General features: G+C 35.0%; 7 protein-coding genes across 7 annotated transcripts in view; 5 read left to right on the top strand and 2 right to left on the bottom strand.

The window, feature by feature from the left end:
- Positions 1 to 5,437, top strand: part of Smp_043390 (hypothetical protein) — a gene marked incomplete at its 5' end in the record, with an annotated part of 17,944 nt that extends 12,507 nt beyond the window's left edge. Inside the window, 4 exons of the mRNA XM_018788829.1 lie at positions 1 to 50; positions 902 to 1,233; positions 2,456 to 2,947; positions 4,912 to 5,437. The exon at positions 1 to 50 is cut by the window's left edge and continues 179 nt beyond it. Coding sequence (XP_018654333.1) covers positions 1 to 50; positions 902 to 1,233; positions 2,456 to 2,947; positions 4,912 to 5,244 — 1,207 coding nt within the window. The 3' untranslated portion in view covers positions 5,245 to 5,437. The remainder of the gene's footprint in view (positions 51 to 901; positions 1,234 to 2,455; positions 2,948 to 4,911) is intronic.
- An 11,506-nt stretch (positions 5,438 to 16,943) lies between these two features.
- Smp_145560 (putative oxalate:formate antiporter) lies at positions 16,944 to 46,856 on the top strand (the record flags this gene model as incomplete). Its single annotated transcript, XM_018788827.1, has 10 exons — positions 16,944 to 17,059; positions 20,628 to 20,754; positions 22,886 to 23,016; positions 24,028 to 24,142; positions 24,538 to 24,573; positions 25,517 to 25,539; positions 28,476 to 28,587; positions 30,136 to 30,258; positions 35,535 to 35,756; positions 46,779 to 46,856. 10 exons carry the CDS (start codon positions 16,944 to 16,946, stop codon positions 46,854 to 46,856), a joined length of 1,083 nt encoding a protein of 360 aa, XP_018654331.1.
- Smp_100350 (hypothetical protein) lies at positions 43,773 to 44,400 on the bottom strand. Its single transcript, XM_018788828.1, has one exon. It carries the CDS (start codon positions 44,370 to 44,372, stop codon positions 43,926 to 43,928), a length of 447 nt encoding a protein of 148 aa, XP_018654332.1. The 5' UTR covers positions 44,373 to 44,400; the 3' UTR covers positions 43,773 to 43,925.
- Positions 46,857 to 54,345: 7,489 nt separating the features above from the next.
- Smp_145570 (hypothetical protein) lies at positions 54,346 to 55,029 on the top strand (the record flags this gene model as incomplete). The annotated part of the gene is made up of 1 exon (XM_018788826.1): positions 54,346 to 55,029. The coding sequence occupies one exon, from the start codon at positions 54,346 to 54,348 to the stop codon at positions 55,027 to 55,029; it is 684 nt and encodes a 227-aa protein (XP_018654330.1).
- Positions 55,030 to 55,644: 615 nt separating this feature from the next.
- Positions 55,645 to 59,345, top strand: Smp_145580 (putative progesterone-induced-blocking factor; the record flags this gene model as incomplete). The annotated part of the gene is made up of 7 exons (XM_018788825.1): positions 55,645 to 55,659; positions 56,013 to 56,345; positions 56,543 to 56,659; positions 56,696 to 56,800; positions 56,837 to 56,919; positions 56,956 to 57,073; positions 58,956 to 59,345. The coding sequence occupies 7 exons, from the start codon at positions 55,645 to 55,647 to the stop codon at positions 59,343 to 59,345; spliced, it is 1,161 nt and encodes a 386-aa protein (XP_018654329.1).
- Positions 59,346 to 59,602: 257 nt separating this feature from the next.
- Positions 59,603 to 60,610, bottom strand: Smp_043420 (putative zinc finger protein; the record flags this gene model as incomplete). The annotated part of the gene is made up of 1 exon (XM_018788824.1): positions 59,603 to 60,610. One exon carries the CDS (start codon positions 60,608 to 60,610, stop codon positions 59,603 to 59,605), a length of 1,008 nt encoding a protein of 335 aa, XP_018654328.1.
- A 289-nt stretch (positions 60,611 to 60,899) lies between these two features.
- Smp_043430 (hypothetical protein) lies at positions 60,900 to 63,473 on the top strand (the record flags this gene model as incomplete). The annotated part of the gene is made up of 5 exons (XM_018788823.1): positions 60,900 to 60,980; positions 62,298 to 62,369; positions 62,408 to 62,680; positions 62,720 to 62,947; positions 63,348 to 63,473. 5 exons carry the CDS (start codon positions 60,900 to 60,902, stop codon positions 63,471 to 63,473), a joined length of 780 nt encoding a protein of 259 aa, XP_018654327.1.
- Positions 63,474 to 72,089: the final 8,616 nt, after the last annotated feature.

Genomic DNA, 72,089 nt, shown 5'->3' with positions numbered 1-72,089 from the left:
GAGTTATACTAAACACATTGATCCGAATGATACAGTTCCCTTGGATAAAGGTAAGCTAACAGATACCTACATGACAATCGCGTCTTATATATTACGCCGCAGAATACTTCATAAAGTGGAAACTGTCAAGCGAGTAGTATGAGTTTTACCATCAGTTTACTTGCAAAAAAGTCTATTAGGGTCACTTTGGCGGAGGAACGGTACAGTATCTGACAGAAGTGACAAAAACATAAAGTTAGGAAGAGTTCTCTACGTCGCAGATGGCCTCGGATTAAATTGACAGATTACTTATATATTTTTTATTCAAAAGGATACCTTACGAGACTGTAGAGCACAATGCTTAATTTCCATAGATTATTTATGAGGTTCTAAGACTCACTTTCAACTAGATGAAGCACTATTTAGGTTACTGTCAAAATTATGTTCAAGCCCATCAAACACCAGTCTTTATAGTATTTCAATGCGACTAAGTTATAAGCAATTGCTTTCTCTTCACTTGATTACAAGTATTTGGTATTGAAACGAAAATTTAAATCATTGAACTGTATATATTGTCACGAAGTACATCAAAGTTGTATCTCATCTGGTCTGATGATGCCTGTAAACTAGAATAAAGTATTTCACATATATACTTATACTGGCACATGTTGAATATTACTAGAAATAATCATTTTTATAATATTTGATTGCTGTTATGAAAACTTTGATGATAAAAGCCGAGATTGTAGTAAATTATTTATAAACGACCTGTTTATTCTGGCATTCCTATATTTACAAAGTAATTGTTGATTACTGTATTAGCATTCAAATTATTTTTGCTGTTGTTTTGTTTCACATATTCGGTTTGTGATAAATATGTATGCTACGATAAAACTGACTTTTTCCACTTTACATTTTGTAGCTCTTGAAAAAATAAGTGGAAATGTTACTGCCTCAGATATTTGCATTGATGGTGGGAAGTGTACAATGTTTGACGATTTAGCTATTCAAGAAATACTTTCCCAACCAGATATTGACCTTGTTATCATAACCATTGGTACGGGACGAAATGTTGAAGATGAATCACATGATAGGCATAATCTGAGTCTGCCTGGACATCAGAATGAATTTTTATTAAGTACATTAGATATGGCAGCCGGTCGTGGGATAATTAGGCGCAAGCCTGTTCCAGTAGTTTTATTAGTCTTTTCTTCTGGACCAATTGATATTGAACCAGCAGTGAAAGATGAAAATGTATGTTACTTTGCACCTATCAACCAATCAGTATTTTTGAAGATTTAATATTTGAAATGGAGTAATAATCATGACACATTAAAAAAAGAGATTGGGTTGACCATTTCGTCATATGAATGTTACTGAATACTTTCGAATCAAACAATTAAACTTAGTATACTAAATAGAGGTTATTTTCAACAAACAATTGGCTTGATGTTATTTCAGTAATAATAATGTGGTATTGTAAACTTTGAAGTTCACCAGTTGTTAACTGCTTACATTTATATGGTGGTAGCTTAACATTTGATACTGACTCAATTTAAAATCATTCTGGTCAACTTCCAACTTTATAAATAATTTGTTGTATTTACCGCAAGACATGATTATGTCTAATGGTGAACATTGCTAGAAAAAAGACAATAAAAAATAAGACACTTACTTTTTGCTTCACTGTTTTCAGTAGTTTTTCAGATGGTATCAATTTTTAACAAGAAATCGTTATTATGTAGATAACTTTTACACTCCTTTTTCAACTCCACTGAAGCCTAAATAGTTTCTGTATACACTGAATACTGATAAATTAAGTCTGATAGACTGAAACATCGTGAATCCAGTTATTAAGTGAAGTTAAATACTAATACATCGATATCATTACTTCTAACTTTGTATTAATATAACTCATTTATAAACTCTTCCTTTGACAAGAACAAATCACGATTGACAGAATCATACATTCGAATTGCACTGGAATATCTTTGATTTCAGTGTTTTCTTTTTTTGGGGGGAACTGATGCGTCAAGTTATCATGTACTGTTTGATGAGTAACGGAAAGATGTTTATTCTCAAATAGTTTTAACCAGAAGCCTATTATATCTATAGTTCGTTCTAGATTCATGAAGTAGTTGATAGAAAAATTATTTCAATCACTAAATGATATGACTACTAGATGTAAACAAGTAACCAATGTAATTACATTGTTTTTATCTTGATAATTTAAATGATCCTGAGTCTGATATTATTAAGTTTAAAATATAGATTCATCAGGCTGCTTCATATGCTATTAGATAGCCTTTATTATGCAATATTAGAATTTATTTTTGTGGTTATATCACAACATAGTAAATGTTGAACATAGAAACTTGATACATGTCAAGTTTTTACACAAATGGACGATGAAATTATTTCAACTTAAATTAGTTTTAATTTTACGACAAATTGAACATCTTTTCACTTTCTCAAGGTTAAATCCATATTTTGGTGTGGTTATATGAATGATATACTCGGTGAAGTAATAGTTCGTGTACTGATTGGAAATCCTGGTAAACAATTTGGACCGTACGCACCGTTACTACGATTAGATCCTGAATTATCCGAAATCGGTATGTGGGGTACGGATATAGATGAAGGTTACTGGTGGATACCAGCGGCTAGATTACCATTTACATGGTACTCATCAATTGACGAGTTAGCCCACATAACTGTATATAAAATGACAAATCAGACCTATCGTTACTTGCCAAAATCCTGTACCAAGCAACAAAAGGGGTGTAAAATACCAATTCTGTATCCATTTGGTTATGGATTATCATATAACATGCTATCTCCTTCACTTAGTGGTATTAAATATTTAAAACTGGAGTTACCACTGTCTCCAGTTAAACCAAACCAACCAATAACTGTTTATGCAACGGTAGCTAACGTAGGAGCTATTGCATGTGAGGAAGTAGTACAAGTAAGTCGCAACCTAACAGTTTGAAGTGGATTTGAATCAAAACATTAATCCAAGTTCATGTTTCTTAGTTTGAAAACGATTGTCTGGTTTCATAATTTTGTTTTGCTACTTCTTTTGTATAGAAGGTATGAAATACAGACTGCTGATGATCTACAGAAACGGAACAAAATGTACTTTTTGAAGTCTAGGGTTCCCACTGTTTTTCAACAGGCATTCAGTTCTGATAATCATATAGCTGAGACTCACAAATGTGTTCGTATTTAGTCAGATATTTTTCACAATGCTAAAACATTCCTCTCCAAAATAGGAGATATGTTAAATGGATTTTAGTGGTTCACGAAAATAAACTGAGATTTTGTCTTCATATCTTTAGTGCAAACACCATTACATAGCTGTTTTACTTAGCAGTTTCGCTAAATAAACCTAAATAATCTAAAAGCATAAGATTTTTTATTTAATTATCCCTATACTCCTCTGTTTGAAATCAGTATCTAACGTTCTACAGTGAATTGTGGAGATAACATGTTCAATTTTAACATTTATCGCTAAACGTAGTCTTGAATAACTAATTAACTGAAAAAAAACTAATTAAACACAGTATTAATTAATTAATTAACTACACCTGCTACCCTTCATAGTGTATAAGCCGCCTACCAGGATTCTCCAATCTAGTAGGACGATAAAATCTATCTGACTAAAACTTTCAATGCTTGAACAAGAATAAAAATCCGCGAGTTCAGTGGACGTCATCGGTTAACCGTTTATAGTTCTCACCATATATATTGATTCAATTTATTCTTGTTACCTGTTTGCTTCATTGCCTTTAAAACCAGTAAAAAGAATGCTATCAGTACAAATAATATTATCGTAATTAAAAGAAGTGGTTTATTTACTTGCAAGCAATATTGAATGGTTGGGTTAGTTACTACAAATACCATTGAAAAATTGAAATGAGATCAACGATGTTGGAAAGGGAACCATAGCTGTCCCGACAGTAGATATTTTCAAAATCAGTAAAGCTGCCATCCGAGCATTAAATTAAAATCACGTCTCACAATAATATCTTCCCAACAAACTCAGTTTAAGAGTTGTCAAAAATAGTTCGGAAAGTACATAATCATTTGAAAATCTGATATTCTTCTGGTAGATTTGTTCACTGAATAGTTAAAGGCCGCATTCAAATGAATACATCTCATATCTCGTTTCCTATGTTTACAAACTGATTTCTTTATTCACAATAATGTTGATCAGAATATTATAACAAGTCTTTTTTGTTCAGTTGAAAAGTAGTTTCGTTAGTAGTCAACAAGAACATTTTAATCAAAAAAGATCCAAAGAAAAAATATTCATGCAATTGATTAAATGTTTTAACTATGGACACAAAATGTTAAGTACCAACTTCATTCACATAATACTTAAAATGTTTCATTTATTAAAAAAAACTGTCTATTTTGACTACTCCAACTAATCTTCAACATTTGGATATTTTAATCATTTGTAAGATTCCCAAACCCGAACGGAAAGATTACTAACCGAAGTAATGAATTACATGTGGTTATGTTTTCTCAATTACAGTTACAAATTAGAGACAAATTGATAAGTGATGACAATATGGTTTATTAACCAACTATCCAGCATATCAGTCATCTTATGACAATTATTTTAATCAACATAAATTTGATTAACTTCACTCTATCATTACAACTTCCAAGTTTGTCAGACGGATTACTTGTTTTAAGTTGTTTGCCTTTCCACATCAATGAAATACTCATATGATTAAAGAGTGAAGATATGGCAATCTGTAAATCAACAATAGAATTTGTTTGAATTGTCGGTTTTGAAACCATGCTCATTATAAATCTAAACAGCTCTTTTTTCATATTCTTTATTTTTGGAGTAAGATTAAAGGTAAATTATTTCAAAATGTTATAAATTTATATGTTGTTCTTTGTGTGATCTTCCAGCTGTATATCCAATGGGTAAAATGTGGGCAAACTGATATTACTAATGAAGATCAGTGGGAATGCACTGTACCTAATATTCAGTTGGCTGGCTTTAAACGTATTAGACTAGATGTCGGCGAAAAAAAGGATCTTCATTTTCAAATATCTCCGGACCAGTTAAGTGTATGGTCTAATCAAAATAAATCCATGGTTCCTGGTCAAGGCACTCTCCGTATAACAGTCGGAGGACAACAACCTGATCAACCAGTAACAGTTGGATCAAACTATTTGATTGGTATAGTTAAAATAGATCATACAAAGCAGTCACATGGCTGGAAAATGCCTGGAACTTAAAACAAGGAATGAGTTTGTAATCAATTAATATTGTTCTATATTTGAAGTCAAACAATAATACTTGATATTAAAATATATAATTTGGTGTGTTTGATTTGAACGTAGCAAAGTGTTCTGCTCTTCAAGTAGACGACTGATTACAAGAATTCCTATTCTAACTCCCTATAAAAATAAAATTTTACGAAACATTTTTATTTAATATTTTTAAAAAAGCTGATAAAAGAAAGATGTAAGCTAACATAGTTGTGCTTGTCGATTAACTTATCATCACTATTGAACAAATAATGGGTGTTACTGCTTCAGTGTTTTGACTACATAGTTTGTTTGGTTGAAATGATGGGACTTGATTATATTCCAATTCATTTGGCATCTATCATTCAGAAAACCTAATTATTAGAGATACTATCACAAATAAAATACTTTTCTGCGGTAAACCAAATAAGGGATTTACGAGCTACCAAAAAACTAAGTAATTAATCATTGGAAATGTAAATCCTATTTACAAATCCCTCATTATATGATAAAATTGGGTTGTTTTTTTGGGGCTAACGTATATTTTTAGTGATCCTGAATTGAAACAAGTAATTTTAGTCGGAATTTTTCTCTTGAGCTCTGAAGTTATGTACTTTGATCGTTAGAGGCACATATACTTCATTAGTTTCCCCTTAAGTACCAATTATGCATTCCCTTTGTCGCTTTAGCAGCCTATAAATCTTGGTTCTTTACGAAGCAGTAGCATGTGCTATCGAGTTTCCAACTGCTAAACATGTTCCTCTCTTCTTTTCAAAAGTGATTTGCGTCGTCACAAATTTTAATTCCTCTCAATGAAATTCAGCAAATCTATCTCATAATTTTATTTGAATGCGAAAATGAATAAAATCATAGTTAGCAGTGAAAGCAGTAAACCAAGTTTAATTAGTACGACTCTAATACTCTCATTAAGAAATTTGTTGTAATACAAGAAAAAGTATCTTTAGATTTCTGACTACAGAATGTTCATTTGTTTATTAAATTCTGTTAACCGATAGAATTCAATCTCTATTTAAGTATCATTGTTAATATCCTTAAATATATTTAAAATCCTCAAAACCTAACACAAAATTGATTTTCTGGACTGATATTTTGGATTTTTAATGGTTTTTAAAACGAGCTTTTGTTCCCGTTGACAAAATCCTTTTTTTTAATGTGGTTAAGTAAAGTATGTATCAATAAAGAGTTTTAAACAATGACTTACCACTCGGAGTGAGTTAAAAAATAAGTGATTCTGACTGACTTGCATCCCTTAATATCAAATTGTAACAAGCCAATGCTTTTCTTTTATATCTCTCAGTGATTCCAAATCGGAAGTCTATGTAACAATGTAATCTATCAAGCATCTTTGATGTGTAAGTATGTTCATCGTATAAGTTGGAAATTGTAAGTCGCATTATCTTGCCGTGTTTCATGTATTACACCAGAAATTTTTATCCTTCTATTTATCACTAATTACTATTAGCGATACCACTAAATAATTGATATTGAGATTAGAGTAAACTTTTAGATTTTTCGGCAGTAAATTACTGGAAAATTCCTGGGAAACTATACCATGTATCTAGGTTGTCTACGTATTTAGTTCATTTGTAAGTTTAGATTTAATATGTAGTAATTTATCATTATTTAACTGTATGTATAAGGTCCGACCGTTGCTGCTACCTTGACGTGGTGGTCGGGCTTGCCTATCGTGATGATCCAATTGAGCTATACTGGCTGGGACAATCGTTCTTCAAGGTCCTACCATGCCAGGCAGGTCGTTTCAAGAGCGGTGAGACTAAAAGCAGCAAACCCAAGGTCCGAAGGCGAAGTCGTACTGCTGACTATACAGAGGTGTGACAGCAGTAAGGTGTTTCCTTCAGACAACCAGCATGACAGCGATGCTGCCTTCCCACAAGGAGGGGTGGAGGTTAGAAAAGGTCGACCCTAAAAATGCACACCTCTCATTATCCCACGGATATCCGTCTCCGGCGGTAAGGTCCTTTGAAGAACGGAGCTAACACAAAAACTACCCACAAAAAGGTCGTGTGTGGCCGGCTTCAAGCTGTTGTCCCTTGTACACTGCAGTCACTCTCTCAGGTCACTAAGACCAACTCTAACCCAATTTCCTTCACAGGTACCTCTAGAAGAACCTTTCCACGATGTGGGTAACCGGGAAGTTATAACTGCCGTCATACCTCTAACAGCTCTCAAGATCACTGTATTTATAATCAATTTCCCTCTTTAATTCCTATTATTCCTCCTACCTCGACTTTCGACACTAAACTTCCTCTTGAAGTGTCACCATGGCCAACGATTCTAGTGTGAGAAACATTGTCTCAGGTTCACTGAAACCTCGCTCCAAACTACATATTGGAGCCTTCAACGTACGTACCCTATGTCAAATCGGCCATCAGACCTCCTTGGCTAAAATCCTAGAATCTCGTACGATTGATGTATGCTGTGTCTCCGAAACACGCACATAGGATCCTAGTGTAGTCATTCACTTGACCTCACCTCGCCAAAATGGACAGCCAACGAAATACACTCTCCGTGTATCTAGCGACCCTATGACTAGTTCTCGTGAACTTGCAGGTGTATGCATAGCACTTAGTACAAGGGCAGAACAAGCACAACTAGAATGGATCCCCGTTAACAGTCGCCTGTGTGCTGTCCGGCTAAATGGCTCCGTAAGAACTCGGAAGGATAGAGACACACGTCGTTGCCTTTTCGTCGTTTCTGCCTACGCTCCCACTGACTGCAGCCATGATAAAGTGAAAGATGACTTTTACAGAAAACTCTCTGAGCTTCTTCAGAAAGCTAGGCGCTCAGACATAGTAGTCGTAGCGGGTGACTTTAATGCCCAGGTAGGCAGCTTAAATCAAACAGAAAGACATTTAGGTGGGTGTTTTAGTATTCCGGCCCAACGAACCGATAATGGTGATCGTCTGTTGCAACTATGCTCAGACAATCGTTTATTTTTAGCAAACACTAATTTTAAGCATAAGGAGAGACATCGTCTAACATGGCGACCACCTGCACCAAACCAACGATGGACTCAAATAGACCATATTGTCATCAGTCATCGTTGGAGAGGCTCAATAGAAGATTGTCGCTCGTATTGGAATACTTGTTTAGACTCTGATCACGCTTTAATACGAGCGCGCATTTGTCTGCACCTCAATGGACGCAGGAAAAGTACACTAAGAAACCCATTAGGATTGAACTGGAAAACGAGAAAGCCAAATGCGAATTCCAGAAACAACTGAGTTCACATCTAGGCAGTTCTGTAAACGAGACTGACCCAGATGTTGCTTGGAAAGACACACGAACAGCTGTGGAAACAGCAGTAACATCTATTAGTTATTTAAACCATAGGGCTCCAAAAAACCAGTGGATTTCTTCTACGTCTATTTCACTGATAGATTCGCGTAAACTCATCCCATCAGGCTCTGAACACGACGAAGAGCGAAAACAAATCACATCTAGGTTAACCAAAAGTCTAATGAACGATCGTGAGCAGTGGTGGGCAACGAAAGCAAAAGAGATGGAAAAGGCAGCGGCTGTAGGCAACACCAGGCAACTATTCAGACTAATAAAAGAAACCGGAATTAAGAAGTCAAGTGTAAGTGAGACAATCTCGGAAAAAGACGGAACCCTTATCTGCTCTCAACCCAAACGTTTAGAACGATGGGAGAAACACTTTAAGGAGCAGTTTAGCTGGCCTTCAGCTACTGCACAACTACCCACTATTCCCAGAAAATCTGAATGGAACATTGAAGTAGGCCCCCCGACCCTACTTGAAGTTCAAAAGGCTATAAGTAATCTGAAACGAGGAAGAGCAGCTGGTCCAGATGGATTGGCTCCAGAGGTCTTTAAATATGGTGGTCCAATTTTAGCGATTAGGTTGACTAATATTCTGGCTAAAATCTGGGAGACGGACGTAATCCCATCTGACTGGTCACAATCTCTGATTGTCCCAATATATAAGAAGGGGCCAAAATCATCCTGTGATAACCATAGAGGGATTAGTCTGACTAACATAGCATCTAAAATACTAGCCTCAATAATTATCGGGCGCCTAACTAAGACTCGTGAACTGCAAACACGAGAAAATCAGACTGGCTTCAGACCTGGTCGTGGCTGTATCGACCACATATTCACCATTCGTCAAGTTTTAGAGCACAGACATGCTTATCGGCGTCCGACAATGATAGTTTTTCTTGACTTAAAAGCAGCATTTGACTCTGTAGACCGAGAGGTTCTGTGGCAGTGTCTGTCATTGAAAGGTGTACCTGGGAAGTACATAAACCTTGTGAAGGCTCTTTACTCAAACACTACCAGTCGAGTGAGAGCTTATGGCGAACTGTCATATGATTTTACAACGTCAAGTGGTGTCCGTCAAGGCTGTCCACTATCCCCATTTTTGTTTAATTTCATTATGGACCTGTTGCTGGAAATAACACTCTCGTTGACTGAATTTTCAGGAATTGATCTTCTACCAGGAGATTCACGTATCGACTTAGAATACGCAGATGACATAGTCCTGTTTGGTGAAGACGCTGACAAAAGGCAGAGTCTTCTGTTGGAACTCAGTAATAATGCCAGGATGTTTGGGATGCGTTTCTCCCCATCCAAATGTAAATTGTTACTCCAGGACTGACCTACTTCAACACCTGAACTAAGAATAGGGAGTGAAGTAGTCGAACGCGTCTACAACTTCACTTATTTTGGAAGTTTGATCAGCCCTAATGGGTTGGTGTCTGACGAAATCTCAGCACGGATTCAAAAAGCTCGTTTGGCTTTTGCCAACTTACGTCACCTATGGCGAAGACGAGATATCCGTCTATCAATTAAGGGACGAGTATACTGCGCAGCAGTTTGCTCTGTTCTACTTTACGGCTGTGAAACATGGCCATTAAGAGTAGAAGATACTCGTAGGTTACTAGTATTTGACCACAGATGCCTTAGAAATATTGCTCGCATCTGCTGGGATAACCGGGTAAGTAATAGTGAGGTTAGACACAGGGTATTAGGGAATGATGGTAAATCAGTTGATGAGATCATGAATCTTCATCGACTGAGATGGTTGGGCCACTTGTTACGTATGCCTGAACACCGATTACCACGACGCGCAATGTTGACTAGTGTAGGGGATAGTTGGAAAAGAGTTAGGGGCGGCCAAACCAAAAGGTGAAATCAGTGCTTGAAGTCACTAACTTCTAGTCTGAGCCGTGTTGGTAAATGCAGACTACCTGGTTGGGGTCCGCGTGACTATCGTAATAAATGGTTGGAAACTCTGTGTGACATGGCTCAGAATCGATCACAATGGCGTAGGTGTATACACTCTTTATCTTCCCTTAAACCTTGAGATTAAAATTGTTTCATAAATTTTTTCCTTCTTATACTATATCCTTATATACAACCTTTCTTTATATACTACCACCACCAAATTAATTACTTCTATGAATCCGGTGTTCATCTTGTTGTGCTAACGAAGTATGGCAACTTGGACCGATGCGTATGGGTGCCTGGTCCTACGTTGTCGCTGACTGACTGACTGATGTATAAGGTCTAATCGATTATGGTAGACTATGGTGCACGTGTAACGAACAGATCGATAATAATTATAACGCATTTAAACAACTTGATAATTTTCTGTGCCATTTTTTTGTTTTAGGTTGTAATACATAGTTGGTCACAGGTAGCTATTAGCCAAAATAAATAATATTATCTAGTGTGTCTTTGCTTTCATTCATTCAAAGCTTCTAAAACCATTTAATAAATAGAAAACATCTGGAACGAATTTCTCTCGAAGGTTATATGTCCCGTGTCATAAAGTTATTTCCAGACATTTCATGTACGTACCACGTTATATAGTATTGGTATTAAATCTCAATAGTTGTTTAATTCAAATAATCGAAATGTTCATGATAAAAAGCTTTTTCTTGTACTCTTGGATATGTAGTCTGATTTTTAAAACCCAATTAAAATAGACGTAGATGGTATTCAACTTATTCAAAATAAACAACACTATTGATCTCATTGTGCGCACAAAATAATGTGTATCTAAGGTTTCTAAATATCTTTTTTTAAAATTCAGATGTGCGTATAATAATTTCTGTACTGCTATCACAAATAGAAAACAACGTGTTCGCACAAAATTGTTCATCTTAAATAGTTATAAAGTTAGAATTATGCCTTTTACTTCATACTTTTTCAGAGTAAAAATAATATTGAAGTAAGCTAGAAACAGTATGCTCAAATAAAGACAAAATATTAGGGTATTCATGATGTAAGGGAGTCATTTTCTTTCATCCACCATACACGTAATACTGCATTTAGACTAAAACTGAATGGTGACTGCATAAATTCAAGATGATTCATTATTTCCATATAGTTTTAAGAAAGTATGTGGATAAAATTATTAGAAAGAGAAAAAAAATTTAGATCGTAACTGGGGTTTAGAAATCTTGGATTGTTTACATTGATAGATAGCTAGAGATATATCAACCATGTTTATTTCAAACCTGTGAAGTAGATAAAACGTATTTCTTTGTTAAAAAATTAATTCTAAGAAAGCTTTAATTTTCAATATGAATTTTATATGGGGTTATTTGACATCATCTTCAAAACGGAAATCAACATACAGATTATCGATACAGTCATTCAACATTTCATCATTTTGACATTTATTCTTAACTCCGAAAGACCCCTTAGCCCATGTTTACTTTAAGCTGATTCTAAGTTTCAATTAATCATCTCTGTGATACGATAAGGAAACATAAACATTTGTTTTTCAATACACTGATTATCTAGCTAGATTTTCATATCATCATTCAATTTCACAAACTAGAAGGACGACTTATGAACTAGTTACTTTAATAAAGTAGCTGTGTGCTATAAAAGGTAAACATTGAGCTTAGCTGGACTTTTGGAACTGCACAAAAAGAAGCTATCTACTTGTTGCGTTGTTTTATTCTGGTTCTTGGAGTAGTGAATGTGAGAAAACCGCATTCTGGACCAATAATTGTCAAGTATTTATATCAGCTGTTACCTCATTATCACCCTTTCACTGGTTAACAGAAGGTAATTGAGCCTATATCGGTAATGCAAGCAAAATTATCGATAATCTGACTAAACCATTCAATTCCTGCTATAATTACGGCCTGATCAAACGGGCCCCGATACAACATAAGGAACCTGTTCTTTTGACGTCATACCTTTAAGAAGAGAATTTTAAATTATTCTTCCATTACTATTTAGATTTCGTAATCCAGTCAGCGTTGATCCAATTACTATTATTAGTTCGTTTTTATTTCACAAGATCTAGGACAACAACGTGGTAGATCTTGATACATCTTAATACTCATACATATGATTTATATTCGTTTTGTTATTCAGCCCGTGCCAAGCTACTTTTTAATTCACAATAAAACACAATGTATTAAAAAATGTTATTTTATGTTATTATCCCTAAAACAATAATATTTTTAAGCAGGTATTGGTAGCAGACAGAGGATTATTTCCTTCAATTGTTGCTCCTGTTTTACTTAGATTATTTATTAAATGAAAACTGAGATACAAGTACTTGTGTAACTTGCAAAAACAGTTTAGTTACGACTTTACTAGTTTAAGTTCACTTGACAGGTAATTATGGTTTATAATCTTCGTTTACTTAAAATTGGTTTTGTATCGTATTCCATGACTATTTCGTTAAGTGTAACTTCCAAGTCTTTTCTAAAATAGCCAGTATAACAGTTGCTTCACGAAAAACTCCACCATTGCCTAGTCCCAAGTCCAGGATGAGAAAGGAGGAGGGTAGCGTAGGGAGTCAACAGCCAAAAAACTAAAATATTTTGCTAGTAAATATTTAAAAAACTCTTACGCCTCGTTTGGAGTAACTCCATTTATTGCTAGTAATAAAGAAGTGTAATAAACCATTCTTCAAACTACTACAATATTTGATCCTTCTGTTATGTGACCTCTAAATAACTTACGATACATTATGTACAATGTTTAACAGCTCTTCTGTTACTAAGTAGTCACTGGATATTAGTCAGTATCATCTTGTCCAAAATTCAATACTAGTCGAACTCTTTTAACCACATTCGCGGTATGGGTTAAAATGTTGATGACAACATTGCAGCTGGCTGTACGTTGTTTTGAAACCTTGAATTTAGTAAACCATACGACTGAGGTCTACTCTTCCCAATCTGTCAATATCTGTACAATAATGTATCTGCTAACTTTAAGAAACAATTTCTTCACAAGACGTTTTTACTGATTGGTTCATAGTTAACGCTATATACATAACGATATAAAATGTGCACAAGTTGAAAGATATGAACATTATAATTAAAGCACAACTCAGATACATAGAAACTAATTATTACACCTAGAGTTAATGGATTTATCTACAGGAAAAATAACACTGTTAATGATGGGAGTATATTAGAAACACCTATTATTTAACGCTCGTGCCTCTACATTCGTAAAAATATCTAACTGGTCCAATTTTAAATAGTCACTGAAATATATATACATTCAAAAATAGTAGTATAGGGTACAATTACAGGATAAAAAATGTAATAATTTGACATTATTAACTTTCTAGCCTGAGTCTGATCATGATAAATATTAGGATAACAAGTATTCTCTCGATGATAACCAGATTCTACAATGAACAAAATCATGTAAGACTTCAAAAATATGAGAATAGTCAATAACGTAGATGGCAAGCCAATAAAATTATTGGGTATAATTCAAGTTGGTATCTAGTCAGTTCGGAATAAAATATGGTTTGTTTTGAGTACGAAACCAATATTTATAAATCCTTTGTTTATCATCTTAATACCAGACTATTGGTTAGATATTTATTATTAACACTATTTGATAAATTGAAGACTGTTTTCGCTCAAGAACTATCGAAAGTTGTCACCGAGTGTTTTTTTTTCTGATTTCGATTAAACATTAGTATACTGAGTCTAGACCATCATCCCAGATTGAGAGTCATTTGTTCGTTAACCGAAAAACTCAGGGCTATGAATTATTGGAGATCCCTATAAAATAATATAGTAGCTTCTTGATGAATCTTAGTCTATGATACTTTTCAGGCATTTCAGTTTGTGTCATACATTATCAGTTAGTTTATGGTGAACCACCTAATTATCAGTAAATGTTTCGAAATGATTTTCATAAAAACTGTTTATCACTGTGAATTAAAGATGGAACTGAGTTATTTCGTCAAAGAAGTAATTGAAAAGAATTACTGGCTATTTTGTATTAGTCCTAATTTTCATAAGTAGGTTTGATGAAATTTGACTCTGATTACTCGAGTTTTGTTGTTCAGTTAATAAATCCTCAAGAGAGTAATTTTAAACACCATTCATTCAGATCCATATGAACCTCAGACCTTTTTTTCACCTAATTCACAACAATTGTATTGATGATAAATATTATTAGAAATTCATTAAAATTTTAAAGGTTTCAACAATATGAACAAAAAATATTTAGCTTTTCGCTTAACAGTCTGATGTGAGATTCATATGGAAGTAATCAAAAAACAAAATAACCGAATGTAAATATACGGTTCATAAAATGACTGTATTTTAAACAGTTGCCTTATTATGTTGATATGCTGGATTTAGAATCTCTGTGAATACAAGTAATTTGGTGTGGAAATTATGATTAGAGAACAAATGTATCTATATGTAGATCTGATGTGGGAAAATCATTGACCATTTATAGCCGTAGGCTATGGTTGGTAATAAAGGTAGTCAGTCTGACAGATGTCATAAATCAGACTTTTCACAATATGTACAGAGAAGAAAAAAATATCTTTGTGTTGTTGTGTTAAACATACATAAACATGCATAATAACTGACTGGAAAGAATGAGTAGACGTCGTCTTTTACATAACATTAGGTGAAACAGAATTAGTAAGATAAATTCATATTTACTTTATTGAACATTAAATCCCAAGGTTCATCTAAATAGGCTCCATCTCATCTATTTGTATAGTTTGTGTTTAGTCATATAGGTATATGTATTTCATAAACTCGGCACCTAACCTCTGTGAAACTATTTTTTAAAATGTTAAAGTGAGGAAAGTTAGTATCAAATAAACTAAATTATTACATTTGTGAACACCAATTCGCTTCTCTTTACTCAGTTAAATATATATTGGGACTGAAATGAAGACAACAATATCTGGTGCAAATCGTGGTTACAGATTAATTCGTCGAACACCTTGGCATAACACTCGAAAAATTAGGTGAATTCGTGTCTTAGTACAACTGATAGTGTTTAAAGATATTTAATGCATCCTTTTTTATGAGAAAGGTTTATCAAATAACAGTTATTTTACAAGAAGATTATCTTTGTTAGCAAATAACATGATAACTTTGCAGTAGATCAATAGCCTTTTAAAAATAAATCACGATGTATTCAGTTGAAAATATTTTTGTGATCTGGGCTTCACCATAGAAATTAAAACCTAGAAGTTAAAATTATAATAACGTCATGTAATGAGTTACAAATCAGGCTACAAAAACCGTATCACATACATGTACACTTATGTGTTGCAAAATTACATTATATCATGAAAGTATTTAAAAAATATACTTTTCCTTACCAAAGTACTGGAGTTCATGATCTTACTGTAATGTGTTTCTATGATTTAGGGATAAAGTTATTGCGCTAAATACCTTTGAAAATTTAAATGTGTATCGGTGTTCATCCAGTTCAGAAGAAGCTGATAGAAATACTTAGAAATTCACTAGTTATCCAATGGATTGCTATTGTTCTATGCAAACATTTATTTCTCCGAAAAGCGAAAATCTATTTTTATTGTATATTAGTTTTCCACTATCTCTGGTATGATTAAGCATTTAAATATCGCTTCTATACACTATATTATGTAATACATGTTTGGTGTGAAGGTCAACTAAATGACTCTGCCGCGTGCTCTAAAATCAGCTGACTGATTTCAATTGACGAACAAATAGGTGAAATTCAAATGCCTAGATACATAATAAAGCTACAGATTTTTATTATCATGGATAACTCACTTCGAGCATCATTTGTCACAAAAAGTGATGAAAGAATATTTCGTCAGTATCTGAAAGAAATTAAATGTATTATGACGTATCACCTACACTGACAAAACTCTCAAAACACAGCATCACTTTCAAATAATTGAATTTCTAGTCGAATCACATCAAAAATGATTCAGGATTATGAATGACTGATAACAAAGCAGAGAACTAGTAGTACTTAAAATCTGAGAAAATTCACATTCTTTTACTTCCTGTTTGCTAACAAAGTATTTCATTGACTGTTAAACTAGAGATTTTTGAGACATAACCTTCATATAAAATGTTCTGACTGGTTGTTTGATTTCATTGATTTGTGTTTTTTTTTCAGTAGATAAAAGAAGTTTTCCATTCAAATTTGTATCAAGTAATTCTGCTAACAATGTGTTCGCTCATAAACCACTATCACTCTGTTCTTTGTGTAGTTGGTGGGATCATTATTCAATGTACTTACGGGTACTTTTATACAATCGGTACTGTCTATGTACACTAATGTGTTAATTAAACCAATGATTGCATTATATAGGTAATATGGCCCCATACATTTTGGACTATTTTCAATACCATAATAAGTCAATTTATGATAATTCCATCATGTGGTTGACATCGGTTGCTTTGGGAATGGAAGCATTAGCTATGCCGATTGGTGGAGCATTGTACCGTAAATTAGGAATCAGAGCAGTGGTAATAATTAGCAGTTTAATTCATAGGTTAGTGAAAATATTTTTCTGGATTTGTTTTTGTCGTTATCGGTTTTTATTAGTATGTTTATTATAAAAATCATTTACTTAAGGAGTATTATTTATTATTAGCTAAGTGAAATAAGAACTATTTCTAAAAATAATTTTGACAACAAACCTAAATGACCGATGTATATATTTATATACAGTTGGGAATCATCTTTGTCAAAGTGTGTTTACTTACTTGCTTACAACTACTACTCCCAATGGAGCATAGGCCGACCCGCTCTGTCCTGGGCCTTCCTTTCTAATTCCATCCAACTTTTGTTCATTCTTCTCATGTCTGTTTCCATTTCTCGAAGTAATGTGTTCTTCGGTCTTCCTCTTCTCCTTTGTCCTTGAAGATTCCATGTGAGGGCTTGCCTTGTAACGCAATCGGGTACTTTCCTCAATGTGTGTCCTATCCACTTCCAGCGCTGCTTCCTGACTTCTTCCTCCTCTGAAACCTGGTTTGTTTTCTCCCACAGTAGGTTGTTGCTGATAATGTCTGCCCAACGGAACCGAGGTATTTTGCGTAGACAATTGTTAATAAACACCTGTATCTTCTGGATGATGTATAGCAACTATCCTACAACCCATTTCGATTATGGTTAATTTTGGTTAACCCTTTTATTAACTTAACAGACATTGTCATTGGGATAGTAACAATTTGCATATTTCTTTGTACTGTTATGATCACTAGAGCACAAGACACTGTAGCCAAAATGTTGATTGCTTATGTATCATTCGATGACTCATCCTCCTCTCCATATATGTATGCACTTAAATCCCACTATTAACTTTCGTTTTGTTTTGCTGCGCCCTTATACAATTTGAATATAAATTTGCCTATGTAATCGCTTGCGCTTGCTCGCTGATATTCGCTCATGTGCTTGTGGCTTTTTGGCCTGCGTTATTTGGTAATAAACTGTAGTTGCTGCTTCCCTTTGCCTTCTGATTTCATGCACCGTTGAGATTTGTATAATAACGGTTATCGAGGTGAACGATTAGCGAAACACGGCACTACAGATGGCTTTCGTAGTTCTCCAGGTTCCCGCCCCATACAATAGAACTGTTTTGACATTTGTATTGAAAATTCTGACCTTGGTGTTGGTTGACAATTGTTTTGAGTTCCGGGAATTCTTCGGTTATAAATATGCTGCCCTTGCTTTGTCGATCCGCACCCTCACATCTGCATCACATCCACCGTGTTCATCGATGATGCTGCTCAGATATGTAAAGGTTTTCACATCCTCCAAAGCTTCTCCGTCAAGTTTAATTCGATTGGTGCATGCTGTATTGTATCTGAGAATCTTGCTTTTTTCTTTGTGTATATTGAGACCTACTGCTGCTGCTACACCGATCCTCTTCTCTTGTATTTGTTGTTGCGTGAGTGATAGAAGAGTCAGATCATCCACGAGGTCTAAATTGTGCAGCTGCATCTTAGCTGTCCATTGTATCCCATGCTTCCCTCCACATGTCGACGTCTTCATAATCCAGTGGATCACCAGGAGAAAGGGTGAGAGTAAGCAACCTTATCTGACATTGGTCTTTACTTTGAACGAGTCAGTGAGTTGTTCTCCATGCACGATTTTGTAGTTTAATCGATCATAGGAATTCCGTATGATATTGACTATCTCCTCAGGCACGACGCAGTGTTGTCCTGTCTACGCTATCAACAATGTGTTGTACCTTGAAAATTGATGGAGTAGCCATGGATAGCCCTTTTGGTCCAATTCTGACCGACATATTTATGGGAAACCTTGAACAGAAAAAGCTTAAGCACGCAATCAATGGTACCACACTTTACTGTAGATACATTGATGACACATTTCTTGTTTGCAACAATCATAAGCACTCCATGAACCTAGTCAGTTTGTTTAATAAAGCACACAAGGATATAGAATGCACTATGGAACATGAAGTTGAAGGTAAATTCCATTTCCTAGATACTGGAATCAGATGGACATCAGTTGGTACATTACAAAGACACATTCATCGCAAAAACACCTGGAGTGGATTATATCTCAAGTACTACAGTTTCTGTCCAATGAGTTACAAAAAGGGAATCGTACGAACCCTTTTTGACCGCGCACAAAAAATCTGCTCAAATGAATGTCTGGAAGAAGAAATTGCTCTAATCACTAAGTGCCTAAGTGAAAATGCATATCCGGCGAAATTCATTCATAAATATGCAAACGCCAATCCTCTGGTAAAGTATGATAGAGTGGAAAAGAAAACTTGCTTCTTATACTTACGCTTCAAAGGAGATGAAATTACTGGAATAATTAATCACAGAATTAATTCTGTGTTGAAAGTGACCTACCCAGCATCAAAACTGACAACGGTGTGGGAAATGAACTGCTCACTCAAGCAAACTAAAATCGACAAGTCCTCTTTTCTCAGTAGCTTCAACTGCATTTACCAATCTATATGTACGTGCCAAAGCACATACACTGAAAGAACTGAGAGAAGAGTACATGCTCGCATTTCTGAGCACGTTCCAAAGAAACTGAGGCTGCGAGGGACCAGGGCTCTCAACAGTGCAATAGCTCGGCATTTACTTGACATCGGGCATACCATTGAAATCTCTCATGCTTTCAAAATTATTAGCAAACAAAGAAGTACAACTGCTCTCCGGTTTGCTGAAGCGATCGCGATAAAAATACTTAAACCGGATCTATGTATTCAAAAAGACACATTAATAAACTTATTACTACCCTGGTAATCCAATTATTTTGTGTTTTTTTCCTCGGTCATTAGTTTTATTTTGGTTAATATTTAGTTTTGTATTATATTCCTCTTTCATTACCCGATTCTTAAACCACCCTTTCATTCACTTGTTTCTCTTAAATTATGTGAACTTTTCAAATTCTATTCAATTATTACGTAACCCATCCTATTTGTTTTTAATCATATGAATCCTTTATTACCTCTAAAATTATCTTATCTGTCTTTGAACTCCACTCAAATATTACGCCACCCACCCTTTATGCTTCCTTGATTCCAATACCTAATAACCTCTGACCTTTTCTTGCATATATATATATATATATATATATATATATATATAGTTATCATTGATAACCTTTTGTCATTTCAATCCTTTACATTCACTTATGTCACTCAATGCTAAAATTCTAATACATATTTGGCTCTAAGCAGCTGACGAGAAACCACGACATATAGTGAATTCATATTATTCTGCATCAATATTTGTTCCGGCCTTATTTAATTTCTCTATTTGATATATCACCATCACTCAGACTGTTAAGTGACATAAATATTGTACACCTTTTCGGACGATTCTGAAAACAATCCTAACCATTATTCAATTAAATAGAAATGAAGGAATATATTGTCTAGAAATTTGAATAATTTAAGTTTGTAGGTAGGACAAAACAATCATAATTCTATGAAGCACCTTACATTCAAGTAAGTATGTGACTCTATAATTTGTTATTATTCCAATATAAATGTGTATTATTTGGATAAATCTGAACAAATTATATCTTTTGATTAGTACATATAACCGAAAAAGATATTCTTTATATTTCAGTGGAGGAATCACCTTGAGTTATTACACACTGAGATTGGGATTTATCCCATTACTGATTACTTATGGTATAATACAAGGTTTCGGGTTTGGATTTGGTTATTCAGCTACTATAGCTGCATCAATTGCAGTAAGTTAGCGAATTGAAATTTTTACCATTATGTATAATAAGTAATGCTAGTTCTACGTCGTACAGTCTTTGATGGGGTTATTTAGAATGGTAATGAAAGATTTCAAAATAAATTGGCTATCTCACAAAACACAACACGCTTGCGAAAGTCAATCTATCCACAATTAGTCGACAAATCACGTTGCATTCAATCTGTCAGACCATTTGAAAAAGGTCAATCAACAACCTGATGAAAAGTCCATGGAACAAAATAGTGGACTAGAATAAGGTGGAAACTGAAGACACTGAAATATACGAGAAAAAGCACTTACAATCATGCACACCAGAACAAAATGATTTAAGACTGGTAGAACAACTAAGAAACTCACTTCGACATGAAGTAAGCACTGATGATGGTATACAGAGTGACAATGAAAGTTCCACAAATATTCCATCTAGTTCAGAGGACTCGACAACACTAAAGGAATCTATCCATGTCGCAAATCTTCTCTATTATCCTTAGTTATATTTGCGCTTGAGTGATTATCCTGTCAGGGTTTACGCCTCAGCTCAACAAGTGGGGAATTGAAGAAGTTCAGAGGAGGTTTTGTGGAGAATTTAGTATTTTCACAGTTGAAATCATGAGTCAATTGAAGCTAGACCACCATCGAAAACCTGGAAGCACTGGACGGCCGTTTCGTCCTATTATGGGACTCCTCAGCAGTGCGCATCCACGAATCCGCTCTCGCGAGCGAGATTCGAACCCAGGACCTACCAGTCTCGAGCCGAAGCCCTTAACCGATAGACCACTGAGCTGGCATCCAACGATGTTAATGTCCAACTTCAATTGAAGAAGTGTTAATTAACTTGTTTAACTGAATTAGTTAAACATCTAGATACATTAGCACTTATCAAAATTAGAGAATGCTTTCCTTGTATGAAAATAAGAAATTTCTTTAAAAATCACTTTAGATAGTTGATGTTAAATCACATTTCTGCTTGTTAACTTAAGCTTTCATTTTACCTATTGGCTACTGTTATACGACTTATTATCCTAACTTATTCCTAATTTATTATAGTCTCTTATACTAACAGGCATTTTTGGCTTGATCTTACATAATTATTATTTTTCATTACATGGCGTGATGCAGTCTGCTTTGCTTGTATAAACCACGTATGTCTGAAATATACGATTCATACAGTGGAGGCTGAGATTGTTTTCTGGACTTAATGGGCAAGGTTTGGAGAGAGGGACCAATAGGGATTCGGATTTGACACAAGGTTTTTCGTGCTGTTTCGACGTATCATTGGTTTAACACAAGAACAAGGCCATATAAATCGGTATTTGGATTAGCTATTTTGCCACGTGATAATTAACAGGGAAAAAGTCATAACAAACAGATAACTCTTCGAGTTAAAGTATAGTATGAAAAAATTAAATATTTATCATTGTATAAAGTTAATAGCCACTGTTGACGCTAACCGTAAACATTTTTTGTCCGTATTAACTTCTTTAGTTATCAAAAATTTATTGCTATTAATCTATTTTATACGGATGTATTATGTTGTTTGGATCTTCTTATTGATGTCCTGGACTGCAATTGATTAGTATCTTATTGGCATATATGCGTCCTGTCCGGATTGCCTCAATATTGCCATTGGGTCACAAGCATTATGAGCAGAGATGGACGGCTACTACCAGTGGAACCAAGGACCAGCGTTTCATCCTACTTGAGACACGTCAGTTGGATGTACCTAGATCTTAGAGTTGATGATAGCCACTATCTATCTCTGCTTATAAAAATATTACTGTTAAAATGAAATGTTATTCTGATTTGAGATAACAGTGGAAAATATTTCGAGTGATCTTCTTAAATAATATCTCAGTCACTATCACTTTTTATTAAGAACTGCGGAAACCACGAGATGAATATTTCATTTTATAACAAAAAATGCCTAAGTGCACAGACAGTCGATAAGTATTAATAAATTTTTGTATTTAGGTGCTCAAGTTTGATTGATTACAGTGACATCAGTTATCAAGTTTAAAAAAATATGTATATGTATTTCGTTCTCCTTTTCATCAGCTGTATTCCTTTTTTCTCATCAGTAAGAAATACTTCTGATACTTTATCTTTCTTCTATCCAATAGTGGTTTCAAAATCATCGAGGTTTAATTGTTGGCCTAATTGTTGGTGGCTTTGGGGCTGGTCCCATTATCTTTACACCGATTCAAACAATATACATTAATCCAAATAATATCAAAATAGATGACAAAACAAAGTCAGTGAATGTATTTAATAGGCTGACTATTTAATTGAAAAATAGTGAACATCCTCACTTCTGAAAAATAAATATTCATCTCAGCTGCTCAAGCATTCTAGAAGGACAATGTCACCATTTACCAAAGATAGGCTCAGATCACTTGAAATAGTTTAGCTTCTTTCGAGATCTCTCATAAATTTTTAAGTTACATCGATTCAAATAAGTAACAACGGACAGACCTAATTTCCATAAGGTACGATTCCAAAAACGCTATTACACTAAAATAACTTCCATAACATTGAATAACACTCATAAATTTATCACGTACCGTGACGATGTGTACGACGAAATACTAAGAATAAGACATCTACTGTCACCACCACTACTAATATTACTTCTACTACCGAACATACTATTGCACTTTCATGAATAAAAGTCATCTGACTAAGAAGCATCTTATCAAATCAATGCCGACTATTTATGCCAGAATTTGTGAAGTTATTAAAGATTAATTTTGTATGATCATTGTTTGAGCTCCAGTTGGTCATTGACAGTGTAATTCAAACGAATTCAGTTTTAGATAAATGAAAAAATGCTAATGTCTTTCCCTTTAAGTTCACGGTTCCGATTACTAAAGTTATGGAGACTGTACAAAAATACACTTCTTTAAATTGGTAATCTACATTTTTTCTAGTTTGATCTGACCAATCAGAAGTTTCTCCGAGTTCATATTAAAAGGATATCTTAATTTTTTAACTGTTTGTTGAAGTGGGACATAGAGTTATTTCACTATGTTATTATTAATTTACTGATTCATATCTGCTCACTAATCTAGTTAATTGTGAGATTTGATGTTCTATACAAGTAACTATCGCAAAAGGAGTTATGCACTATTTATAACTCACATTAATTATAACTTATTCTATGATATGGATATTCTTTCAATTATTTTAGACTGTGACATTCACTATAATTAGTTAAAGCATCACTTTGTAACAATCAATATGCTTTTTGGTCTTCATTCAACAGGCGATTTGAAGATGCTGATTTAATTAATCGTGTTCCTTCTGTGTTTCTACTTATTGGTGGTGTTTTGTTAGTTATCCAGTTAACTGGGTTATATCTGATGAGAGATAAACAAAAGGTAAGAAGACATTAATTAAAGGATGATGTAGAGATATTAAACAACCTTTTTACCTTGAACTGATATTAGCAGTACAGTAATTATAATATTATATTTTACATGCTGGACTATTATGATACTTGGCTGGTTATTTTGAACAGTTGGTTGGAAAAAACTTATCGTAATGCTATAAACATCTACAATGGTTTCTGTTATCCATTCAAAGGTTTATAAGAATAATCGTTTTTAATGTATCATACATGTCTGTGCTTAGTAGAAATCCTAAGACAAACAGGTATCCTAGTTTGTGAAAAATGATTTGCTGTTGTAACTGAGGTTATTCAGTTTTTGATTTATACTCTTAATGTCATTTTATTAGTTGAATTTGACATCAGTCTTTATTTTCTTCATTTAAGAAGGTGGATCACGACCTCAAGGGTTCGGATAAGTCAGTAAGTTAAAATAGCTAAATATAAATTTCTTATTTATATGCATCAAACAAACTTTGTCAGCTTTGGATATCTCAATTTATTTTTAAGAAATGTCAAGCAACAAAGATTTTGCACAAACAACAAATCACATGAGAATTAGTTGCATCTTGTAATTCAGTTGACAGAACAATAGGATTGTAGTCTACAGAGACTGTAAACCAAGCTATAAGCTATAATTGGTTGATGTTTTGACTACTCATTAAAACAGATCTCAGGTTATAGATGAATTTCAATTAAATTCCCATTGAATTCATTTTACAGAAATGTAGTAAGTAGTAAATTTTCAGTTATAACGAACTACGGTGAATAAAACTGTAACTTGCACCAGTCTGATTTAGCCAACAGTAAATACGGCTTTCGCGTCGAAAAAATCATAGTACCAGACTAAGCTTTAATAGATTTAGTGACAGTTTAATTATATACGGAATTAAGACTTACTACATTACTCATTAGATAAATGGGCTTAATTTCTAAGACGTTGTTTAGTCCTTTAATCACAAAAAAATGTGAAATTTCCACAGGATTAGAATGCAGGTTCAAAAATATCGTTAAACAAAAATGGTTATATTCTGTGAAAGAGGCAGTTTCTAAAATACCTTTAAGGCGTGAATTAACTTCGTCTCTTCCTTATTATAAACATGAACAATATCTTACGATAGTGACTTAAAGCGTAACAATGTGGACAGGATAATTATGAAACATAAAGTGCAATCAAACCAAGATTTCTCATTATTTGAGTTACCCTTTATTAAGTAAATAAAAGTATCATGTTAATCTCACAAGAGATATTAATGACATTTTCTGTTAATTATACATTCTCATTCCGTCATTTTGTAATATGTAACAATAAAAACAACCTCAATCAATGTAACTGACAATTTTATAAATTTTCTTTGTTGCTTAGCATGAATTTCCACCTGTTATAAAGTAAGTTAACGAATTTCATTGGTAGAGTTACTATTCTTCGTAAATTAATATCGCTGTAAATTTTGATGCATATGTAAAACATTTGAATTCCGAAACACGACAAGGAAATGTAGGGCAAATGCTAACAAATTTTTGTTTCACTTTCAAAAGCGAGTAAACCTGCTTACTCAGTAATCTGTGAATATATCATACTTCTAGGGTAGTTTCATTTACACTTCACAACCTTAATCATTGATGATACTGAATTAGTCGACTTTTGACCGCTTCATAAATTCAGCCCGTTATATGTGATGGAGACATTTTGCACTTATCAAGGATACTATTAAAGTGGGACCATTGCTGGCCATCAATCAGGCCTCATTTCGATTTATTAAATTTCGTGACACGACCTCAAATCAGATCTCTAACCTAAATGAATAATGTTAGATTACATTTTTTAGGCGAACATAATCAAGGAACAGTAGATCTTACCTGGAACAATAAATATTATCCTCAGTATCAGTTAACCTCGTATTTTTTTATTTTCTTAACCTATATTTTGTCATATAAAGTAAAGTCACAATCTCTCAATAGACCAGACAATATGAACAGATTAGCTAATAAGACATTGAGATCCTAGTAGAACAACGAACCACATAAATGTATGATGATTCATGCTTCAATCCTAGAGGATCTCACAGTGAATACGTCTACATCTTTTAAATGCAAAAATGAACTTTGACGAAATTACTTACCACTTGATTCTGGTTGTATGATCTTTAAAATCTCACTGTCACTAACCTACATAAAGAGTTATGTCACATAACTTTATATTAAAAATACCTCGTAATAAATAGTGGCTCTATATACATTTAAAGTCTACATATGAGATATAACAAACAAAAACTAATCAACATCGTCATTGTTTCAATAGCTTGAAAAAGTCTCAACTACATTCTACTCAGTTTTTCAAAAACACATTGTAAGCTGACGTCACCATATTCTGGTGTAAAAGGCAATAAATTTGAGTTCCATTGATTTGAAACGTCACCATTCGATGCGAATACGTCACATCAAAAACATTAATGAAGACATGGAAACACTATTAGACCATACCACAGACGAACTTGGTACGATCCAATACATAAAATCTGATTGACAGGAATTCAATACCTGAAGTGCTCAAATCAAGAATAAACGAACGTTCCGTTGGTTAAGCTGTCCACTAAGTAAAGTTATTTTATTAATAACGTTTCCTTTGGAATGTTACCCTATAATGTAGAGTTTTTTTTACAGATCTTTAGGTTGTGAAGCAAAGTGAGTAATGCTCAGTCTTTTAGTTGTTATTTATAACTTTCCAAGGTTAGATTTTCTTCCTCATTTGTCAATGTGTGATTGAAACTGGGACGTATTTTTGTTAGTAGACATATGCTGATAATTTTGGGACGTGGACAGTGTGTAATTAGGTAAAAATTAAAACCGAATGTACAAAACATGTATCAATATATATTATTTGACCAATGTGAATTAATAACAATTTAATCCTTGCTTTCATGACGCAAACTCTCACCGTCTACACAGGTATAAAATGATGATTGTGACTAAATTAAAAATTAGAACAAAAAATATGTGAATGCCAAACGTCGTAGTATTTTGATCTTGACACTGAAACAATATTTTACATTATTAATTCATCACAAAATAATCAGTGTCGTTAGCTAAACTTTAACTAGTTTGGCGGTTTGATGCCCATCAAACGATTTAAAACACCGTATTTCACAACAATTCAAATCCCTGGTTAAAAACAAGTTACATAGAATCTCTAAATATAGTTTATCTACCTGTTATTGAATTTCAAAACCTTAATCTTTACAGATCTTTTCTTTGCTTATTTTGTAATTATACAAAACTAAGTGTTACAACTTTAATACACTTAGATCACTACGAAATTACAATTCACTTGTTCAGCCTGATCTCAGTGTATTTATATACTATGTTTACATTTCAGAGTTATTAAAAGATCTATTTTTTTTATTTCAACAGTAGTACTTCAACAAGCTTATTTATTTGTAAAAGTAATATGATGCCCAACAATTAGGCCTAAAAATCATGTCTTAACTGATTAGAGAGTAAGTGACCTACAGATTAATTTCCTCCATTCATCTATGACATCTAATCATCTTTATTTTGCTTTGATAATCTGTACATAAGCACTCCATCTTACTAGACAAAAAACTACTGTTCTAGTTATTGGTTTAGCATTTGATTTCAATTAATTCTAGGGCTTACGTAAATAATTACGATTTCATGAACAGGCAGCGCCCGGCCACATAGTATCATTGCGTTCCTTTCATCTGAATCTTCAAATATTTATTCATCAAATCACTAACATCCTACTCCATAATAAGATTTAATTTATCTTTGGCTTTAATCGTTACATTAAATGAAATAAGAAATCCGATAGACAACTGACCACACACAGACACTTGATTAGCTATTCCGAAACAACTATTCTATGTTCATACCGAGAATTCTTAGTTCAACTTTTATAATTTGGTGGCCGATCACTTAATATCGGTACTCAGTAAGTACTTGTGTAATATAAAATGCACATGATCATATCTTGGAAATGTATATATTAGAAATCAGGTGTTGATCTTAATACATTCTCAACTTCTAAGCATCACTCTTCAAATATCAAAGTAACATTTCTCTAAAAGGCACTTTTAGTGCACTTTGTGCTAGAATTCCACTAATGCCTTTTGATACCAAAATAGAAGTAATTACTTCGAATGTAAAAAGGTGGATCATTTTACTGATCAATATCATGAAATGTCGTCATAGCTACGAAATATACCAAATAATAGAATACCGAACGATTTGTTTCATTGTAAATAACAATTTAATTAATTAGAATGGTTTGTAATTGTTAAGCGTGTTTATTTTTCTTGACAAAGTTCAGTAAATTTACGACCTTTGGAATTATTGAAACAAAAAGAATTTTATTTTTTATGGATCATTATATTTTGTGCTGGAATACCTTTGACATCGTTGGCGACACTTTTCAAGGTTAGACATATAATTTTACAATCTAGTAAAGTTTGTGTTTCTATTTGGTTGAAACCGATTTTGCACAGAGTTCTGATCAGCTACTCTGGTTAAAACATGCAATACTGTTTGATTAACATAATCAATAAAGTAGACGTTCGCGTTTAATTCTCTGGATTGTGGTTTTCATTAATTGAAAAAAAGAAGAAAGGATTAAAACCCTTAGGTTGCTTCTGTTACCAAGCTAATCGAAGGCTAACCACAAAGGTCAGGCTTTAGCCCTATAAATATTGTGGCCACTGCGAATTTTCGAAAGACAGTATCGGATTGTTTGTTGATTGATTTCAATACGTTCAATGAATTAGAACACAACTCTCAATATTTTCTTTGGATTCTGGTCAACAGATTCTTTGTTAATAATTGAATTTTCAACATTATGTTAATAACTGGAAACAATTAAACTCACTAGCGTTTATGTAGCTGAACAGAAGGCTACAAAATAAAATAAAGTCATCGTATTCTGCAAGTATTGCAGGTCTCCCTTGGCTTGAAGAGATTCAATTATAATAAAAATCGATGACCGTTTTGATTGCATTTACTTTTAACAATTGACTTTTTACTCTCCATGACACTAGTAAGATGATTTGTTAATGATAACTGTTAAGAGATTTTAGGTTATATGAAACTGATAAACTGATTTGAGTAAAGCTACTTTCTAACGACTGCCAAATAGATAGTTTATTCTGAATGAAGATGACGAACCACTGAATATCAGAAATCACTGGACACTTGTTTCTTCATAGGTGAAATATTCGGAAATCTTATATCTGTAAGCCTAAATTTACTAGTCACAAATTTGACTGTGCAATTTATGCTGCATTAATGTATGATTTTGAAATGCACTTTGATTTTTAAAGACTTCTAAATAATTTCTGGTTTAAACGAGTTTGCTAAGGTTTGAATAAAAACCTTCACATTACGCTGAGACATGTCGACAAACAATATTTCCCTGTACTCCAAGCATTTTAGATGAACTTCTCTATAAACGCTACATTTTCAATAGATTCTAATGGTACATCAGATGAAAGAACCTGTGGTACCAGAAAATTTCATTGAATATAAAGTTGTGAATCATAACTACTTGAAAATCAGAATGAGAGAGTTTTTCAACTTTAGTTATTTTTAATAAGCAAACGGCCCAAATATATTATGCTAATCTTTCATAATAGTAAATTTAACTTCGTAAATTTAATAATACGAAAAAAGCATTTAAAATAAAACAAACTGATCTATAAACTTCCTTGAAATCGTTTAATTATTTTTATGTTTACCAGTGATTCTGTAAACCTTAGATTCCTTTGAGACTATTGGAATAGTCAATTCTTAACGCCAGTGACAAGTTGTTTGCTATAATAAAAATGTTTGTATTTTATCTGATTACTTTTTCTGCTTGAATTTGTATGACCGTTTGAAGATTTAAGTCATGTCTTGTTAAGAAAAGCATCCTCAATATTTAAAAAATAATCGCAATAACAATCAAATCACGAAAATTAATTTACAATTTTTCAGCTCTTTGGTAAAACTCATATTAACGATGACAGATTTCTTGCTATTATGGGTGTCGTTGCGGCTGTATTCAATTCTGTTGGACGTGCTTTCTGGGGTGCTATCAGTGATCGTATTTCGTTCAAGGTAAATTTCTAAGGTTTTAAGTTCATTCTGCAACTTAAAATATTTTATTTATAGAAATCCTCACCTCAACATTTGTCATATATTTTACATAAAATCTAAACTTCACTATTTACAATAAAATTCCCTTATATTCAGAACTTTATGCTTCAAAAATTATTTTTGGCTGATTGGTTCTTATCGAATTTCCTGCTCTCTGAGGATAAAATTGTTCGTTGTTTCTCTAAATTAGCCAAACAAATCATTGTTTACTGAGTAAGCCGTCTATAGTTATTATTGATTGAGTCGAAACATTACTTACTTACGCCTGTTACCCCTCGTGGAAAAGCATAGGCCGCCCAACAGGTTTTTACATCAAACTCTTTTCCGAGCGATCCCTCCCAGTTCTTTAGTCACTATTCGTTCTTCTGGTGTCTGCTTCCAATTTCGACGCAATGTGTTCTCTGGTCTTCTTCTTTTCCGTTTTCCTTCAGGATACCAATTTATCGCTTGCTTCGTGATGCAGTTTAATGATTTCTGCAATGTATGTCCTATCCACTTCCAGAGTCTTTTCCTAATTCGCTCTTGAGCTCAAGACCGGTTTGTTCTCTCCCACAGTAAACTATTTCTGGTGATTTCCAGTCAACGGACATTGAGTATCTTGCGCAGATAAACGTTTAAAATTACCTACACGTTATTGATGATGGTTATGGTAGTTCTTCACGTTTCACCTCCGTACAGCAGGGCTGTCTTGACGTTCGTATTGAAGATTTTGAGTTCCATATGTTCTTCAATTGTAGAAATGTTGTTGCTGCTTCGCCAATGCGTACTTTTACATCTGCATCAGATCCTCTTTGTTTATCAATGATGCTGCCCAAGTACATAAAGGTTTCCACCTCATCCAGAGCTTCTTTATCAAGTGTGATTGAATTGGTGTTCTCCGTGTTGTATTTGGAAATCTTGGCTTCTCCCTTGTGTATGTTGAGGCCTACTGATGCATAGGCTGCTGCTACACTGTTTGTAATCACCTTCATTTGTTGGTGTGTATGGGATAGAAGGCTAGGTCATCTGCGAAATGTAAATCGCCAACTGCATCCAAGCCGTCCATAGTATTCCGTGCTTCCCTTGAGAAGTAGAGGTCTTTTATGCTCGTTGTCTTTACAATCGATGACCAAGGAAAAATGAATTCAGTAAGAAATGGTATACAAAAGTTCTTGAATATATATTTCATTAATTGAATTCACTAGCATGTGCAGTGGTAATAAACAATCAAAGTATAATAGCATTGAATGGACAAGTAAAGCAAAGTAATAATAGTGTTGGATTAACACCAGATTTAGGTCACTTTGTAATTGAACTGACTTTATCTTGAAGTTGTCATTTAAAGACATCAGTACTTGTATTGGAATGGAAATAGCACTATCAACAGAACATCCAGTAATTGTACTATAGTGAGATAAATCCAGGGCTAAGTCATAATGGTCTAATTTGCATTGTGTTGAAATAAATTCAAAATGTTCACAGTGTCAATCAGTCAGCTTGCGTCTGGTACTCATGGACCAATACAATGATGAAATATGGCTGACAGATAGATAAACAGAGAACGGAATAAAGGGATATTGGGAGGATTCACTTGTAAGGTACTCGAATTAATCACACAAGAGAGCACGAGTTAACCAATAAAGTTGAATTAATGTATCTGACAGTTGCGTGCTCAGCTATACATCTTATTTCAAAATGATTATACGATCGTTTAACTACATACAAGCCGTTCAGTACATTTCTTTCCTCCTTTTGATATGTGGAGGTCTTCATAATTCAGTCAACTACGAGAAGAAAGAGAAAAGGCAAGAGCAAGCAAGTAGCCTTGTTTGACACCAATCTTCATCTGTAATGAATCTGTGAGTTGTCCTTCATGCATAGCTTTGTAGTGTAGTCCGTCGTATGAATTCTTGATGATGTTGACGATCTTGTCAAGTATACCATTGTGTCGAACAAGGTATGTACAATATAACTCACTATCCTGACGTTCGTATTGAAGATTCTCACTTTGATATTGGTTGACAGTTGTTTTGAGTTCCATATGTTGTTCAACTGTAGAGATGCTGCCATTGCTTCGCCAATCCTTGAATTTAGGTCTGCATCAGATCCTCCTTGCTCATCGATGATATTGTCCAGTTACGTGAAAGGTTCGACCTCTTTCCGAGCTTCTCCATCAAGCGTGATTGCGTTGGTGTTCTTTGTGTTGTATTTCAGGATCTTACTTCTTCCTTTGTGAATGTTGAGGTCTATTACTGCATAGGCTGCTGCTATACTGTCTGTCTTCACCTGCATTTGTTGCTGTGCACTGGATAGAAGAGGCGAGTGTAAGCAGCATTGTCTGATACCGGTCTTCACTTGCAATGAATCTGGGAGTTATCTTTCATGCACCATATTTTAGTGTCGTCCATCGTAAGAATTCCGTATGGTGATGGCAATCTTGTAAAATACATCATAGTGCCGAAGAGGGTTGCATAACATTCTCCTATCGGGGCTGTCAAACGCTTTCTCATAGTCAAGGAAGTTGTATGGTGATAAGTTCAATTCAATTGATTGTCCAACTGTGGTCCTTAGTGTCGCGATTTGGACTCTGTAGGACCAATACTTACAGAATCCAGTCCGTTGATCACGAAGTTGGGTGTCTACTGAATCTTTCATCCGATTCAGAAATACTCTGTTAAAAACTATTCCTGGTACCGATAGGAATGTTTTGCATCTGTAGTTCTTACATTTGCTCAAATCTTCTTTCTTTCTTTCGTATCTTGATGAGATATCCTTCTTTCCAGTCTGTCGGCATTTGTGGCATCTGTAGAAATGGCCGTGTGTGCTGCTTCGATGTCCGGTGGATTCAATGGGACTGATCTATTCAATAGTTCTACCCACCTGTTCCTCTTTTCTTGAATCTCAGTGACTGGCTTGCCTTCTTTATCCATGACTAACCTCTCTGGTTTACTATATTTCTATGCTAGTTTCTTCATTGTGTCATATAGCTGTCTCATATTTTCTTATCTTGAAGCTTTTTCCACGTATTTCAGTTTGTCAGCTCCAATGCATTTCTTCACTTGTTTGCTTTTTTGTATTTGGCGTGTGCCTCGACCTTCTCTGTTCTTGTTCGGCTGTTGTTGATTGCTCTCTTCTTGTTCTTCGTTTTTTGAATCTTATCCAGGGTTTTGATAGAGATCCATTCCTTATGATGGTGCTTCTTGCGGCCTAGAAACTCCTGGCACGTTGACGTTAGTGCTTCTTTGATCTATTTTCAATTTTTCCCCATAGTAGTTTCTTCTTTGAGTAGATCTAGTAAGGCTTGGAACCTGTTGTTGAGAGCTATGTTGAATAGGTTGATTTTGTGAGTATATCGAAGAAAGGCTGTATAGAACCATTGTGTTGCTGTTTCTTCAGTTGTCCAGTGCTTCTTCAGCTTCAGTTTCATCTTGGCCACAACCAAATGGTAATCTGAAGCCATGCCAGTTACCCTCCTGGTTTTCACGTCTTTCATGGACCTTCTCAATTTGTTAGTGATGCAAATATGATCGATCTGGTTCTGTGTAGCGTGATTTGGTGAGACCCATCTAGCTTTGTCTATTAGTTTGTGAGAGAACTAGTGCCAATTATAACCGTTTTGTTGAATACACATTGATTTACGAATCTCTCGCCATTCTCGTGCCTTTCTCTCTTATCTCCACTTTCAGCTCTTCTAGGGTTACTGCCGGTCTCAAGTACGGTTAATGGAGGAGGTATGGACATAGAGTCAGCAATCCCATCCCCTAGAAAACAACTTTGCTAAAACAGATGAACCGAAACATAGGACAAATATATCAAACAGCGAATCAACTATTTCCTTTACGACTTGAAAAAATAGTTATATAATATTCTATACTTGCCACAGAAGTAAGGACAGTAAGACAAAGGGTAATAACGTGTCAAATTCATAAACAAAATTTGAGTATATGAATAAACATCATTTTCATTTCACAACTGCCATCGCTTACGTCAGACCATCAAGAAGAGTTTGAGATCTTGAACAAAAGTCGCTTCAAGTCTTGAAGCTTATCGTTTAGGTGGCTAACTACAAAACCTCTGATGACATTCAGATATATGTCATGTGTTCAGTAGACAACCCGTGAATTCACATGAATAATAGTTCAAATAGTTATATAATATACCCTTGTGAGCCAGGGAAATTTTCCATTGGTTTTCAGGAGAACCAGACACCATCCAGTCTTTCACGTGACAACCCAAACAGTACAGCTCAATGCCGTTTCGCAGGAGAGCCAGACACCGCCCACACTTAAACCGAGCAGTACGGCTCAATCCCGCTTCACAGGAAAACCAGACACCATATAGGCTTCAACGCTACAATATGAATAGTACAGCTCAATCCTGTGGCGCAACCACACAGGTACCAAGCACCCTGGTTGACCACTCGCACCATTCATTTACACATTCACATCCCATGTATAATTATTCCGATCAGTGATCGGAAGGTGATATTTATATATTGATTTACTGATAAAAACACAGATGTGTAAACAAATTCTAAATTTTAAGTAACAGCGGGACTTTTACTCATTGCCATTACTTATAAAACTGACATACATTGAGAGAAGTTCAAGTATAATTATTTGCTCACAATTTGACGGTTTTCTCAAACGATATTTCAGGCTAGGACATTACTTTTTAGTAAAAAATATAATTCCGGACATTTTACGTTTATGTTAGTTTACTACAAGCATTGAATAGATCTAATGACTAAATTTTCTAGAAAGATTAGTGCACCTGATGACAATGATTAATTTTAAGAAATATTCTAAGATCTTAACACATGTCTGCCTACACCAATGACTAATTTTAAATAATCATTTCAACTACTAAACAGTAGTATGGAGTTTATTTAAAACGAATTTAAGTAAGTGACTAAAATTTGGTGAGGTAGTATTATGATGTATGCTACTTATACAGACAGATATAAATGGTATGTTTCATGTATTGGAAGTAGAATTCTTACTGACAGAATGAGAAAATGAATAGAAGAGAAAGGAAAAGTGAATGCAAAATGATGTAGTCTGTAATAGATAATTTAAGAAAGGTGAGCGAACAGCGTATTTGTTTGATTGTTTTCATATTTCACAAAGACATTGTAATTTCATATAATATGATTAGTTTTTTCCTGCCTAAGCCTTCGTTAACTACAGTATTATCATTTCCAGTCAATGAATATTTGCTTAACCTTGATCTAATGTATTTCATTATTTGGATGTCAGGTTCCATTGTGCATCATACTTTTATGCTGGTCACTTTTACTAACTTCATTCCCACATTTACCGTTGATATTTGGGCCTCAAATCAAAGTTGGTTTTGGTATTTGGTTATGTGGTCTTTATTTATTAATTAGTGGTGTGCTTGTCTTTGCACCAACTGCTACAGAAACCTTATTTGGATCAATTAATATGGCTGTAAACTACGGATTAGTTTTCAATGCTTTTGTAAGTTGATTACTTTGTTGATATATATTCAACTTATAAAATTTTTATTTCCCACAAGATGGACGGGAAACAAGAGTTAACCCATGATTTGACTAGGAATTCTTTCTTATCACTTGACCTTTTTAAAGTAAAACTCGACTTAGTAGGCTTGGAGCAAATAAGATGTTTGAATTATTTTGCAAGTTTACCACCTTTGATAAAAGCGTGACAATGGGGGATATTGACCTTATATTTTTTTACATAACTTTAGACACCTTTTTCCCGATATCTCTTCTTCAATCAAAGTCAGGCAATGAATTAGCTAATGAAAATGAATTTATAAGCGCTATTTAAGACATAAATTGGCCTCATATTTATCTCAACTTTGATTTTTTTTAAAACCAAATTCTGCAACTGTATATCTTTTACATTACAATTCAAAGAATTCTTATGGTGTGAAATATGGATAGTTTGTATATAAACATAAAAAGCTGTGATACGTTTTGGACTTCATTCAACAATGAGATCACTGTGAAAAAAGTTCTCTAAAAGCTTGATGACAAGTGAGAGATCGTGTTTGTCTCCTTGTTGAAAAATAACATCAATACGAAAATACTAGGAAATGCCATTTTGTAAATATAATATGATAAAAAGGATCAAAAACTTCCGTGCACGATATTCAGATGTAAGGTGGACTCCTATGTTCAATAAATAGTATGTGTTTTTTCCAACAAACTGACTTGATGAAACAGAAGCCTGAGATAATTTAGATGGTCATAACATGAGAAAATAAGTTGGGTCAGCAGTTAAAATCAGTCAACTTTCAATCAAATAATTATCAGAGTAAAATCGGTATTTCATCTTGAATACCTGTTGAATAAAGTATGATATACAGCTACTGAGTTATATCACCCGAATTTGCAGGATATTATATTTATGATAGAAAGTTGCTAATTATTATCACTAAACCTTCCAATTTGTTGTTTTCATACACCCAGGAACTCTTTACAAGCTGCCTCTGGGTATCAATTTCTAAACGATAATAATTTAGTGTGTCAATGACTGTATTAGTTTAGCTTGACATCAGACAGCTTTGAAATGGTATTCTTACAAATACATATAACCAATTTACAGAAAGTTATTTAATTTTATTCATATATGAGCATATTTTTCACCTATTTAATTGAGTTTTCTAGTTAATCTTTTGATAATTCTGACCTATAAATAATCATATATCCCTGCAATAGCTAAGTACCTGTTATCAGGTTTTCAAATGAAGTATCATCACTAATTACAAAGTTCAACAAACAAATAGAGGCTTTTTCAAAAAAATCTAAGCAGCAATTACTACCACTTATTTATCTATTTTTACTTCGTGTTGCTTGTTGTTTTTTTTGTTAATAATAATGTAACTTTGTTAAACTATCTCTGGATAAATTCTTTAATATTTGTCAACAGATTTGCCATTTAAAAAAATACAGCCCTTATATGAGATTCTGTTTTGAAACTAATTTTGGCGACTAGCATCACAAACTTCATTTGAACTCTGTTTGGAATGATGTAGTTCAATTATATGTAAATAACAACGGAACCGCATTTGGATAAATGGAAATATACACAAATTTACTTAGTATTGTTTGTTTGGATCTTCCCATTGATGTTTTTAGGACTGCAACTGGTCAGTCTCTAATTGGCATATGTGCATACTGTGCGTATTGCCTCGATATAGCCTAAATTGACAAGCATGGTAAGCAAAGATGGATAGTGGCTAGCAGTGGAATCCAGGACTTCACCCCATTGCACAAGCAAGTGGCTATCAGGACTCAGTGGCCGAGTGGATAACGCGCGAGCGTTTGAAGCGAAAAGTACTGGGTTCGAGTCCCAGAGTGAACATCAACTCTGAGATGCAGGAAATATACACAGTTTTTAGTAATGACCATTAATTAATAACTAATATATACAAAACTATTTGAACTTTTATTAGTCTGTGTCATTTTCTGACATGATATCTAATTCATCTTTGTTTTCTAAATTGATTTACAAATAGGGATTTTATTTGTCACAATTTATTAATTTTATTACCACAATACCTACTGCTTGATGCTGTAACTCCTTAAAGAACTGAATTACGTACTAAATGAAACAGAAAATCTTCATACAAGTATTCATGAGACTATTTATAAGTATGCTCAATCAGCTATTAAGAAGAGGACTGATCTTTTAAGAAAATTCGTTTTATCAAAAGGTTACTATAAGATGGACCAGATTGTACATCGATTTTCACGTAATACGTATAGCTAAGTAAAGTTGTTATTTTGCGAACTAACAACATTTAGTTTTAGTACCTTTTTATTATTAATTATACTCATTATACCCTGGGTTATTATAGTATATATGAACACTTATATTTTATACGATGCTTCCTATACATACACAAATAGGTATTCGGTGGTCTGTTCGTCTCACTATTGTCCATCGTAACTCCACAGTTTCATGAATGGGATAATCTATTTTATCTATGTGCTGCAATGTGTATTTTAGGTACGTTATATCAAAAACCTTTAATTTTATCATGTATCATTATCCTGTATTAATTTCAAGAACAAAATCTCTAACTCGTTATAAATGATTAGAATCAATCTAAAGTCAGTCAGTCAGCTACAACGTAGGACCAAGCACACATATGCATCAGTCCAAGTTGCTATACCTCATTAGCACAAGAAAATGAACATCGAATTCGTAGAAGTAGTTAATTTAGTGGTGATAATATATAAAAGAAAGGTTTTATATGAGGATATAGTACAGGAAATCAATCTAAGACGAAAATTGTTTTCTATTAATTGATGGAAGTTTCAACGAACTTCAAAAAACATACATTCCTACTATGAACACGTATTCCGAAATAATTAACTTAGCACTTAGAAAAATACAAAGTGAAATCTAGTTACACTGACCACTATTTTATAGAAACTTACAATATCAGTGACAGGACAGTGTATAAAACGTGATGAAGGCTCAACTTACCATGACAAAAAAATTTTCAACCTTAGAAGTTTAAAGTAAACATTCAATTCTGACCTTCATTTTATTTCTTGGCTAAAACTGTCACTTGGGTGCTAACATTTCTTTTAAAAATATGTACGATTCACTGTACATTGATGATCTGCATAAAAAAGGATGTCCTGACGTTCTGATATGAATTCATAGTCTTAAAGGTTTGTCATGTCGAATGTGACAAGAGATTACAGTAGCCGATATCGGTTGTTGGTGAAGTTAGAACATAGATGTATTCAGACTACTCTGAGGCACGTTTTGTTCAGATTAGAAAATGATATATTTTTGGGATTAAATTAAAGCTTTGATCATTGTAATCAACTGTTTATTGCCCCTATATACGCAACATAAACTTTCTGCATAGCATTACTAAAAAGTGATTTCGAGATAATAAATCAAAACTCTACATTTTATTACTAACTTTACATACGGTGAGCTTAAAAAATTAACTTACCGGTTTCTGTAGAAAATCACGAAATATAGTGAGTGAAATCGGGACGTAAAACTTAAGTAATAAAATTTTATGTACATTAATCGACATGTTTTCGTAGATACAATTGTTAGCACTCCACTGCGTTACAAAAAGAAGTGTAGTAAACACAAAATGTGCATTACTTATCAAATACCTTTCACTTAAACAGCTATCAGGTCTAAAAATTTGGCTAGTGTGTAATGTATCGTGTTGGAAATTTAACCCTTCACTTTAGGAAGATATTTATTATTATCACTGAGAGTTCTTTGATATGAACCTATCAGAAGAAAACGAAAATCCAGTCTGCTATTGAACATCAACATAACATTTTACTTAACTTGTATTCTTTGTAATAAATTCCCAGTTGACATTTTCAAGCTGAACAAAATTGACGGTGCGCATAACTTATATAAAAATGGAGAGTGGCAATAATGAGAAATGAATAATTCACATAGCGGAAACTAGTAATTGCTCAGTACACTTGATCTAATCATTTGTTGACCTTAGATGACATCAGTGAGAACGATAGTGGTGTCAAATGAGTAGATTTACGTTAACGAGTTCAAACGAGAACACTTCTAAAGTAAGGGGTCCTTTACATAATGACGGATTGTTTCTAAAATAATGCTAAATTGCTTGGCTGAGTAGTCTTAGAAGTGATTTTGGTAAATAGATTTCTTGTTGAATAGTAATAATCATTTCATTAGCCATCAACTATAAGCTCGTTTCCCGTAAGTGTCTAATTTAGTGCCAAAAGTTATTCTAGATGTTTGGCCACTAATCAGATTCCTTGTAACAATTTTTACTTTGGAGGAGTGGGTCTCACTTAAGACTTTTACAGCTTCAATCTTCATTTGGTAAAACATTTCTTTAGCTTGGATCTATTCCCTTCTGTGCAAAGTTCAGTCATCAGGCAGTAAGTTTTGATCAACTGTATGTTATGCTTAGAATGCTTTCTAATCTCAGTTATAAATTTTGTCTGTTGCTTTTAATGATTATTACGCACAACATCATACTGCATTATACTCACTAAATGAAAACATTTCCTTTATCCTAGCTTTATTAATTGTACCATGGATACATGATAGGAAAATGCCCAAATATTTCAGCTTGTTTCGACTTTATCGGCAAAGCCACAGTTGAATTCTCCTAATAACTTGTTCAACAAGTGCTGTTATCCTGAAAAATTATCATAGTTTTTTAGCAGAGAAACACAAAACTTATCTTTCATTAGTGTCATTTCAAAAATATAATTTCACCTGAACAAATGCACAGAATTAATAACATCGTTTTATAAAATTAGCATGTCTGAGAAAATACATGATCTGTTTCATCAATTTACATTTGATTTGCAAAATTTATTAATTAGATTTACCAGATAATGATAACAATCAGTTAATACACTATAATCATAATGTCATGGAGATTCTTTGCCGTTTGAACTAACTTACGGAATTCAGTCAGATTTTTAGCCGAATTCATAGTTATTTTCTTGAACGATGAGTATTTTCCTACCAACAGGGTTTCTTTACTTAAAATAGTTTTCCATTTCATCCCATTATCCACAATTATTGTCGTAGGCAGATGCATACTCATTTACCAAAAGATTTAATGAAGTTTTAGGATTGCATATTGTCATTTATATCTACAGAATATACATATATAACTTTATGAGTGTATATGTTGAACTATATTGTTTATGCTCAAATCGCCGCCCCCATGTCATAATATCTCAAACTCTAGATTGTTAGTGTTCTAAGCCAAATCACTTGAACGCTTATGTTTAATCAACAGACTCAAGCATATTATTCATCACATCACTTCATTTTATTTTAATCTGAATAACCTTATTAACATTTATGTGATTCCTCAACGGTACGTATCCCGATTTCGTTCAGGATTAAACAGGATCCTTGACATCTAAACATGGCTAAGCGCCATGATAAACGCGTCAACTGTAAGAACCGTTAAAAAATCATAGGCTCAGTCATCTACGTCACAATTCCTATCAGACTCAATAAGTACAGTAAAAGCTAAACGATCCAAAAACAAAATACTGTAATTCCTGCTATTTACTATTTATTGACACAGAAAGTTACTAAATACTTAGCAAAGGATTAAAATCGATGACAACAGAAATGCAGAAAAGTGGATAAGGATAAGAATAGAGATCGGTTGTAACAAGTATGGCTAATATTTAAGAAAAAATAGAGAATAATAAGGTTTGCACCACTTTAAATACTCTTACATCTTGTCTTCTACAGCTACAAACCACTGATTTTTGAAAGCACAAGTTCCTTATTCATTGTCGGACACTAAACAAAATCAACTGGAATCTGAAAAGCCACTTTAAAAATAGTTACAAATGCTAGGTAATCACGCAATCTTATTTGAAAGTGTTTAATTATATAAAAAAAGTACACTAAAGTTATTCCAATTCGACAAAGCGATTGGCTTACTAATATAATAAGTGTTTTAAAACCAATCAAATGATCATCATGTCCATTTTGAATTAATTTCAATTACAAACCAAAAGGTTGATGACATAAGATAACTCACGACCCAAAAATATTGTCCAGTATAGATTGGGTGAGCAAAACTGATTAAATCATTTGAGACTTTTCATCTTCAGCACAATCTAATATTACTTACCGAAAAACATTGATGTTATTCTTTTTTATCTCACTACGTGGAAGAAACTATAATCAGGATATTGTCACTGAATAATTGTTACTATCAAAAACCTTAAGACATAGGTATGGTTTTGAAAAAGCTTAATATTCCTATGGACCAAGAAACAACAGTAATGAAAGCATAATAATTACCTAAAGATTACTAGAAAGAAAACAAGTGCACGACAAACAACTGTGACTTTAACAACTTAACGTATATTCACGGCAACAACTGACACTCTTTTGATCAGCACAATCAACTAAAAATGAACATCATACAAAACATTGTGTGACATTATGATCGTTCTGAACTCAGTGTCAAAAGATTATTCTTGAAATGTGTTTTAAGAATGACCCAATTTATATGAAATTAATTTTTCCAAACTTACTGAAATCAAACAACATGATAACAGTGTTGAAGGCACAATTCTAAAGCTTATCATAAGTTAAACAACTGTTCTTTTCAATTTGAGAAAGAATATAATTTTTAACAATATCTGAGGAACTGATTAATAAATTAAACATATTTTAGTGAACTGATTTTTCATTTACTTTAATTCAAAATTTTAGATGTTTAATGAACTTTATTATTCCCCTCGTTAAGAAAAGACGTTCCTCTGACGAACATGACAGTTCTTCAGAGAGACAGAGGCTGAACATAAATAGCAAATAGAACAACTTCCATGGACCATGACAGTTCTAAGAGTTATCAACTAAGTTACAAATCTATCTAAAACCCTGCACTCAACATCGGAATTCCTCATGCAGTTGTTTTAAAGCAAGCGAAAAATATTTGAAAATATCTGCAGCCGAACACTTACAACTTGCGAATCCCCTTGTATTTAATGTACCACGTTTAGCATCAATAGTGTGATACAGAACGAATATTTCTAGTGTTTCCAGGATACTTTATTATTGTTGGTTTCTACTCGGAAAGAAAGCATACTATATGAAAACGATAGAACAACACCTCCGACACAACCAATAGAGTTATGACCAAACATCCGTCAAATATGTCTATCTTATTATCTAACGAAGTCAGATTATGAGACTTTGCTCATGTTACCTCAAACCTTCAGTTACTTGTCAGATGATTAAGAGCTATGAAACCCAAAAACGATGTAATGGAAGTTGACTACCCTGTATTTATTGTAAGAGATCTGTTATTTTCGCAGAATAAGGTGATCAGACAAATAAAATACGTCATACAACGAGATAATCGCGAATACCTTGGTCGGCTTAACGCGTGAATGTACACTGATTTCCTTTTTTCCATGTTCGTTACAGCTATCATGCCTTTACTGCAGTCTTAAGTCTGATGCGAACTTCCGAATTCAGTTGTTGATTGGCAGCCATCAACGGAAGAGTGACTGACCTTTAGAATAGCGACATTAGTTTATCCTTTTTCACCGGTATTACTAATGGCTGACCTATTACTCTCAGTTTCTTAAGTGATTCGATAGAACGGCTTACTGTCACCTAGCACTTCTTTTTTTTTCTATTTCATTCATGTTTATTACCCACCACTTCTCGACATTACCATATAAATTCTTCAGAACGCGATTAGAAAGTTTTGCGCTTGTTTGTTATCAAAACCAAAAGGAGATTGTTTCTGTGATTCTCTGAGTTTAGAATTCCTTATTACGATTCTCTGGTTTTCCTTCCTCCACTTCAAAGCTTGCAAATATCTAGATGGTAGACCTATACGTCACAACTATTCTTTAGCCGAATCAGTACGTTTCGACAAGGTTGTATACACGCCACACTGAAAATTTCAACCAGGGAGAAGTCAAAGTGTTGGGCTTATCACCCACCGATTCAAACCATAAACCAAAAGTTACCATATGATCTATAATATTCATGGTAATTTAACATGATATGGTTAAGGAATATTAATACTTGATTTCGTAATGTTCTTGGCTTCTCGCTATAATCTGCGTAGCCGAACTTATGTGGCAGCAGTTTTAAACACATTTTGACTTTCATTGGTGATTATATAGAAGGTTGTGTACGATCAACAACTTTTTCTGTAGTCTTGCTCTTCTCTATTTGATGTACCGAGCTATCAGACATATAGAATGGTACTTTAAACACATATTTTGTGGGTTCGGGTTCGATATTCTGCTTACGTTCCAGAGCATTATCCTCCAAGTAAAACCATTCGCATCGACAATAAGGAACGGGTGGTCCAGAATTGTATTCGTTCTCTCTAAAACATAGTAAATCTGGTTTACCACCCATTTTAGATAGTCGTATATATGGTGAGTCAGTTGACTTGAAATACATTGTATGCTTTTTCTCGTGGCTGGATTCTTCAGGCATAAAACCAATGTTTGGAATTTGCGAAATTGGAGGAGCCAACTGTTGCACTTTATTTTTCTTCAGTGGGATAACATGACACATCCAGCCAACATCTTTTAGGTTGGTTTGGACGCTCATTTAAGTTCAGATATCTAGTAATCCTGAAAAAATGTCAAGATGAAAATTTGCGTTAACACAGATTACACAAAGTGGATTTTTCTCATGTATGTGTGTGTTTAAAATACGTAGTTTTCAACTAGGCTTCTTTGGTTGAAGATTTCTGTGTAGCTTTAATTACCACAGTAATTTCGTTTTCTGAAACCTTTTTGTGACAACTGGCAGTATACTTTATGGGACATATTTTGTCTTATTTCATATCTTAAAATAGACACCTCCGACCTATGTTTTTAATTGCATTTCACGCAATATTTATCATTGATATGGGCCCTATCCATAATGTATTCTGCATTTTTATAAAAGGTAGTTAATTACAAAAAAGTGCTTATCATAACTAAAGAGCTTGACGAGTAACCTATTGACGTTCAAAACACTGATTGCTGCATTAGAACCTTGGTAAAACATAAATGCCGCAATACACGAACGGACATTTATAAAGCCAGGAAAAGAAAAGCATGCATGTGGATATCATTCTGAAGTAATGTCAACATACAATTAGGACCATAGTTTAGTTATTTCGAATAGGCAGTTAGTTATAGGCAAAGTGAAACCTGGCATATGTGTACATTAGTTGGAGTTGCCATATCCCATTAGCACAGCAAGATGAAATTGTCAGAACAAATTTTAGAGCATTAGAGACAGTAATAATATTATTGGCAGTAGAAAAGATTAGGTACCAATACGTACCGATACGTATCGCAGGTACAATTTGAGAAGGAAATATGCATTGATTCAGCGGAAGTTTCAAGGCGTTTTAGAGACATAGGGTCTAAGGGGAGAAGAAGAGTGGGTCCATCTGCAACCGATTCTGGGCCACTCCATTGAAGTCCTCATCTATTGTCTATCATAGTCATTCAGACCCAAACCAGGTAGCCCATATTTATATGCCTCGATCAGTCCAACATTTGGTGCCCTCAGAGATTGGTCTGACATTTTTGTTCGATCAACCATAACTTTCTTCCGAACCACTACTACACCAACCATTACTGAGCGTCAACTTACGCGGATGACGGGCATAATAAATACACGTAACAACCACCTCAGTCGATAAATGTTCACTATTTCACTATTCAATTTGCCATTCTTACCTAGTAGCTTTCACTTATCTCAACATTAATAACTCAACGGTATTAACATATATGAGCGATGAATACTAGTAACAGACGAATATCCTCGATTTGTAAAGATTGTTTCTCAACTATTAAGTAGAACGATGCAAAGAGCTTCAGAGAGTACCTATCGTTTATTCTAAGTAAACAAAAGTTCTCGTAATAGATCGATTTCTGAAACCTTAGTTGATAACAAGAGAAAAATCATATATATAAATGTCCAAATGTGTAGACACAGGAAATGTCCTGAAATGTATATGTCCAAACTTTGTTGTTCATTCGACAAAAGTATTCCGATATCCGTAGTGGTAATCACAAATAGCTTACGGTATGCAAATTAGTGGTGCGCTCTCTGTGTTTATTTTTATTATCACTAATTACCTCGTTCGCCATATAAGTTAAATTCAGTAAACGTCAGTGAGAGTGTTCGTAGACGTAGGGCAACAATGAACCTGTCAAGCACCGTTGGTTGAAACTGATTGACATATGATAGAAGTTGGAATAAAATATGAACGACTTTCATGAGAAACCATTACTTGCTTTTGTTTGGCCAACTTGATAATGAAAGCACAATCAACAGTAATTGACTTTATCAGTGATTTATGTTGCAATAATAACAGTCAAATCTGTAATTAATTAGAAATTAATAACTGTGATAGCATCTGATGGCCCCAAAAATGAAAGGGCTCTTGATGATAATAGTATGTAAAGGAAGTGTTGGGTGATGCAGTAACTCGTGAAAGACAAGAAAGGCTCAGTAAACACTAAGAAGCATTTTATCCAATCAGCGTTTACTAGAAGTTTTGCCAAAAACATCACGGAAGTGAGAAGTCACATGTAGAGTTTGTGATTGGCTGATTACTACACTGCTACTATGTTTAGTAGCATTTCAGAATTTTCAGGGAGACCCAAGGACTTCTAAAATACTATAAAAACCCTATACTTTCTGTACATAAATGAACCTTTGGAATAAGGTGCTTTACGCATATTTTGCGCCTTTTCTCTCTTGTTCAAGTCGCTGTGTAGATTTAGCTTGGGGGTCACGAGACTAGCTTAGAAACTGAGTATAGCGTTCAATTAGCGAGATTCATCAGGAAGTGAATTCGTTGATCCATTTCTTGAAAGATGTAATGACGAATACTTGTGTTCACATAAGTCCATAAACCGGAAAGAACATATCAACATGGCATTGATGAATCTGATAACAAATGGCTGTCAGAAAATCAGAGATGCTGATCACATTCTAAATGCGTTTCAGACTTGTCCCGGGCTTGCCAAGAAGCGCCGCAGAATTGGTCAGAAAGATTTACTTAATTTTCCTAAAGAATATGAGTGATGTTATGAACCTGGAAACTTAGTTTATAATGTGCATTTTTACAGCACCTTCCCGATGATTTTCGTCCACATGGAGCTTTAGATTCTTTTTCTCCCTCGTATTCGAGTTTTACGTGGAGCATATTAAGAAATCATTGCATAGTGGGTACGTTGTAGCCAAGCAAGCAGACTAGTTATGCGGAGATATATTTCTGTGGTGGGCTTCAAGCTAGCATATTGGCTACTACATTACAAACAATCCCCAAGTCAGATCCAGGGAAACAAGTAATTATGCTTAAGAGTACTAAAATAGTTTCATTCAGGCCGGATAATGTTATACTAGTTCACAGAAAACCTGATATTGTAACTAATGTAGAAAAAAAAGGATTAGTGAAATTTAGACTATTCACGGACCCATGTGATTACTTTGATGAACTGTTCCCTTCTAGTGACATTAGAATATTTATAATTTCGATAGTCAGTCATGAGCACAAACGGGTTTTCATTATGGGTGTTGACTACAAATATATAGCCAGTAACCGTGTTAATATCGTAGCAATTGTTCGATTGTCTCATATGTTTATGTTGATGTATTTATTTATTTCTTGCTGATAGTATTGCTTTGAACTATTTCCTTACCTTTTTTTGTACTGTTTGGCCGACTAATAAGCAATATGTAATTATCAACGCATCATGCAGGAAGTAGGTTTTAATTGCACCTAAACAGTGGATCGTGAGTAAAATCCGTGGCCTCTATCCTACGGATCATGTGGATATGCACCTGTAAAACAGTGCACAACCAGATGACGATTGGTAAGTCATGAGGTGAAAGGTTATTTACGACTGCGGTAAGTTACAAACACAAAAACTACCATTTCCTATAAATAGTCTCCAGACTTCAGATGATTTGTTGGTTTCGTTCAACAAATTGGCTGTTTACCGTATCGACAATTCTACAGACGAAGACACTTTGGCACTAAACGAAGAAAAGGAGCCAGTACAGTAATCTTATTATTATTTCGCAGAGGTGCATCGAAATGGAAAAAGGGTTTCTATACAATTCCGTTGACATCTGATTAGCCGAGTTGCGGGCTGGAAACAGTCGCGTTCAATATCCTAAATTTCGGTTCCCGGACATTTTTGTCCCAACAGTTACCATGTAGGAGTGTTTTTTTAAGAACGGTAATAAACTAGTTCAACACCGCTGGATTCGTCGCCCTCAACGTCCAATTCTAGTCATGTGGGCAGTGCGTTAGCGGCCTAGTAAGTTACGTCACCGATCGAAGTAAATGCTTAAGACTTGATAAAATGCACGAAGTACTGTAGAACATAACATCAGCTATATCAGCTAATGTCGAAGTGTAAAGGGCGTGAACATCCACGGAAATTTGGTAAAAAACTATCAAGTTCGCAGTCCTCTTTATTATCTGAATAGAAACTAATAGTGTTGGACTCATATCTCCAGCAAGAAGACGTAAGGAACAAATTTGTAAGTCAACGAAATTCACTGGATTAACTGTCCCTTTTTCAGATGGCCACTCCGTCGTGTTTAATGGATTATAATCCTAGAACAACCATGATCCATATTTTGTCATAAGTCATGACGCCTGGAGTTGCTATCCATTTCACGACACTTAGCACTTCAACCAAAAGAGCGGCTTAGAAGCGCAGGTTCTAGGGATGCATATGAAATAATAATTTTTTTCTAACCTTTGGGCGCTGTAACATATCGTTTCTTGTCTTCATCCGTCAACGAAAATCAAATTTCTAAAGTTTATGATATCACTACGCAAGAGTGTTTTCACGGCATAAAAGACAGAATACAAAAGCGTCATAGAAGACAAAAACGTGTATGTGCTAATTTAAAGTTATAACTATTCACTGCTGTTCTATATGTGCAGTGTTCAGTATTGGCGAAAATAACCGTGAATAATACTTTACGTAGATAGTTGTTTAACAAACTATGGCAGTTAGATGGCGTTGAAATTTTTGTGCTTATTAAATTTCAGAATTGGCATGAGCATCACTTTGGTTTGGAATAATTAAACTGCAGTTTAAGGAAGGTGTTACTGTAGTAAAGTCCTTAATGTTTAACTTCATTTTCAGTAAAGCTTTTATACAGTGCGCTACATTTCTGACTTGCTTATGAAACTCTTTAAGTGAATGTTGTGAAAGCCTGTTTGATTTCATATGTACTTATCACCTAGGACACATTCTTAACTTGAAACCCTCAACCTGAAATTTCTTTTGCAGTTTTCTGTAAATTATGATAGCGCATGGCACTTCTGATGAACATACATAAAAATCGTAGCCCACTCATCTGTCTGTTATAACTATTCTTGTACAGTGTGATGTTTTTTTTCTTTTCAATAAATGTCTTTGGACACGCAACATTTGTTAACGTGATCCATGGTGTTGTTTTGCAATGGAAACAAAGGCAAGCATGCGGAACATTTGCATTTAGGTAAGAGGAACAATAGAACGTAAAATCAAGCGTGCATCAAAAATTAGGCGAAAAATAGACTATTCAGCGACATTTCGAACAGCGACAAAAAAGGAAACCCCTCATTTTTCTTGTAACAGGCAGAAAAACAGGAATCTCGGTGTGTTTCTCCCTAATCCGCTCTTTATTTTAGAACGCAACGTTCCGTTTATCAGTTGCTTAAGTGTAATAATATTTATTTTTGATGGGATGAACCCCCGAAAAAGACATCAATGGGACAAATTCGGTTGCACTATTTTTCAAAGTGGACTCTCCTGGGGACATATAAAGTTACTCAGAATGAAAGTGCTTTCAATTATTTTCGGATTTACTGAACTCACTTGTATTAGAGGGTTGAATGGTCACACAAGCTGTTGTCATAACAAAAATTCAATCAACAATATCTTAAGAGTAAGCTTGTAAAATTTGAATGTTTCCTTTGAGTTTGTTTTTTGATGTCAATCTACAGCTCTGATTTTTTAGTGTTGTATGATGAGGACTCTTACACGACTTAGATGACAAATTAAAACTATATAGTGAGTTAATATTCCGGCATTTAGAGTCCGTGACATCTCGACAGTTTGATTTGTCAATGTAGACTAGTTAGTTGAAGACGAGTGCTGTAAGTTTAAAAGCTATATCTGAGGTCTGGAGACCGACAGGCTCTGGGGCAGTGTCTGTCATTGAAAGGTGTACTTCAGAAGTACATAAACCTTGTGACGGCTCTTTACTCGAACATAACCAGTCGAATCAGAGCTTATGGCGAACTGTCATGTGGTTTTACTGTCATGTGGTTTTACAACATCAAGTGGTGCCCGGTAAGTCTGCCCACTATCTCCATTTTCGTTCAACTTCTGCTTAAAATAACGTTCTCGTCGACTGAATTTTGAGGAAACGATCTCCTACGAGGACGTCCACTTAACGACTTGGAGTGTGCAGATGACATATTCCTATTTGGTGAAGACGCTGATAAAATGCAGAGCCTTCTGTTAGAACTGAGTAATAATGCCAGGATGTTTGGGATGCGTTTTTCCCCTTCTAAATGTAAACTTTTACACCACGACTGGATTGCGTCAAAACCTGAACTAAGGATAGGATGTGAAGTAGTCGAACTCATCGACAACTTTACTTTTCTTGGAAGACTGATCAGCCCTATTAGGTTGGGTTTGAAAAGCTCGTTAGGCTTTTGTCGACTTACGTCACCTATGGCGAAGACGAGATATCCGTCTATCAATTAAGGGACGAGTATACTGCGCAGCAGTTCGCTCTGTTCTACTTTACGGCTGCGGAACGTGGCCATTAAGAGTAGACAATACTCGTAAGTTACCAGTATTTGACCACAGATGTCTTAGAAATATTGCTCTCATCTGCTGGGAAAACCGGGTAAGTAATAGTAAGGATAGATACAGGGTATTAAGGAATGATGATAAATCAGTTGATGAGATCATGAATCTTCATCGACTGAGATGGTTGGGCCACGTGTTACGTATGCCTGAACACCGATTACCACGACGCGCAATGTTAACTAGTGCTGGAGATGGTTGGAAGAAAGTTAGGGGCGGCCAAACCAAAAGGTGAAATCAGTGCTTGAAGTCACTAACTTCTAGTCTGAGTCGTGTTGGTAGATGCAGACTACCTGGTTGGGGTCCGCGTGACTAACGTAACTAATGGTTTAATACTCTGTGTGATATGGCTCAGAAACGATCACAATGGCGTAGGTGTATACACTCTTTGTCTTCCCTTTAACTATGAGATTAAAATTGCTTCATATCTGTCTTTCTTCCTGTACTTTATCCTTATATACAATCTTTCTTTTATATATTACCACCATTAAATTAACTACTTCTTTGAATTCGGTGTTCATCTTGTTGTGCTAATAAGGTATGGTAACTTGGACTGATGCATATATGTGCCTGGTCCTACGTTGTAGCTGACTGTCCAACCCACTCATCTCATGACCGATATCACGTACGCTATCACATGACCCTTAGTGGATCGATAGTGAGATTGCTGGGACGTGAGAAACAGTTTTAGGACTTGCCCTCAACGACAACAACTAAATGTGAGTACAGGTTGATCAAGAAGTTACAAAAAACGGACCAAACTAGATCTTGCACTATTTATGAAAAACATTTAATGTGCGATGGCTATCCTTATCTAAAACGATTAGAGGAAGAACATGATGAAGTGAGGCGATTCATTCATTATTATTGTAGAATTTGGACTCATCAGCTGAGTCGGACCCCATTAAAACAAGATAATTGTTAAATTTCTTCAGGAATTTCGACTCTGAGGATATTGTCATCAAAATTTTTCGTAACCATACTGCTCAGATGCTAACTTGGATCCTTGTCTTTGTGCCTGAAGATGCCATTCATCTGTTACTTACTGATATCAAACCTAGTAATTTTCTGGGTCCTGACGAGCACATTCTTGAATCCTTTATCATCCCTCGTAAAACCTTTTTATAATTACACATGGAATGGGTCAATATTTCTTTTTTCCAAACTCAACCGTCTAGAGATCGTGGGGATAATAATCGTTAGCCCTATATGCTGGTATGAGAATAGTTAAGTTCTGTCTAGCAACTGACCTGTAAATGTGACTAGCACAGTTGTTAGGGTATTTGTATGCCTGAATAACCGGCTTTTGAGAATGTATTAAGAAGATAGCTATTTGTCTGTTGACATGATATTAATAAGTTTTGGCAAAGGCTTTAATATCCTGCCTCGCTTGGAACATATGTAAAGACTCACCAAAATTTAGATATCAGGTAGCTTGCAGAGGCAGTAAGAAACTTCTCCTATGGCTGGCCTAGAATCGATGATAATATATTTCCGCAAGGGCAGGTACACACCATTTTTATAGGCATGATCTACAAGTTACAATATATACTGGTTCACAGTATGCATCCCAAGCAGGGTTGTTTAGTAAATATAATCTATAAGAGTTAACAGCTGTTCATTCGTTCAGATATACTATGTTTTCGTCAAAATATTTTCCAAAGGGGCATCGCGTCCACATTACATACCAGATCCAATCTCGACAAAAGTTGTAATAGGGTTTTGGTCGTGCTATTTATGTAATGCAGCTTTTTAAGTTTATAGTCGTTATAAAGTAGACTTGTAGAGCGCCTGGTGCGAGCTATGACCTTGTGAAAGCGCCTACGTCGGGCTTGTTCCAGATGTCAGAAGTTACACATCTTCCCCCTCAGAGCAAGATTCTGAAGAGAGAAAAAGGAAACCGAGGAGCAACAAGGCATTTGGATATGAACGGTAACCAATGCTTAACATTTAGTAGTAGAACAGACGGAGGTATGATAAATTATTAGATTATATTGATACTAGCTCATGTTGCTAGAGTAAAATGTGATCAGGGACTCCAGATGAGAGAATGCAGTAACAAAGAGCAATGAGTTGTGATATTTAACAAGGTGGATTAGGTTCGAATGAAGGAAGGGAAGTCAAGATTGGAATCAGGAAGACTGTTTATTAGAACAGAGAGTGCATATAGAGAGTAGAATGTTGAGTAAAATAACAACCATATCCTTTACAGTCTGTGTGTCACGATCTGAAAACAACTACGGTTCTCAATGTAGAATTTCCCAAAGGTTTCTGAGCGTTATAGCCACTTCACTTCAAATGATGCAAATATGTTTGCATTTTATACTATACTCATGCGAGACCTCGCATAACATAGCTGCATGCAAGAAGATGGTTTATATTTTGTTACGTCTCCCCACACTCTTTGACATGGTAACTTGTTAATGAGAGTGTTAAGTGTGTTAAGTAGAAAAACAAACATATCCTTTACAGTCTGTGTTTTTTTTATCATCCGATGCCTGCCACACAGTTTTCATGTAAAAGTCCGAGTTAGCACGTCATAGGTTATCTTAGTAGGATCCAGCACAAAAATTAGAAACACGAGTCTGAATGGTGAGTGCCCTGCTGCTCCTTTGGTTTTCTTTGCTTCAGGATCCTGCTCTGAGGACACAGCTATGGAGCTTCTGTTGTCTGAAACAAACTTGACGCACGCGTTTTCTCAGTCGTAGTTCACAGCAAGCGCACACCAATCTACATTACAACAACTGTAAACTTAAAATGCATTTCATAAGTACTTAGCAAGACCAGAATTCCAAGACAATAATGCCGAGTTTGGATTTGATTGGTGACGTCGACGCGATGCCACTTTGGAAAAATATTTGCAAGACTGCACTCAGTGTAATAATAAAACATAAACCAGATCAATAACGCTCCAAGACATCTGCAGGAATGTACAGTTATTTACTTTAATGATTCCATCTATTTAACGACCCTATTCGGTAAGCATACTGTAATCAAACTAATGTTGTATTTTGCAGATCACCCCTGTAAAAATGGATGACCCCCTAGAAGCTGTAAAAATTAGAACAGACGGCAGTGCAATCTGATTAGACGTTTGTTCAACAACAGCCGCAAATCTAGACCACTTTTACCCAATAATGTTCACTAGGCGATAAAAGTTAGTTACGAAAACTCTACTGAACAACACGAATGGAAAATCATTCTGCCGATTCAGTTTCGTATTTTGAATGACACTCTTCTGAGACTGTGAGCTGCACAAACAACCACGGGTAACATGACTTAGATACTGATACAGAAGTATAGAACTTTGTTGAGAGCAAATATACATTGCGTTGATATCACAACATCAAAAGTCGTCACTATCGCTTCTGTATTTCAAGCATTTTAAATGAATAATCACTTGAGCGGCCAACTGACCGGATAATGCTAGTTGTTGTAAATAGCCTTACAAAATTAATTCATCTTTCTCCAAACCAAAAATGAAATCTATAGGGTCTATGACACTTATGTGCCGTTATCAACAACTCTTTGCGATTTAAAAATAACCCAATGGTCTTTTTAAAGCATAGTAATAAAATAATGGTTGACTATCAGAAAATTGCTTTTAGAAATATTAGGTTATTGGATACTGAATAGACACGATAACTGGTTCACGTCTTTTCGACACGACGATTAGTTATCGCGAGATGTTCATGAAGAGTTCGTTTCTTCGTCAGTTCAGGAAAGAAGAAACCGCTTTGCATCCTGTCGGATTTTCAGAACCGTCTCAAATTGACAGTAAAAAGCCATCTTCCTTGATTTGGAAAGGTCTTGAAGATGGAAATGCAAGTTCAACCTGTGACTTGGATGACGATGATTATTTCGAGGGTGATCACTTTATGTCTCCCAATGAGACCAACTTGTCGATACCCTCAAAAACAAACTGGAATGATAACAAATGGAGCAAAATGCTTAAATTTGGTGATGAACCCAAGAAAAGAGATCTAGTCCCGTTTACTCCAGAGTCACCAAAGATAAGCAATTTACGAAATACGTCACAGAAATCTCATGTCAACAAGACTATCATTTCTCTGGATAATCTTGATCAAGCTAGACCCCAGTCCCCGCTAGATGATTTGGGAGTTCCGAAAAAGGCTCCAGAATCACCAATGTTGAATTTTCTCAGCAAAAAACCTAGTGCCTCGTTTATGCAATCACCAGACGCACATAATGTCTCAACCAGCTCTGAAGATTCTGTTTACTTCCATCGAGCCTCTAAAGTCTGTCAAGATTACACGGGAGAGGTGAAGACCCACCTTGACAAAGTCCATGATAAACCAGTCACTGAGTTTTCAGTCGAAGACAAATCAGACACATTATGTGACAAGTAAAATGTACCATGTGTTTCATAATTTAGTCTCAAATTTTTGTACAAGCGCCTAAGACAAGAAGCAGAAAATCTTGAGACATGGAAGTGTTGCACCATGTCAAAATTAGAGGAAAAAGTACGAATAATAAAAATATATTTTTTTCAAAAAGTGTCTAGACCTGCAGTCCTATGAATCGCTTGTTGAAAACTTGCGAAGAGCAAACCTTGAGCTTCAGGTACTGATGAAAATTAAATGAATATTTGGTTTAGATGAATATGGAAACCGTTAGTTTAAAATATAAAGATGAGCTGGCTGTAAGAGAAAAATTGTCTGAACAGTAAAATGATTTTTATTCTCAAAATACATATGATTCAGGTTTTCAGCCATCAAGCAACAGTGCACGACATTGGAGCTCAAAGCCGAAAAACTAATGGAGGCAAATTTAATAAGTGAGGTTATAATAAAAATGTAATTTTCAGCAGTTGAGAGCAAGTTCTGTCAGTCGGAAATCGTAAATAATTCTCTCCTGTCTATATTTAAAACGATAAAAGACAACTTAATTGAGCAGTCAAACAAATGTTTGGACAAATTCAAGGAATCAGAAAAATTAGGTAAGTTCCCTGGCAGTTTCTTAAAATGAGACAGTTACAGGTAAGATATTGGATCTAGAAACACTACAGGAGTCATATATTGCAATGGATGAAAAAAACAAATTATTGGTAGAATTATTTTTTATAAAACCGTAATTCTCACAGCAAGACGAGCTTCTTCACTGGCGACAAAAGCATCACAGTGATATAATTCAGATGCAAACGGAGATTGACCAGCTTAGTACTGAAAATAGTTTGTCATGTCTATTCTAAAGTAATTGATTAGTTGAGCTTAAGGAGTTGGAGAAAACCTTAATGTGCACCAACGAGAAAAATCTGTCACTGATTAAACGTCTGCAAGATGCTATAGCAGAGGAAAAAGTGAGATAATAAATAACCAAACTCTTCTTCTAGATAAATGGAGAAAACGCTGAACAAATGTTGAAAAATAACAGTAAAGAAAATGATGAACTCAGAGATTTAGTTGCTCAGATTGGAGACAAGAATTTATACGTATTAGAGATGTTTAATACTCTTAATAAAAAATTCATTCTTCTTGAAAACCAGACAACGACGTTACGAAGCCACTTTAAATGTTTTACTAACAAAATAGGAAACATGATCGCTAAATTAAATTCATTTCAGGTTCAACAAGAAAACAGCAAAGAGGAAATGGTCATCGATCTAAAAGATGAACAGCAAAACATCAAAAAATTAGCCCAGAAAATAAACGAAGAGTATAACACGGTATTTATATTTCTCACTTTTAGATCGATTGTTATCCACAAATTCGAATCAAGCCTTTATCAGACATGCGGTAAAATTGATTTTAAACCATAACGTTTTTTGAAGTTAACCTAGTAATGGAGAGTGAAATCTTGAAGATCGACAGAGAAAATCTGGTTAGTAAATTAGATAGTTTACACATGAAAAAATAACATTAGGTAAACCTAAACAGAAAGGTTTTCGAGTTGGAGAAAGAAATAGAATTTTATCATATGAATGAAAATGCTCTGAGAGGTGCACTGAAAAAATGTCAGACCCAAAATGAAAAGTTGCAGGTAACTAATAGTTAAATACCGTTTACGTCCCGGAAGATTATTAACGACTCATTACACACACAGCTAAATTGCGAAAGCCGAAATTGTACCAAAGCTAATGAGAATTATCTGAAAGCTGAAGCTTTAGTCAAGCATTTAGAAGTAGGATATGATTCTAACGCAATCACGATCAAATAGGAAAAAGCGCGTTCAAATCAAAATGAAATAAAAGATTTAACTGAAAAAGCGAGAGCAATTGAAAAGGAACTAAAAGAGGAAAGGTAATGATTAAAAATGGATTTCAAATACCATTTTAGACTCAATTGTTCCAAGGTCAAAGAAACGCTTGAATTTCACGAAAAAAAGTTCTACGAACTCAAAATGAGCAGTGAAAAGAATCAACAAGCTCTTGATCTGGCGCGTATGCAAATAAAGGTGAAGATAAGTATGATATACTGGTCACAATATCTATCTAAATTCTCTATAAGATTTATTAACAGTCTAGAAGTGTCTATAAACCCTATCCATGAAACTTTTTATTGGTTAATAATTTCATTTTGGGATTAAATATGTGTATATTAGGAAGTGTAAACTTAGTGACTATTGAATCTAAGTCACTGCGTCAATAAAAATTCATAGTTATTTGGTAAAGTTTAGGTTTTATCTATAAAAGACTATTACTTTTAAACTGGTAAAACTATTTATGGTAAGTAAATGATAGTGCTTTTTCAAAACAGATAAAAGTAACAAACTTATATAACAGTTTACTTTTGCGTTCTTTGAGAATAACTACTTTTAGACAAATGCAGATAACTTAGTTGAGTATTCCGTCCTACATAGTGCGAATAATTACCACCAATAAGTATTCAGGAAAAGACCGTAGAAATTGCCTTTCCAGAAGTTATTTCTTACATCTATTTACTTGCTGACTAAAAGGGTGAATACCACATTCTTTCCAACTTACTTGAATGAAGTAGTCAAATGCTTATAAAACTGCTCAGTTCAAAATTAAACTGTTAGTTCTTAGTCGTGATCAGCATAGAACCAGGCTTGAAAACGTCACAGCCCATTTAGCCCAACTCACGTAGACACAAAAAGCTGATTAAACGAACCAAAGAATGAAAATAATATCAAATGTAACGGGTAGCTAAACACGGAAATGCAACTCGTAAAGAAAAGACATTAAAGAATTTTGATTATGGAATAATACCTACCTCAAGATTCAGAAGAAAGTGGTAAATGAATGTACTTGTAATAGACATCACCCAGGCTAATAGACGTTTGTATCAGGCTTTACGTTCATGATGGCTGACTGAAGTCACTATACATTTTCTGTCACTCATTATGAATAGAGAACGGTTCATAACCAGAGAGTCTGTATTGTGCAACCAGCCTTAGGCTTATAAGTTATGATTTGATAGATTGGCATCTTGTCTTTCCATATCCTTTGTCGGCTTTTTTAACTTGCTTTCAACCTTTTCATGATAGCGCGATAATGGAGATGGTGGTCGAGCACACGTAACACATGTCTTAATTACTTTGCCAGGATCAGCTTTATATCCTTATAGACAGACTGTAATCGTTAATGATAAATGCGTGTTGCAAGTTTAACTTTTTTACCAGACATATCACTTTTTTCCAGCAAATGCATCAACAAAAATTTGAATGTTTCCTTTCAACCTAATCTCCCACATAGCGATATTACAAGTAGATGAGGACTCCTAAGGTCAGATTTAACTTTCTAATGTACATTATGTCTCGAGAAATGCTAAAAATGTACATTGTTCTCACTAGTCTGTTGTTTTGGTTTCAAGAGGAACCGGAATGAATCAAATATAAGAATTGGAAACTGGTCAGTAACTCGTTTGAAGAATTCTGTTAATTTTTGTAGACAAACTAGTAATTTATAAAAGACAACTTCATTAGACTTAGCGACAACACTGAAATCTAAGAGCACAAAATCATGAACGATATTTTTTGCTCAAATACATTAGATATTCATTTTGTGTTTCAGAGTCATCACAAAACCGTATAAATCTTTAACACTAATTTTTCAAAGATTACATCTACTCGATGCTCACTTAATCAGTTCAGCGAAATGGTTATAAATACTCTGATTAGTTCGAAATTATGCATACAACTCACAGAGTTCATCATTTTAGCTGTGTTAGTCTATACGATAATTAGAATCTTAGCGATAATGGCAATAGGGACATAAGAAAGCTACTAAAGGTTGTTTTAAGTATGCTATGAAAACTAGTAAGCATTTTATACTGCAAAACGTTTTACATTACATTTAGTCTCCGTATACACATAGGAAAAAGAAGAACACCATGAGGAACTGAAACGGCAGTTGGTTAATCTTAATCAAGAAAAGGAGCAAAGTATTTTGAAGCAAATCCAGCTAACTAATAATATAAATGATGTGACGATACAACTAGAATACTCACGACAAGAAATCGGACAGCAAAAGTTAAGGGAAAAGCTAATTCAAGAACAAAATCAAAGACTGGAAAATGAAAAAACCGAGCTACAGAAGCGAAATGAAAGTATTACAGATGAACTGTTGTCTTTGAAAGAAAGGTTGAATCAGCAAGCTGACGAAATAAAACAGAAGCAAGATGAAGTTGAAAGTTTAAAAGAGATAATTGATCTTAAAAATATTGAGAGCTCCAAAAGCAGCAGGAAGGTGGTAAGTCCTAATTAAATATAAGTATAAACATCAAGGATAAAAAACTAAATGAATCCATGAATCTAATACAAAAGCTTAGAGAACAGACCAAGGAACTGAGTCAAGAAAAGGTATTTTATTTCACATTAAAGCTGTAGCTATTTAATGTGTATTATGGGCTGATTATAAGGCATTTTTAACATAAAACAATTCGAAACACCAACATATATTTGATAAAAGATTATATTATTCACTTTAGATCAAGAATCAAATATTGATGACCATGAATAGAACTAAGGAAAACATAATTTTTGATGATTTTCAAGTTCTTTCAGTGTCACAAAACGGACGCTGCAGTTTCTGCAGGAAAGAAATGCATTACGGTGTTTTTTAATACAGTGCTGTTTTAATGTAGAATGCTGAGCTGCTCTGTAGGTGCATAGAGTACAGGAAAATGGTTTTTCTCCAGTATGCTTCCGGAAATGAGTTTTTAAATGACTTTTCTCAACGGTTTGGTAAGAACAGATTGAGCATTTAAATGGTTTGTTTTTAGTATGAGTCGACATTATATGTTTCTGTAAATGTACTTTTTGTGAGAACTCTCTTTTGCAGTATTCACAAATGAAATTCGACCGTGACTTCCGTTCACCACAAGCAAGGGGTGTTTGTGTACAGTAAGTTATTTCATTACACAGTGAAGTCGTATCGGGGTTTGAAGTATTCGAGACCTTCAAAGAATTATCTCTGAGTTCGGATTCTGCCTCGCCATCGGAGTCACGAGAAAACAAAATTGGACATGAAGACATTTGAGTACAGGGAGAACTTCCATCCACAAGACAGCATGTTTTACGAACAACCGAAGGAATAGAGCTGCTAGGACCCACTGAACTGTAGTTTGTTGAGCAAGAACTTAACACTGACGGCACTTGACTCACCGACTGACAGGGCGCCGACTTTCCATCGTTCGAATTAATCGAGTTATGGCTACTTTTATCTTCAGTGACGATGAAGGATGAACTTGTTGTGTCTGAAACTGATATCACTTCTTGTAGGAAGCTATTACTGTCGTTAACCATGCTTGATGGTCTATGTTTGATTATAGATATTCTATGTGCACATTCAACATGCGCAATAAGATCTAATGGCGAGATATAGCATTCATCACAATGAGAACATTCCAAAAATAGCGGATTGCCAAAACTTAGTCTGGAACAACCATCTGACTTATGTTGTATAAATTGAGTAATTGCGCATAAACGAAAAATTCTAGCACACGTACCACAGAATAAGGAGTCAAACATAGTCTCGACTGAAATGAGTATGTGATTAGAAATAACGAGACGGTTTATTTTCTACAATCTTTTCTAGTCAATCACACTGTATTTACACTTTAGACCATAAAAAACACACTGAATGTTAAATAATTCCATTGATTTTGGTTGTATGTGCACAATACTAGACGAAAAGTTTCCAATAGAAAACAAAGTAATAATGCACACTAAAAAACAAGGTCATATGAAAATAACCTGCAAGTATTGATATTATTACCAAAAATTTTCATTTAACGATTTCTAATTCAACTTAATAGTAATGATAAATTTATGCAGCACCTCATCTCTACATGCTACAAATAGACTGTCACAAAATAAAGTGCGAATATTAGTATATTGGGTAAATATTTAATGTTGTCACTCACATCAATTCTGGCATACAAGAGTACGTCATTCTACTTAATCAAACGATGAACATCCGTAGATGAGTATCTAGTTATGGATTACATTTCCTATCCAAAATAACTCAAATTTTCAATAAAAATGTTCAGAACCCTTTTTAATCTATCGATAGTTGGAAAGGATTTATTCCATTAAAAAACCACAATAAATTTAAACTCATATACTAGAATGGAACATCTCTCGAGAAGAACCTTCAAGAAAACTGATATACTTGATCAATATGTATAGGCTATCTCATGAATGTACTCATCAGTACAATCTTTAGTGATAGGCTATTGAATATGAGCAATAAATCTACAAGTTTAACCATTCGTTTCAATTAAAGAAAATCTTTCATCCAGAATCTTAAGGAGTCCAACTATGACTTATGTACCAAATTATAATTTCGTAAGTACGAGTTGGGGGTGAGATAAATGAAAATTCCAAACCCCTATGGGCTATATTAGTCATATATATTGTTTTTAATGTATTTTGAAAAGATCTCTAGCATTTATTAAATAGAGGAAACCGAAAAAAGAAGGAACCAGTCTAATACTAACACAATAACTATGGAGTGCATTACTAATAATTGACAACACAAGCATGCTACTTCTGCTTGCTGAGTTTGTCTGCTCAACTAAACTCGAACTAGAAATACAACAGATAGACGTATCAGTCAACTCACAAAATAAATGATTTCCTGTAAGAGAGTCAGTAACAAAAAAGAACATTGTGTTAAGCTTACGCGAAACGATAAAAGAATATTCATAATATCAAGAACTTGTGTGAGATTATCGGTTTTGAAGAATTATTTGCTTCTCATCTGAACATATTTTAGTAGGTTTTACTGCGTTTTGTAAAATACTCTCAACGTTATATTGACATATTAGACTAAGTTGATAGCTAGAGCATTTTTAACTTCTCACTACAGTGAAAAGGATTTATAAAATTAAGTCTCGTTAATGAGGAAAATGTCGAGTGTATAATAAAAATCATTAGTCTGACAGAATTTGTTGATCTTACCAATATTCGTGGAAACACTAACTTACGGAACTAAATGAGCAGGAGTTTAGCTACGTAAGCATAGAAATCCATCATAAGAAATGGTTTGAAAGCTAAGTCCGTCAAAGTCTCGCGGATTACGTGCTTCCAACAAATTATAGATATAAATATCCATTAGAAACGAACAACTGTGCTGCAAAAATATGTTCATAGTAAATCAGTCTTTCCGTTAAGCAATATATTTGTTTGATCAAAACGCTTTTATATACTGTAGAAGGAAATTCTAAAGAAACACATGATAAAAGAGCAAGAACTTAAGAAACTAGAAGTAAAGGCAATAAATCAAGTATGCAACGTATTACTTAAGTTAATACCAACATTCAGGAGAAAGAATTGAGGGAGGCAAATGATGAAAAACAAAGGCTTTATGAAGAACTAAAGAGAATGAAGCAGGATCAAGTCGAACGAGAAACGGTCTTAGCAGAGAATAATAGGGAACTATTAAAACTTCGATCAATAGAAAAGGAATATCAGGAATTCCAACACCAAATTTATGCAAACTCTCCCCCTGTCAGTACTCAGCTCCCGAAGGAAATTCACGAAAAGGTGACTCAGACTCCCAAATCACCAGCGGTATCCTTGAAACTAGATAATTTGGTAGGGAGAACTTTTGTTCAGTTTAAAACTTCACCTCAGAACATGACCGAAACGCCTACTAAAACCCCGAAGAGTATATTGAAGCAACCAGGTTCAGCTACCAAACGCAGGAGAGTGTTTTTCGCTTCCCCTGATTATGAAAGCATGGTGAACAACGAGGAAGAGCCAGGCTATCAGAAACAAGAATTTGAATTTCCATTATTTAGGAAAGTGAGCCCGTTCACAATGAATACACCTAAAATCCAAAACCTTCAAACACTTGACAAAGTAAGTTGGGTGAGTACTTAAGAATTCCGATATATGGAATTACCTACAATTATTTTAATGACATATATAATAGCAAAGATTGTCTGAATGACCGATAAGGGATGATAAAGTTGCTTAAGCCTTGTAAAGCTTAGTAAGGAATAATTTACAAAGTTGAGTAGGGGGAAATCTTAATTATACTATGAAAACGTGACAAGTAAATCAGTATATTTAGCTGGAGACCGCAATGCAATAAGCAGACAACAGTTGGCATAAATAATTGTCGTAAACAAAGAGTAAAGTGGTAACAATGTCGATTAATTAACATGCAGATATGTACAGGTAATTCAACTAATAATTGATATACAATTGCAAATACAGAAAACCTTACAAAACAAGTGAACATTGAAATCTTTTTTAGGTGACTAATATTCGGAAAACACCACGGAAAACTGGCCGCCAAATCACAGAAGAATGTTACAAGATGGATACCGAAAAATCTTGGTTTGACTGTGAACAAATCTTCGGTTACGGGGCAGAAGATTAATGGTGAAGTCGTTAAAATAAATACTCTTTATTATTAAGTACAGATGTACAACGTTATCATAAGTTCGTTAATAAAAAATTATACATATATATAGGTTATTGTTACGTTAAGTGAATATCAAACCATATGGGAGCATGATCACTAACAAGACCATTTGCACCACTTCCTGTTTCCTCCGGAATTAAAGGATGTCTAAGCCCTTTTAATATGACACCAGAATCACCAGTCCAACGAATAGTGGATTCAGAAGTCAAAGAGAGGTTAGCAGAAAGCCATGCATTGTCATATGCTCTCAAATGGTTAGATCCGGATTTACAATGATTCGTAGTAGTTTGCTGTTCACCTTTGAGTACTGGCCATAAACCATGTTCATGCAATACCCGATAAGCTTTTGAATAAACAAAAAGAGATAATCAGCATAACGATGCATGAAATAAATCAGATCTAAATGAACAGTGATGAGAGCTTCAATTAAAATTATAGAAATTATTTACGTTATGTGCCAAGTGACGTCTAACATCTGTTTGATTTATTTTCAAGCGAAAGCAAATAATGAACCTATAACTATACTAAATCGAAATCATAACGGCTAAAGAGTATTTAAGTGCTTGCATATAACTAGCATAAAAGATTTATTGGTCCCATTACGTTTATTTACTTAGAAAATTACTAAAGTATTACCTCTAATAATGTAGGAAGAATAAATCGATGAAAGTTTGAAAAATTCTTTCATCATAATACTAGTCAATGAAAAGAATATATATATATATATAACGTGGTTGTGATAAACACTGTGCTCTTTATCTAACAATGATTATTGCTAGCACGAATTCAACACCACTGTGGTTTACTTTCGACCCTAAAACCATATGGTCTTTTATTCCAAATATGGTTCATTTGTAAATACAACGGAACCGAAATTGCTAGTTAAAGTAGGTATTATGAAACTAACTTTGAATTGTTGCTGGGATTATTCAGATACAGGATCATGTAATGATGAATACTATCAGGTTCCGTTAAGAGAGTTCTTGTGGTTTCATTCCTGTCAAAACTTTATTTATCGTAAATAATGTAGCTTACAAGTCAGTCGTGAGAGCTTTAAACCTCAAAGGGCATAAGTCATTCAGCAGCGAATTTTTTACACAACATCTATAATAACATTAAGTTCGAAAACTGTAGAAGCCATCCATTTTCCTTTATCTTCGTATCTTTCCCAGTTTGCGAATAATGAGTGCCATTTACCTATTTATTTGAACACATAAGTATTGGTACAAAGGGGCACCAGATATATATGCGCCACACAATAACAATGAGAATGGGAAGAGAAAACGAATGTAACGTGAGTATAAGAGAGAAGAAAAAGGGACAATAACGACCACAGATTAGTGTATAGAAGTGTGATAATAATGATAATATTAATGGGGGGAACAGAAGTGTACAACCAGAAGAATTCTTTCAGTTAAGGGAGTTATGACCACCCTTTATGAAGAAAGTGAAAGAAAGTTACAGCAGGATCACCACTGGCTTCTATTCTGGGCCATATTTGATAACGTCTCTAGCCACTGTGTTGCACAATCCCTTTGCAGCTTTCTTTCATACCACGACACCACTTCATACACTGACCACATCTCCGCTTTTTCCAACCAGCCCCATTGTCGGCAAATAATGCACGACGAGGAATTCACTGTGACAACATTCGTAGAACATATCCAGGCCACCGAAGTCGATGTTTCAAGGTGGTGACATCAATTGGATTATCGTCTCTGAGCCCGAACACACGATGCCGAACCTCAGCATTGCTAACATGGTGTTGCCACTGGATGTCAGCAATCCTTCGGAGACAGCGATGACTAAACACAGAGAGTCGTCTGACATCCTCAATAGACAATCCCAGAGAACAGTCCTGTCCAACGAACCGAAGGCAACCTTGATATCAAGAAACACTGCGATTTTTAGCCTGTGATAAGTATTACGGTGTTTTAACATTCGGCAGAGGGTGAAGATATGATCAATACATCCTCGACCAGAACGAAAACCAGTCTGCTCCCCGCGAGTCAATCTTTCTCTGGTTTTAAACAACCTACGAAGTATGACAGAAGCCAACAGTTTGGATGCAATCAAAAGTAGACTTATCCTCCGATAGTTGTTACAGAAACGACATGAACCCTTTTTAAAGATAAGGACAATTATCGACTCGTTCCATGAAGTTGGAACACTCTTTAGCTCCTAGACCTTTGTAAACAACGTTATCAGCTCCTTCACCAGAAAGTCACCACCATCTTTAAAAACGGCCCGAGGTAAGTCATCTGGACTTAGTGATTTGTAGCCCTTCAAAATTTGGAGTTCCTTGCGGACTTCCACCTCATTTGGTGGATCAGTCGTCACAGGCCATGGAGGGCAGAACAGTCTGATCGATGTTTCCGGGGCATCAGGCCAGTTGAACTGCCCTTCGAAGAACTCTGCCCACCGTCCAAGACATCTGTGGATGTTAGTGATTGGCATCCCGTCATCCTCACAGATTGTTTCACTCGCACCAGACTTCCTGCTGCCAGTGGCTCGGATGAGTTGAAAGAGCTTCCAGCAGTTACAGCATGCAACTGCTACTCTCATCTCATTAGCACGCTCCGACCACCAGGTTTCTCGGTCCTTACGCAAGATTTGCCCAATTTCGTTGCGTAACAGCCTTCGTTTGTGGTCGAACTCACAGTCACCCGGAGTAGACCGACAGGCTTCGATGAGTTGTAAGGAGCCTGAAGAAACCCACCGCTTATAAGCGGGACGTTTCGCGAAGCCGCAAGTGGCTTTACTCGCCATTCTCATAGCGTCATGCAGTCGCAACCAATGCTCATCTATACTTTTCGGTGGGATGGCAGCTAGCCTAAAATCTAGCTCGGTTCGACACTTAGCTGCAATAGGAGTTGCAATCAATTTACTGACGTCAATCCGTTTATGACGATCAATTCGTTGGCCATTGAAAAGTAAGGTAAGATTGGTGCAGACCAGGGCATGATCGGGGTACTCCAAAAGGAGCGGCAGTCTTGTATACAACCACGCCAGTAGTAGCTGATCGCGATGTAATCAATCTGAGTCCAGGCTTGAGATGCAGAGGGAGGATGGCACATCGGCGATGACTGTATCGGAAGTTAGTGCTAGCCAGAAACAGGTTGTGGTCTGTGCACAGTTGCGGTAGACGGTCCCCGTTATCTATCCTGCGACCAACAAGTCCCCATCGGCCACCTAAACGACTCTCTCCTGTGCCTAGACACCCGACCTGTGCATTCAAGTCGCCGGCTAGCACTACAATATCTGTCGAACGCCCTTTCTGGATAAGAACAGTTAATTGGTGGTAGAATTCATCCTTGATCGCATCCGGACTGCAATATGTCAGAGTGTAGGCGGAGATGACAAAAAGACATCGTTCCTCACGCCGATTTCTTCTCGCTTTGGTGGAGCTTTCTAATCTAACAGCACATAACCGATTGTTAATGGGGATCCGATCGATTAGTGTTGCCTCAGCTCTAGCGCTTAATGCGACACCAACGCCAGCAAGACCAGACGAAGATGTCACAGGGTCCGCAAATAAACGCACGTAAAACAAGCCTTTTGAAGCGACAGATGGAGAGCGAATCTGTAGTACTTCACTAGAGTCTTGACTACGGGTCCCAAATAGACAACAAACGTCGATATTAAGACTTTCTAAAGACATAGCCAAATTTATCTGTTGTCTGGTCTGCATTAGTGTGCGAACGTTGAAGGAAGCCTGTTTGAATGGTGCACGTGGTTTCAGAAAAAATGTTTCAGTATTCGTATTCGGTGGCAGCATTCCATTTTCGACCAGAGTGACTCGAGATCGTTTAGATAGAACAGAATTTTCACCATAAGCGAGCTTCTGTATACGTTGAAAAGTAAAAACACGCAAGGTGAGAATGGAAGAGTGTGGATAAGGGACGTAGTATAAAAAAATAAAAACAAAAGTGAACGTTATCAAATGGGTATGGTTTATTTGAATTGTAAAGGGAGTGAGATTAGTATATCCAGTGATCATGGTCATTTCATTTTAGTTGTGTGAGGGCTATGATACTACCCAGGTTTCCAGACCGAAGCAGGTGGTTTTCTTAGCGGGCCACACCCACAGCCTTTGACCTAAAGATCTGATCCACAAGGCAGTGGAGCATCTTAAGGAGATGCAGTCCTGTGGTAGCCAGTGACCAACAATTGGTTCATACGCCATTTGTTCCCCCAGGATGCTGGAGCCCATGTGTACCATTGGTTTGGAATCAGGGTTTACCACCAACCCGGTTAAAGCACCGGACACTCGCTTTTCGTCCTCTCAATTTCGTTAACAACATCCTCTCCACGAGAAGACAGTGAGTAGGACTTCTGTCGCAGAGGCTGTATACGTGTGGCTGTGTGAAGAGCGATTCGAGAGGGAGGGCAGGCCATCCCCACTCTCGGCCGTACCAGGGCATTTGGGGGCCCGCTATGAGAAGGCAGTGGTTACATACGTATGGCCATATCGGAGCATTTTGAGAGGGAAAGCGGACTCTTTCCATCTTCGATCGTACCAGACGACTTGGGCGAGAAAAATAATCAACTTGCTTCTTTAGATTCACTTATTAGTCAAACACAAAATGGTTCAACCCAAACACTCTGTCCACAGAAACTTTACATGAACAGAAGCATCCATGTTTCCATAACTATCAACCAAACAAGTAAAAAAGATGTATAGCAGCAGACTTATTCAATAGGACTGACTATATCTGAATAAATGATACTATTAAAAACAAAGTGAAGCTGACACAAAAAATACTAACATTAAAAAAACTACAACTAAATTTTCAATATGCAATAATTAATATTAGTATTTTTAAAAATAGTTGAGTGATGATAATATATGACTACTAAATATGATGAAATATAAAGGTATGCCTGATGTTCGCATACTACATGCTCGACACTACTTATCGACCAAACGGAAAGATAAGTGATACGAACGTAAGACTTACGCATAGTAGTTGGCTTTTAACTTAACAAGTCCACGTAAACATAGCATATGAACGTTTTTAGGAAAGTGCTGCTTCAGAGATATTATGGTGAATCATTATATTTCGAATAACTCTAAGAAGCTTTTAAAAGGGTAGGATAAAGTAAATTTAGAATGGTTTTGATTCAACTAGCCTAAACTTAAAAACATCACAAAGTTTGAGAGATGTTTACTTTATTTTAAAACTACTACGGTATCAAAGTGAAGAATGAAGTTTCATAAGTTCTGGATTCATTGATTATTTGATGAGATTGTTTGAAAGCAGTAAGAAAAAGGAGAAATTCAAACATTTAGGTGGTTAAATGTCCTATCATCCTTCGGAACGCATACGCAGTTTTATCGTACGAATAACATTTGTCAACCTCAAATCTGAGTTTAATGACGAACTGTAAGAGTATAATATATATGCCACCTTAAGGATTACTAAGACACATGAAAATCTTTAAGAGTGGTCTCTTATCCTACTTGATTCACATTACATTAGATTTACTTTAGAAGGGTTGATTACTAAAACCTATGTAATATTGTGAGTACAAAGTGATTTAATAATCGGAGTTTTAAGAAAGAATTTGAGAGAATCTCTAATAATTCGGGATTTTCCGGTGTGTTACTTAATAATTTTAAACATTTGTTTGATATCTCGTGAATTTCGATCAGGCCAGTGCTTTCTTGTAAGTCTCCAAACAGATCACAGGCTTTATGATACTAGTCCCATGTTTTTATCTGTTTAAATTGCAACTCTTCCAACCCTGTAATTAACTCAGATACACGTAATATATCCGGTACATAGATAAGAGAAGTCAATCAGTCATAATCCAAGTAGGATATGACAAAGATGAGCACTTACCTAAACTGTCACACCATATAAGCTCGGCCTAAAGGCTGAAAGCTGGTATCAATTGTTTGACAACTGATTTTTATATTCATCAGCTGATTTATATAAAACTATGAGTCTTATGTTATCACTATACTCCCCCAGTAAGCTCTTTAAGTAGCATAAAACTTGCAGTCAACGTACGACAGTACGGTAATATACTGAGCACTTGTACCGTGTGTAGGTGCCTTCCGAAACGTTCGAATAATATCTCAGGAATTCAGTGTGGCTCTAATTTGAGCACAAAAACTTGTACTTGGTAAATCACTGAGACCCACTATTTTAGTACAATCAGCTAACCCACAAAGATAGGTGGCATATACTGACCAAATACGAGTGTTTTGAGGTTTATCCTACTAATACCAAAATTCGGAAGGCAGATGAATACTTACCATCCAGGCTGTTAACGGATATCAAACAACCAAAAAGTAACGAGTGGGAGCTGTTTTGGTTGTTTGAGTTAGTGGATCAGTAAATCACATTTTCTTCGTTACCATATTTTTTAAATACACTTCCATGGTAACTATGAACAATTTTCTATTATTGCTGATATCTGCCTTCTGCGTATCCCATTTCGTCACTCCCTACTACTCCCTTTCTGACCAAAGTTCTAGCAGTCAAGAAATTACCAGAAGTTAAAGCCTAGATGGAAAGGTCTCGGTTTGTTTTTGTGTCAAAGCCACGGACGTTTAGAAACTTATGTTCATATGTGCCTAAGGGACTGATGAACTATGCGACAGCTAAATTAACGCTTGGTCATGTTCTGAACAAACATGAGAAAAATTTTTAATTGATTCAAAAGTTAGATATGTGCTGTTACAAACAGATTAAAATGATAGACAGTATTATAAGGGTATATTTCTGACTAACCTGTTCATTAGCTTGATTATCTGCACTACTGATATAATACAGGATTTTTTTCAGAATCTCAGCATTTTTCTCCGTTAACCTGTTTTTGAAACATCGCCAAAAGCACTAAAATATAACAAATAATGCACGGTATACTAACCACACTTTTAGCTAGTGATTTTTAACAGACTAAACAATCAAGAAATATAGACGAGCAGAAACGATGATTCAGTGTGCTCTACTTAACCTTGATGGATAAATTCCACTAACCAATGAAGTCAGCAGTGAAATAAGTTTCATGTAGAAAATTAACTAACTACCATATATGTCCTGCTTTATTATGAATTTTATGAAAAGAAACAAGTACGCTAGATGGGATCTTATTGAACAAAAGCAAGAAGTTATTAAGTAATGGGACAAAAATAATCGCGCGAATTCTTACAGAGAATTCAGTACACTGTGTTAATCCCAATAGCAGTGCTTACAGTATCGTTCCAAAACTTCCACAAAACCGGAAAGTAAACCAGTTGCTGAAAATCTAAATTGCTGCCCATATGGACAAACGGACGAAAAAACATTTGTCGCTTCACTTTATACGTCTGAATCCATTTACCTACTGTACACATTTTCCACGACAATGAACAATCCTAAAACCTTAAGAACAATGCTGAATTCTATTTTGCCACTGACAACACAAGTTTAAATAGTGTAAAGGAAACGTATTCATTTAATTCGGTTGTCTATTTACTCCGAAGAATTGGCTTGCATTAAGTCACAAAACGTCAGAAATACAATTTCTCTACTCATTGATATATAACAAAAAATACATTTATTATTATCACCACTCAGCTTAAATTCTACAGTCCGATTAAATATGAGATGACCATGCACTAATATCGCCTTTATGATTGTTATCATACCATATTTCGTTGGAACAACAATGAAAGGTTTGGAAGCTGCTGCATTATATGCTACGAAAACACATTTCTATGATCTATGAGGCATCGCTGAACCAGTCAGATCTATAGAAGATACGAGCGCAATTGTGCTCAGCTTCAGATGGCTATATTCATTTGGCAATTACCATTGTTTGAGATATGCTTTTGTTGTTGTCTCAGCTTTTTATTTTCACGGTAATAGTCGGAAGATGAAATCTAATTACCAGTGTTCTTGATAAGGTCTTCTATGTTGTTCCCAACAATACTGATATGCTATGCGCTAAACAAATGTTATAGTAGGCAAACGGATACTTTACATTCCCCGGTCTTAGCATTCTCCCGACGGAGACTTTCTGCAGCAGACGTTTGAAGTTGAGTAGCGTCAAGACGTCTTATTGATTACGATAAATTATTGTTGTTACTTTCATAGGGTGGTCGACCCAACCATATGTCTCCGAGCGCTTACTGACATAATGTCGTGGAGAATGAGGGGATGTGTGTTAGAGTAATTCAGTCTGTAACTGGGAGGAAATATGTATGCTAAAGAGAAAATACACCCGAAATCAATGACGAATAAGACGAGAAAGGGCAACAAACAGCTGAAATCTAGGCGACGTCAGGTGAAAATAACAGACAAAAAGAAAAACTTTGCTTCACCGTGCTATTTTTCGTTTATTTCCATTTTTTCCATATTAATTTTCTTTTCTCGTCACTACAAGTACACTCCCCTAAGTCTCACAAGTCCATTTTCCTGTTTAAACAAAAACTATTACAATGGTATTAATGTTACATATCACAATGTTTAAAAATGTTACTCCATGGTTTTATTAACTGAAGGAGGAGACATACAACACAAAAACAAGGCATCGTCCTTGACTCTTTAAAAGTTGGTTGCGTTTCAATATCCAAGC

This window comes from Schistosoma mansoni, chromosome W (assembly GCF_000237925.1).
Source record: "Schistosoma mansoni strain Puerto Rico chromosome W, complete genome".
NCBI lineage: Eukaryota > Metazoa > Platyhelminthes > Trematoda > Strigeidida > Schistosomatidae > Schistosoma > Schistosoma mansoni.
This window is presented reverse-complemented; position numbering and strand designations above follow the sequence as displayed.

Coding starts and splice junctions, on each gene's coding strand:
- Smp_100350 (XM_018788828.1), bottom strand. CDS start 44,372: ATGAGCGTCCAAACCAACCTAAAAGATGTTGGCTGGATGTGTCATGTT.